This window comes from Magnolia sinica, chromosome 5, assembly GCF_029962835.1.
Source record: "Magnolia sinica isolate HGM2019 chromosome 5, MsV1, whole genome shotgun sequence".
Lineage (NCBI taxonomy): Eukaryota > Viridiplantae > Streptophyta > Magnoliopsida > Magnoliales > Magnoliaceae > Magnolia > Magnolia sinica.
Window position 1 is genome coordinate 109626645 of NC_080577.1, and position 72089 is coordinate 109698733.

A 72089-nucleotide genomic window follows, 5' to 3' on the forward strand; every position below is an offset into this window, starting at 1 on the left:
AGAATCAATTCTACAGTTGCTAGAAGCAACACCAAACAGGCCCTAAGATAATGTGACCACTAACAATCATTGAATGTATATAAAATCGTTTTTTTTTTAAAGTTGCGAAATAAATAAATTCAATTGGGTTATTACATTTAATCAGCGGCTGACCCAAAAATGTGGATCCTCCTCCTCCTCCTCCTCCAGCTTCTGCTGCTTCTACTTCTCCTTATGCTTCTTCTTCGCCTTCTTCTCCTTTTGTCTTCTCCACCTCCTCCAGCTTCTGCTGCTTCTACTTCTCCTTCTGCTTCTTCTTCGTCTTCTTCCCCTTCTGTCTTCTCCACCTCCTCCTACTCCTCTTCCTTCTTCATCTCCCTTTAGCTCTTTCAAATAAGCTATGTCGGCAACTATAGAGTTTATAAGTTTGTAGTACATATTGTATACTACAGCAACATTTTCTATATTACGTTTCATTTGAAAACGTTTCATGTGAACTCCTAATGTTAGATAGTCATGAACATAAGGATCACTTAGAGAGTGAAAAGTTTGGAAAGCAATTGAAGAAAGCAGGTCCATTACCGAGGCTTGCTTCTACCATCCCAACTAGTGGATCTTCGAATTGTTCATGTCTTCTATTGCAAACATATGCTAGTGTAGATGTATTTAAGCCTAACCTGGTTAAGGGTTTGATTGGTACTTGGATTAACCGCACCTGAATAGAATTATATCTTTGAGAATATTGTGACAATTTTTCCTTGATGATAAAGGAAGATCTTCTTTTTCCATTATAGAGTGGGTTTTTTCAGTTGTTTTGATTACACAATTGAATTGGATTTTAAACAAAACCTTTCTATAGATTTCTGAAATTAGAACCTTTGGAATTATCCAGTCTTGAATTGATTTCTCCATATTACTATAGCTAATTTCATCATTATTTTTTATAGCCATTGTTGAAATATTTGTTGTTAAAGAAGATGTTTCAGATGAATGAGAAGATGAACCTTTCGAGAATGATTTAAAAGTCTTGTCATTCTTAAACTTTACTTGGATTTTGAAAAAAAAAAAAACTAGCGGCTTGTCAACAATTATGTGTCCAGAAAACACCTACAACAAAAGTGCTTCACAGCGAAAATAGACAACCTTGTGACAGGAGGCCTCCGACCTAAAAATTTTCACAATCTAGAAGAAAGATCAGAATGAAAACTCTTTAAATATATTTTAAAAGAAGACAAGATTATTATACTACGAGATTCAACATATCATATAATACTGAAGCTAGTCTCCTCCTGCTACTACTTATGTCGCTTCTTATTCTGCTCCACCTCCTCCTTCCCAAAGCGACTCTAGAGCCATCCACACAAGTGGACCCCACACACGTGGAACGTGTAATGGATGGAATAGAGATGAATCTCTCTCTCTCTCTCTCTCTCTCTCTCTCTCTCTCTCTCTCTCCGGGTGATGCCAAGGGGGGGCTCTCTCTCTACGGGTGACACCAAGGGGCGGAATCCAATGCTCTCTCTTTCCCTAAACTTGAGATAGGATCTATATATATCCACCAACACAAGTGCCCAACAAAATCAACCCAAGAGCCTCTATGCATGCCACACTCACAATTCTTTTGTGGGGTAGGGCAAAGGCACACTGACTCACCGTCATGCCTGATAATGGAAAGCAATAACCACAAGTTTGTCCTATAACCTACTGTGTGGTCATGGTATAATGAGGTACTAAGATATATGGCTCATAACTCTCCCCTGGTCACACTCTCAAATTCCCAAGGAGAGCTAGAGGAATCACTTTCTTTTGACCCACAATAATGTACGTTTAAGATACTCCCACATATTAACTAAGGCATAACCACATGTCCATCTAGGACCCATGGCCATCATGTTCTACGATCAAGATCATTAATATTGTTGGACATCATCCACGTTATTAGTGGATAAATTTCACATTGGTTTTCTAGGGCACAACTCCAAAATGATGCTCATAGAATACAATTAGGTTGTAAATAGTGGAGATGTGCCTCTATAGTTTTGTGTGACCGTCTCATACCAAGCAAACTGAAGGGGAGATTTTATCAGATAGCTATAAGACCAGCAATGCTTTATGGGGAAGAATTTTGGGCAGTAAAAGTTCATAGGATGAATGTAGCTGAAATGAGGATGTTGAGATGGATGAGTGATGAGATGAGGAAGGCTATAACTAGAAATGAACACATTTAAGGGAAGTTAGGAGTAGCACCAACCAGTGGTAAGATGAAAGAAAGTAGACTTATATGTTTTAGCCATGTGCAACCAACACCAAGAACCGCATCGATTAGAAGTGAGTTGGTTCAAGTGGAAGGCTCTAAAAGGGCAAGGGGAAGTCCCAAAAGGATGGGGATGGAAGTATAAAGAAAAGACCAAAGAACCTATGTTTAACTGAAGACATGGTATGTGACATAGTAGAATGCCGAAACAGAACTCTTGTAGCTGACCCCAATTAGCTGGGATAAGGCTTAGATGATGATGATAATGTTGATGATTTGAATAATTGTAATCATCAGATCAGGATTAAAATGGGGCAATGTACAATTCACAGCGAAATCCTCCTATCCAATAGCCCACTGCAATCATAGCGGCCAACCCCCCAAAACCCCAACCCAACCAAAACATAGCTTTGCACTGCGATCATAGCTATGATTGCCTATGCATTCTATAAAATTAAAAAATAAAAAACCCGCCTGCCAATATATAATCTCCAACTAATAACAAGTTAACAACACACCCCTCTCATAAATAATCTCCACTAAGATAATAATCAAAGACGCATAACAAAAGTATGTATCTATGCATGTTTCTATGTACATTATCTATGTATCTATGTCACTGTCTTCATCGTCGTCATCATAGCATTGTCCTAGCTATTCGGGGGGTTAGCACATATGTATCTATATATGTATGCATCATATGTATGTATGTATGTATAAGAAAGACATCAAAGATGTATACCAAAATCAGGCATCATAAGAAAACTAGTAAATATGAATGTTAAGGTATGTGTATGTATGTGGAATACATACCATCCACGTAGGAAAGAGCCACAACCACAACCAGAATCATCTTGCTGCTGATAGTACTGCGGAGGAGGAGGAGGAGAATGGTGATGATGATGATGATGTTGTTGTTGACTTGGTGGTGGAGGATACCCATCCTGGAAGTATGCCTGATATCCAGGAGGCGGTGGAGGATAGTTTCCATATCCCCCTGGTGGTGGAGGCGGGGCAGGATAGCCTGGCGGCGGATGATAAGGATTCGCGTAACCTAAAATCACAAAAAAAAAAAATTTAAAAAAAAAATCAGTCTATTGAAATCAAAAGACAAGAAAGCCCTCGAAGAAAAATTAAAAGGAAAGAATGGATTGATGTAAAAAAGATGTAATTTCGGAGAGAAATTAGGGTTTTTTGTGAAGAAATTGCCTGGCGGAGGGTAGGATTCGGGAGGGACTTTTTCGTAACTCATGCTTTCTGCTTCCAATGGGGAGAATGGAGATGAGATGAGAGAGAGAGAGAGAGAGAGAGAGAGAGAGAAGAAAGGAGACTTTTTCAGGAGCTGGAAAAAAAATTGGTACACCGGTATAGTGTGTGATGTAACGCGCACATGCGCTAGGAAAATGTACATTTGGCATCATACAAATCAAATCAAAACCGTTAAAATAATGTGAGCTACTTCCTAGTCTAAGTAAACGAAATTTTTGATGGAACAGTAAACATTTAAGAATGTTGGAATGGAAAAGGATGCTATTGTTACGAAGTCAATGGAGTAATTTTCGTGGATCTATTGAGTTCTATGGACTTTTTAATGTGGTTAAGAGGTTTTGGACGGTTTGATTTGAGTTTTGTAATGTCAAAATCGGGAATTCTTGGATGCGTGCGTATAGAATGTTTTATTCCGCCAGCGTATCAAACAACTCTCCGCCCCACTGTGCTTCGTTGGATATGATTCGGCATGTTGCATAATCAATCGGAGCAGTTGATATTCCAAGAAGATTCGTGCGAAGAGATATTGAAGAGACGATTCGCGGCACGGATGCCAGCATGGAACACGTGAAGGTGATCCGAGACTGGCAGGGAGTTGGGCGTTAACATTCACTTATCAAAAGGCCAAGCTACAACAACAGATGGCCGAGTAGGTGCTTGTTAATTACAGGCCGTTGGATTTTTCGATTTTATCATACCGCCGAGGAGATGACCGGCCTGATCATGGAGACATGGATTTGAATTTGGCGCCCAACTGATAAACGATTTCGATCTTTTATAATTATCACATTGTTGCACGTGGCATGCGAATCTCCCTAGCACTTGTCGTGGAGGAATTGCTCGAGACTCTGTTGATTTTGTCTTTAGAGATGTTGAATCGCACGGGCGCGGATTTAAAGTGAGACCACGGATCCACCGAGGTGGGTGGGACCACTGAGCATGGGCCAAACAGTGATGTATGTATCTTAAATCCACACCGTCCAACCATTTCCAAAGCTCGTTTTAGGGCAAGATACAAAAAAAGGTGAAGAATGCCCAAATATTAAGTGGATCACACCGTAGGAAACAATCGTAATTGAATTCCTACCATTAAAAACTTAATGGAGTCCATCGTAATGTTTATTCGTCATCCAACCCGTTGATAACGTCACATAGACTTATATGAAGAGGCCACACAAATATTAAAGGTCAATTACTATGTTTCTTTGATATAGTCCACCTGATATTGGATTTACGTTTTTTTAAAAAAAATTATGCCATTAAATTTGTTTTCAATAAATATGCGGGGGCTGGATGTAGTCACATGTGTTAAGGTGGGCCCCACAGTCACATGCCGTTCAGAGCAGAAAATTATTTAAAATAACCGGGAATTCGAGATGCATTTTAAGAATGGAGTTTGTGCCCTACTAAATCAACTATTGTAATTATTCATTGGTTTATCTACTCTTCACTTTAATCTAAAAGCCATGATCCAGGATCATTTCAATTTTTTTTAATCTATAGCCTGTAATTGTACAAGCATTGTGCGTTAATTATGTACTGTTTCTACTGGTACAGGCCATCAAATTTTATTCAATTGTCTCAAACTAAAACCTCTTTCATATAGACAACTTATATTGGATACAAGACTATCCACTTGACCCCACTTAGGGCCCGTTTGGCAGGGTGGATTGGAAGGGTTTGAATGGTATTAGGGTGGATGGCATGGATTTCTAGGTAATAATGGTGTTGTCAGTGGATTGTCTGGAGATCCATGGGATTGATATATCCCTGGATTGCTAAATCCAGTCTGTTTAGCGCGCCCGGCCAATCCCTGCTTTAAACTTTCTCATCCCTTCTAATCCCTCAAACCAAACACGTCCCGGGCAAATTAGAAGGATTAGGGTGGATTTGATGGGATTTAAATGTAATGATGGTGATGTCAGCGGATTGTCTTGAGATACCTGGGATTGGGATCAGATCACCGACTCTGTTTGACACGCCAGGCCAATCCCAGGAATTGACTTGGATTGGATACAAGACTATCCACTTGACCCCACTTAGGATCTCATCTGGGGAGTTCAATAGGCGAGTCCCTTATGCAAAAGGTCATTTGATCTTTTCTCATTCTTTCTTGGTTTTTTTTTTACTAAGAGGAGACGATGGCGTAGAGCCGAAGTGCTCGACGGCAATCCAATAAACCACGGTGTGAGATTGGTTTAAAAGGTGGGGACATTCCCGCAAGAGGCCACTTAGCCTTCTTGAGTGTTTTTCTTTTATTAGAGTGGCCTATGCCAAGAGTCAAAGTTTCCTCACTGCTGGTAGCTGTACGAATAGACATCACACTATCCCGTTGGTGTGGTGGTTCTGTTTCCTTCAAAGTTGTTTCTTTTTTGTTTTGTATTGTATGTTGGAGTTTATAAAATGGAATGTGATTTGGTGTTTGCATGAATAGTGGAGAGCATGGTGGTCTCATATGGAAAGTGGGGATCTATTCTTCTTTTTTTTTTTTCTATAAAATGTCAGGCAGTGAGGATTACCTATACACAATGGATTACCGATGGACACCGATCCGCATTCATAGCAATCCACATTAAATGTGTGAGATTATATTAGATGTCATTAGTTGTATATTTGTCATGTATAATATCAGCTTTATTCGCCATATATATAGTTAGTCATGTATTGAAATACTTTAATTAGGATTGGTTCTAATTAGATTTCATTATAAGATTCCCTTATATACACATGTAAATTCTTTATTTAAATCCGATTTCGGGTGAAGAATAATATAAAAAAAAATTGAAATTTCTCCGATTTCAGATATTATCATGGTATTAGAGCCATTGATCTAAAATCTTTAGACGGTCTAGATTTCTCTTGGTGCATTGCTACACAACAATCCATTCCTCTTCTGCACAACCAACAGAACCAGCAGACGACGCTGGTCCTTTACCATCCCATCTTGTTGCAATTAAGGTTTTCCTTTTTTCGCTCTTCTTAGATTGGGGCCACTGTGTCCGATTTATACAGCAGTACATTTTTCACCTTCATCCTTGCAATTATTTTTCTATAGCCTCAATGAATTCCTCAGATAAGATTGAGACAATCCATGTTAAATTGGATATGAAGAATTTTTCTTTGTGGCAATTTCATTTCAAGCATTTTTTTAGCAGGAAAGAGCCTTTATGGCTATGTGGATGGTTCTGTGGGAAAACCAACCGATGAAAAAGAACTCATAACTTGGACCACCAATAATTTGAAGGTGGTCAAATGGATCATTAACAGTGTTGAGAGCAACATTGTAATTAATCTCACATCATTCGAGACAGCATCAGAAATATGGGCTTACTTGAAAATGTGTTATCAGCAATCAAATCATGCTCGTAGATATCAAGTAGAGTACAAGCCGTTAAAACTTGAACAAGGATCTCTGAGTGTCCAGGACTTTTATTCTGAGCTTACATCTCTTTCACATAAGATTCAACTTATGGATCCAGTGATTCATGCCGCAGCAGTAGAGATAGTGAAGACACTTCGAGAAACAAGTAAATTGATGCAATTCTTATATAAACTCCATCCAGTGTTTGAGCCAGCCCGGGTCGCACTGATGAACCGGCCTCAACTTCCATCTCTTGAGGCAGCCCTATCAGATTTGATGGCAGAAGAGACACGTTTGAAAACCCTTACTTCCTAATGCTGCCCTCATTACTCGCAATGTTATGACAAAGTCACATGACATGTCAAAAGTTTAAGTGTTATAATTGTAATGAATTTAATCATGTAGTTACTCGTTATATCAACAAGAAAAAGTCTCTAAAATCATCTGATCCAAGTACTCTATTTTATCGATACTGCAAACAAGAAGGACATGACATAGTTAACTACCCGATTCGACCTCATTTACCGCCTCAGTACCAGCGACGTGGACGTGCATTTGTGGCATCTCCTTCTAAGAAGACTCGTCTCACCCTCATCGATGCAGCCAAATATGCTTTCTCTATACAAATTCAACAAATTCTCTAAGCTATGGGTTCCTCAAGTTCTATAGGTAATATTGACTCTACCAAAACCTGGTATATTGATTAAGGAGCTTCCAATCACATGATTGGTGACATTTCTTGTTTTACTAATTGTGTTCCATATAGAGGTGTGAGTTTCATCTCTACTACAGATGATAACCAGTTATCTATATCACATATTGGTTCCTTGAAAGTTTCACCTTCATCATTTTGTAATTTTTTTCATTCAAAAAGTATTTTATGTTCTCAAGTTGTCTGCTAACTTGGTTTCTGTTGCGTAACTCATTAAGAATAATTGTTTGGTCTAGTTTTCTCAATTTGGTTGTTTCATACAGGATCTGGAAACAGGGAGGCTGATTGGGAAGGGCCATAAGAGAAGGCGGTTGTTCATCCTGGAGTCTAATCCTGTTGTTCTCCCATCCAAATGTTTTTTTTTACTTTCTTCTAGTGACATTTATTTTACTAATAAGTGTTGAAAATTATAGCATACTCGTTTAAGTCATCCTAATTCCAAGAATTTATTATCTTTGTTTAAGTCCGATCTGTTGAATGATGATATAAATATTAGTCATAATTTTATTGATATGAATTATGTTAGTTGTAGACTGTCTAAATCTACTGCATTACCATTTCCATTAAGCAACTGTCGAGCTACCACCTTATTTGATCCTATTCATACTAATGTCTGGGGTCCATCTCTTATTATAGCTCATGGTGGTTCTGTGTATTATATTATCTTTGTGGATGACTTTTCAAGGTACACATGGATATATTTCATGAAACACAAGTCAAAAGCCTTTTCTTACTACAGAAAATTTTCGACATATGTAGAGACCCAATTTTCAAAGAAATTAAGATTCTATGATCAGATTCTGGTGGCAAGTATATCTCTTCAGAATTTCAGAACTTTCTTAATTCAAATGATATTATACATCAACGGTCTTGCCATCACACACCGGAGCAAAATGGCGTAGCAGAACACAAAAATAAGCACATAACTAAGATGGTTACTACAATGTTGAACTATGCAAATGTTCCTAAATTTTTATGGGCTAAAGCAAAATTAACACCAGTATATCTGATCAATCAATTACTATCAAATGTCTTGATAAATGGAAAGTCACCATCATTCCTCCTTTATGGTAAAGACCCTGATTATAGACGGCTACGGGTGTTTGGTTGCATTGCCTTTGTCCATCTTCCTGAGCAAGAATGGGATAAACTCAGCCCTCGATTAACCAAATGTGTATTTCTTGGCTATGGTGAAAATCAGAAGGGGTACCATTGCTATGATCGGTGTGCTCGTCGTATCTGGGTGCCTCGTCATGTTACTATCTTTGAGCACTTACTGTATTATAAAGCTTTCCATGAATCTCGATCTATTCCTCTTGTGCCTTCTTCGATTTTTCATATGACCTCCTTTGATGAATCTCAATTTATTCCTCCTGTGCACTCTTCTTCTCTCTCTCTTTTTAGGTTTATCAACACCAGATACATCCTACAACTCTTATGCCCTCTCTAACAACGATACCTTATTCAGACCCAGTGGCTTCTCCTCCTATCGAGCCAGTGAGTATTCCTCCTACTACTAATGTTCCATTATGTTGTTTTACTCGTCTATCCATTCCTCCTACTCGATTAAATCTCCTTGCCTCTCATCATTCCTTATTTTCTAGATTAGATTATTTGGTTGTTCCTGTTGTAGACAGATGTCTTAAATTTAGATTTTGTATTGTTCGATGACATCGAAGCCACTCAATGTCATCAAGTATTTTCGGGATTTTCAGCCCTTGTGTTATTCTTCGATGACATTGAAGGTTGATCGATTCATTGAAGGTTTCCGTAGATTTTTTGCAGAAACGCAGATTCTACAAAAAATCTTTTCGATTTTGTTTAGGTTTCTTTCTAAACCTATAAATAGGGATGTATACGGGACTGAGAGGTATTGAAAGGCATCGTAAGACTTCTAATGTAAGGCCCGTATCCTAGTCCGTACCGTTCTTTAGACTCCCGTGATCCTCCCCGTCGAATTCCGGCGACCCGCGACCTGTAATCGGCGTTTGCGCATGACCCTAAGTCGCATCCCGTATATCTAAGTCGATTCGAAGCAAGACTTGTACTCTACCGACCACGTTGTTGCCGCTGTTCCAATGCCGCATCTCACTTGCCAATGTAATACTCAGGCCAGGAGTTGTGGGCCCATGTATATTTCGAGAAAACACTGTGCGTTGTGAATCCCGAGAGAATCTCTACCCAATCCATCCATCAATCAATCAAGTACAAGCAAGTACTCAACCCATGCCTAACCCATCCCCCTCTTACACAATACCACTCCACCCATCACTCACACATCACTCACCCATCCCTTTTCATCCCATCACCTCTCTCTCTCTCTCATTTTCTACCCATTTTTTCCAAACACCAAGGAGAGCAACCATCCAAGCTAGGGAAGTTTCAAATTTTTTCAAGTGTGGCCCACTTCCTACTCACCCTCATCTCTCATCCTAGCCCTTTAATCTTCATCATCCGCCATTAAAATCAAAGCCGAGGAGCTTAGCATTCCAAGGAGCCTAAAAGATTTGCCATCGGTGGGTGTTTTGTAAGATTAGATTTCAGTTTTTATGATGGACTAAGTGGGGCCTACCGATTGATGGTATGAATCCTATTTGGGACCCATCTTGATGTATGTGTAGATGTTTATATTGAGGGACCCATAGTGGCGAGGCCCCTCCATCGCTCGTCTCTCTCTCTCTACCTCCTCATTTTATTTTCTTTCTTTTGTGATGATGATGTATGATGGCCCACTTGACATGATCAACGATCTGGACTGTCTAGATTTTTTTGGACGTCTAACGAATAGGGCCCGCCTTGCTGCCCATTTTTGGGCTAACCAGGATGTAGGGGAACAATCAAATATTAGCTTATATACAAAGCTGGTGGGCCACCACATGGACCCACCTTAATGTATTATCCACGCCGTCTGTCCAGCAGGCGGGGCCCACCTTGCTGCTGGACAAATGGTCCAGCTGGTAGGCCCCCTGCCTGGATCGGTTTGGCATGGATGAAGGGAAACTACAAATATCAGCTCGATCCTAAAATGGGTGGACCACACTGACGTGGCACCACCTTGTTGTATGTGTTTTGCCTCACCGTCCATCTGACGGTGGACCCCACCATGATGCCAGTGTTTTATCCACACTGTCCATCAGGGACGGTGGGACCTGCTGACGTGTGTGTTTTGATCCACACCGTCCACCAATAAATAGGCAGATTCAAATATCAAGTGGGGCCTACCGTGTTATATCCAGCATGTGGGACCACTATGGTGTATGTGTTTCCTTCACACCGTCCAGCTGAGGATGGTGTGGCCCACTGTCATATATATGTTTCATCCTAACCGTCCATCTGCTGTGGGTTTCACGCAGTAGTAGCTGCTGCCCATTGACGTCAGCAAGTTCTGTAGCACGTGTGGGGGTGAGGCCCACCTTGACATATATATTCTGTATCCACACTATCCACGATGCTGGGGATGCATCTTGATGTATGTGTGTTTAGCCACGCTGTCCAGTCCGCTGGCTGTGTGGCCCACTTTGATGCATGTGTTTTAGCCTCACCGTCCAGTCCGCTGGATGTGCGGCCCACTTGATATATATGTGTACATCCATGTTGTTCATCTGGTGGGCCCATTTGGAAAGTGCAAGTCCACCTGCTGTGATGTATATGAGGCCCATGAGTGAGGCCCAATGGGATCTGTGTGAGGCCCAAAGCGATGTATATGAGGGCCGATGTGATGTATGATTCCACCATGATGTATGTAATGATATTTATGATGGGCCATGCTTTGAGAGTAATGATGGTTTGATGTCCACATTGTAAGAGCAATGATGGTTAAATGTTCACATTGTAACTCTCTCTAGGGCCCATTATTAGGCCCATTCTCACCTCCCCTTAGTGGGCTAACCTAAACCGCTGGGCCCCCATGATCGTTAAGCCCATTCTTGATATGAGTAGGCTGTCTAGGCCCATTCTTAATATGAGGAGAGTACATCATCATCATATAACAGGTTTAGTGTGGCTTCATGATCCGTGCCCATGCGCATCATATGTATGCTTGATATGAGAAGTTATTGATCATAGCACATGCCATTGGGCGGATTATTATGGGACTCCCTAATAGGAGGAGTTGCCCACATGAGCGCACGGTACGTGCATGATTGCTGCATGACTGGATAGTATGATTCATGCATCTCACATTTGTGTGATATGATTTCTGTACGCCCTAGCGACATTAGGGCCATAACCTCCACAAGTATATCGTGGATGGCAGGATTGGACACCGAAAATACTGTTACTAGTATCGGGGTGCCATAGATGTCCTTGTGTGAAAATCCTTAAACCTGATGGTACCAGAGGATAACTCCAACGTCGAGACTGAGTGGATAAATGAGCGCATGAGGACTGTATACCAGTAGGCCGCGGGGTTGTGTCGTACAACGACCACGGGCAGTTGAGCTTCGCTTTGAGCTTGGGGCAGAATTAGTGCATCCGCAATATAGTGAGGGTTGCCTGCAGCCCTTGCATGGTCAACTGACGTTCTCGGTAGAAAGCTTCCATTCTTTCCAAAAGATAACGAATCATTGGATCACTGTCCACAGGATTTTGATTCATACCTTCGTTATTTGCCATTGGCTTAAGGAGAATCCTCACTCTAATACCAATTGATGTAGAGATGAACATGATGAGGTCGATCACCGTCTTCTTCAAGGATAACTACTTTGAATCTACGGAGCTTCTCTGGACTCCTCACAGAGACTTCTCAAATCCACGAGGAAAGAGAGCAAGAAAATAGAAATAAATTCTAATAAATTCAAATTTTAATTGATGAATGAAATAAACAAGTTCAAAACCATTTAAATAGGGATACCAAGCTGTAACACCTGGCCCAATCAAAATAATGTCCTGAGGCATTCACGTGAGAATTGCCGCAGGATTGCACGATTCGATTGCATGTGGGGGGCTTACCATCAGTAAATTAACCTAGATTAAGCCACTAATGCGATTGAGTTTGATTATGTTCGGGTTGAACGTGGGTCATAGAGCCGGTCTGCCTAATTGTACTTGGCGATTGTCTGTAGGGGTCATATATTGCCCAAGGAGGGGTAAAAAAATCTGAAACTTTGGGAGGCCATGGTCCTCACTGGGTTTGTGGTCCATCGCCAACAACAGACTCAGACGATGCCTAGAAATAGACGATTCGCACCGTCCAGTCGGCGCTTATAAAGTACAACTCGCCCTAACTTCGATCTAAAATATGAAATTTTAAAACAAATGGCCTCGCTACTTAGGACAGTGAATTGAGGCATTTCAGCCATCGGATTTCATCCAAACTTATATCGAGGGTTGAAAATATTTTCCTGCACTCGTCCACAAAATCTGACCCTGGATTGAGAAACGGCGACCGTTGATTGCAAATTGGACCCTTCCGATAAATTTTCACATCTGTTTGTGTCAAACTTTGAACAGCCCCTCATTGGGTCATGGGGCACCCATCCCATAATTCAGATGGGCCAGGGGGCCACCAGGGCAGCCCCAAAAAATAATAAGTGGGCCCCAAAGGGCCATTTGAGGAAATAAATTGGGCCTAGTCACACGGGCCTTACATAAATCACAGTGGGCCTCATGATATGGGCCCTAATACAAATTAAGGTGGGCCACGACATGGACCACCAATGCATGAATATGGGCCTCCACAATGGGCCCTAATTTATCTCCAAACGGTTGGACTGTTGGATGAAACACATGCATCATGATGGAGCCCACACTAATGGAGGGTGTGATTTACATACATATGCGGGGCCCACCATAATGCTTGTTTTCCCACCCTCATGGGGCCTAATATAATGTTTATTTTCCAACCAGTTCATAAGGTCATGTGGACCGGGGTAGGGCCCACCAAATTATTTATATATCATCCAATCTATTCATAAGGTCACGTGGGCTGGATAGGGCCCACTACTATTTATTTTCCGTCTAAAATAGGCCCACCGCAATGTTTATTTTCCATCAACCTATTGATAGTCGTGTGGACCAGGGGCCCACTTGTAATGTTTAGGTGCACCCAACCCTTTCACGGGGCCATGCAGAGGGAGGGGCCCACCGTAATATTTATTTTTCATCTAAACCTGTTGAGCGGTTCACGGTCAGGGAGCCCACCGTAATATTTATTTAACGTCCAACCTGTTGAAGAGGTCATTGGTCCTTGGGAGATGTGGGGCCCACCAAATGTGGTTCCCAAAATTATCCATTATGTGGGTCCCATCTAACTGACGGTACAGACCAAGTTTCAACAACATCCAAAACTCAGGTAGGCCCCACCAACGATTTTATATGTTTTAGGCATGTCTTCACATGATTTTAGATGGTATGGCCCGCCTGAGTTCCGTTTATGGCTGATTTTTGGGGTGAACGGGTGGTCCATGAGGACCCATCAAATGCATGCTGGGGTCGTGAGCCCCAGCTCGTCCGTCCGTCAGCAGCCGTACGGCAGTGGCAGCAGCAGCGTCAGCGCTGCTGCCTCCCTTCTATTCATTTTTTTTTTTTTGGAAAACCAATTTTTTTACGGATTTTCTATGGTAGGGCCCACATTAGCAACATCCACTCCAGCCATGGGTTCCTGTGGCTCGATACAAACCCATAGAGTCCAATATTGGGCTATTTTTGATATATAGGAGCAGCAGGGAGTAAATCGAAGGTAGGAATACTGTTCCTATGGTATGGCCCGCCAAGGAAGGGGATCAACTTCATTTTTCGGCTCGACGCCTAAAATGAGATGGGGAACAACATGGACGGCTTGGATTTTACATATACATCAAGGTGGGGCCTGCATGAGTGGCCCACCACTTCTTTCTCTCTCTCTTTTTTTTTTAATAAAATCACATGCCAGTTACTCCTCTGTTTGCAACGTCCAGCGTCCCACGCTGGACGATTTACAAACTCTCATCATTGTGGTGGGTCCCACGTAGACATGGCCCACCACTATATATGCATATACTTATAATATATCTTATATTGTATATATATAAAAATACATATTATATTATATATATTGTATATATATTATATGAAATATACACATATAAATATATACATATACATATATAAAGATACATTGGACCCATCCAAACAGTGGATGGTGTGGATCATCACTTGTAAAAGAGTGGGCCACACCGTCTGATGTAGATGGATGGGGTAGATGTAACACATATTGGTGGGATCCACACCATTACAAAGGAAGAGAGAGAGATAGAGAGAGATATACGGTGAAATAGAGGGACCCCGCCACTATGGGTCCTCTTGATTAAATTACATACATCCAAATGGATCCCACCAACAAGTGGGCCCTAAAATTTAAAATAATAGAAAATCACCCACCTTATCTTCCTTCTCCTTGCTCCCTTGGACTCCTTAGCTTCTCACCTTCACTTTTAATGGAGGTTGATGAAAGATGAATGGTTGAGATTGGAGGTGAGAGGGTGTAGATAGAAGATGGAAGGTGGACCACACTTGTGGTTTGGGAGAGAAGTGTTGGACGTGAGAGGCTTGGGTTGCTTGGAGAGATATGAGAAATGAGAGAGAGAGGGGTGATATGGATGGGTGAGGTGTGATGGGGGATGGTTTGGGTTGAAAAATTGTAAAAGGTGTATGGTTGTTGTTGAAATTTGGAAAAGAGGAGTGGTGAGGTGGAAAGAATGGTAGACTTTTGGAAAAAGAGGGAATGGGTGTAGTACTTGATGTATGGGATGCATTTAATGGTTAATTAATGGGACTAATTGCGTAGAGATTCCCTCGAAATCCGCAACGCGCGGTGTTTCTCGGAATAAACGCAGATCGGCATCTTCTTACCTGGGTATCGGTTCGGTGCGCAAGTCACGGCGTTGGAACCGCAACGACGACGCGGTCGCTATGATACAACTTTCGGATCAAGCCGACGTCGGTGCGCGGGACTTGCTAGGATCGTGCCAAACACCGAAAGGTGCGAAGGTTGAATTTGTGGGAAGGACAAAGTTAACAGCAGTGGATTAGGACACGGGTCTTACGGCGAGGCCCCTCCATCACTCGTCTCTCTCTCCCTCCCTCATTTTATTTTCTTTCTTTTGTGATGATGATGTATGATGGCCCACTTGACATGATTAACGATCTGGATGTCAGATTTTTTGAGCGTCTAACGAATAGGGCCGCCTTCCTGCCATTTTGAAAGCTTGAGATGTAGGGGAATAATCAAATATCGCTTATATACAAAGGTGGTGGGCCACCACGTGGACCCACCTTGATGTATTATCCACGTCGTCGTCCAGGGAGGCCCACCGTCCAGCGGACAGTCCCCTGCCTGGACCGGTTTGGCATGGACGAAGGGAAACATACAAATATCAACTCGATCTAAAATGTCCTTGGCCACCGAGAAGTTTCAATTCAAGAATTTTTTAGAAATCTAAAACAGTGAAAATTCAGGATGTTACATTTATCCACACCGTCCATCAGGGATGGTGGGACCCGCTGATGTGTGTGTTTTGATCCACACCATCCACCCATATATAGGCAGATTCAAATATCAAGTGGGGCCTACCGTGTTGTATCCAGCACGTGGGACCACCATGGTGTATGTGTTTCCTTCACACCGTCCAGTTGAGGATGGTGTGGCCCACTGTCATATATATGTTTCATCTTAACCGTCCATCTACTGTGGGTCTCACGCAGCAGTAGTTGCTGCCCATTGACGTCAACAAGTTCTGTAGCACGTGTGGGGGTGGGGCCCACCTTGATGTATATATTCTGTATCCACACTGTCCACGATGCTGAGGACGCATCTTGATGTATGTGTTTTAGCCACGCTGTCCAGTCCGCTGGACGTGCGGCCCACTTTGATGCATGTGTTTTAGCCTCGCCGTCCAGTCCGCTAGATGTGTGGCCCACTTGATACATATGTTGTACATCCATGTTGTTCATCTGGTGGGCCCATTTGGAAGGTGCAAGCCCACCTACTGGCTGTGAGGCCCAATGTGATGTATATGAGGCCCATGAGTGAGGCCCAGTGTGATATATATGAGGCCCTTGTATGAGGCCCATTGTGATGCATGTGAGGCCCATGAGTGAGGCCCAACGGGATCTGTGTGAGGCCCTTGTGTGAGGCCCAAAGCGATGTATATGAGGGCCGATGTGATGTGTGATTCCACCATGATGTATGTAATGATGTTTATGATGGGAAATGCCATGAGAGTAATGATGGTTTGATGTCCACATTGTAAGAGCAATGATGGTTAAATGTCCACATTGTAACTCTCTCTAGGGCCCATTATTACGCCCATTCTCACCTCCCCTTAGTGGGCTAACCCAAACTTTGGGCCCCCATGATCGTTAAGCCCATTCTTGATATGAGTAGGCCGTCTAGGCCCATTCTTAATATGAGGAGAGTACATCATCATCATATAACATGCTTAGTATAGCTTCACGATCCGTGCCCATGCGCATCATATGTATGCTTGATATGAGAAGTGATTGATCATAACACATGCCATTGGGCGGATTATTATAAGACTCCCTGATAGGAGGAGTTGCCCACATGAGCGCGCGGTACGCGTATGATTGCTGCATGACTAGATAGTATGATTCATGCATCTCGCATTTGTGTGATATGATTTTTGCACGCCCTAACGACATCAGGGCCATAACCTCCATAAGTATATTGTGGATGATAGGATTGGATACCGAAAATACTGTTACTAGTATCGGGGTGCCATAGATGTCCCTGTGTGAAAATTCCTAAACCTGATGGTACTAGAGGATGACTCCAATATCGAGACCGAGTAGATAAATGAACGCATGAGGGCCGTATACCAGTAGGCCGTGGGGTTGTGTCGTACAACGACCATAGGCAGTTGAGCATCGCTTTGAGCTCGAGGCGAAATTAGTGCAACCGCAATACGGTGAGGGTTGCTTGCAGCCCTTACATGGTCAACTGACTCTCTCGGTAGAAAGCTTCCATTCTTTCCAAAAGATAACGAATCCCTGGATCACCGTCCACAGGATTTTGATTTATACCTTCGTTATTTGCTACCGGCTCGAGGGGAATCCTCACTCTAATACCAATTGATGTAGAGATGAACATGATGAGGTCGATCACCGTCTTCCTCAAGGATAACTACTCCGAATCTACAGAGCTTCTCTGGACTCCTCACAGAGACTTCTCAAATCCATGAGGAAAGAGAGCAAGAAAATAGAAATAAATTCTAATAAATTCAAATTTTAATTGATGAATGAAATAAACAAGTTCAAAACCCTTTAAATAGGGATACCAAGCTGTAACACCCGGCCCAATCAAAATAGTGTCCTAAGGCGTCCATGATTCAATTGCATGATTCAATTGCACGTGGGGGGCTTACCATCAATAAATTAACCTGGATTATGCCACTAATGCGATTGAGTCCGATTATGTTCGGGCTGAACGCGGGTTGTAGAGCCGGTCTGCCCAATTGTACTTGGCGATTGTCTGTAGGGGTCATGCATTGCCCAAGGAGGGGCAGAAAAATCTGAAACTTTGGGAGGCCATGGTCCTCACTGGGTTTGTGGTCCATCGCGGACAACAGACTCAGACGATGCCTAGAAACAGACGATTTGCGCCATCCAGTCGGCACTTGTAAAGTATAACTCGCCCTAGCTTCGATCTAAAATCTGAAATTTTAAAATAAATGGCCCCGCTACTTAGGATAGTGAATTGGGGCATTTCAGCCGTCAGATTTCATCCAAACTTATACCGAAGGTTGAAAATTTTTCCTGCACTCATCCACAAAATTTGACCCTGTATTGAGAAACGACGACCGTTGATCGAAAATCGGACTCTTGCAATAAATTTCCACATCTGTTTGTGTCAAACTTTGAACAGCCCCTCATCGAGCCATGGGGCACCCATCCCATAAGTTAGATAGGCCAAGGGCCATCAGGGCATGTCCAATCATAAGAAATGGGTCCCACAGGGCCATTTGAAGGAATTTATAGAACACAGGGCCAACTGATTTAAAATCTAGGGTATAAATCCCTTTAACCCCCTCTCTCCCTCATTCCCACAGCAATTTTCAGCAAAGGGAGAGAGAGAGAGGAGAGAGAAGAGAGAGAGAGAGTGAGAGAGAAAGGAGGTTATGAGAGGGAAGGGAGCTAGGAAATTAGAATTTCCACACTCCTACCTGTATTATTCGCCGGGAACCACGGTCCTACCATCGTAGAGACACAATGTGGCTGATTTAAGGTAACAAATTCTCTACACGACCCTACACCCCCTTTTACCCATTTTCAACTCCTTTTCACTTCCCATAAACTCTCCTTCACTCTTAGATCTACCCGAAGCTGAGTCAAATAAGGCTCGGATCTTGACTAATAGACCAAATCAACCTCATTACTCTTTTAGCCTAAAACCGACGGTTTAGAGCAATCATGACCAAATCTCCACTTTCACTAATTATAAATAGGCCACACTATCAACATAGTTAATCTAAACCCTAATCGTTGCCCACGAGAAATCTCGATACCTAATTCACCCCATAAATGCCCCGATTTTTCGAACAAGCTTTAGATCGCTTGTTAGTAGGCCACTAGTTCCGAAACTATAGAATAATGTCTGTCTCACTGGGCTTGACGTTCATTGCGGGAGTCGGACCTGGGTACTGTCCAGAACCGCTCAACTTGAGTCAAAGGACGAGTGCATGAGAAGTGCAAATACTCTAAAGGAAGAAGCTGAAACTTAAGTGAATTGGGTCGTCCACTCTTATGCAAAGTTGAGGATTTCGGACCGTCGATTTACGACCAAACCTCACACGTAAAGTAAGGATATTTTCCTGCTCATATTCGTATAGTCGCGGCCCCGATCGACCATCGGTGACCATTGAACAGACTGTTAATCATATCCGTCGATCGGCACATCCAAATGGCGGGCTGATCATATCCATACGTAGATCATCATTAGGGCTAACTATCCTACGGTATATATCAATATGTACGCCCCATAGTGGGCCCTAGAGGTTAGAAAGACCCTCCCATAGGGCTAGTATAGTAAAAACCTAGCCCTTTGGGCCATTTACACCAAATCTGGCCCTATATAAGGGCTTCATTTGGGCACCCCTTTCCCCATACGAATTTACCCTAAAAGAAAGAAATGGAGAAAGGGAGAAAAGAAAGAGGAGAAAGGAAGAGAATGAGAGAGGGAGAGCTTAGAAGCATGAGGGTTTGTGTACCTTCACCCTCTCATCTCCTCAATAGCAACATCGTCATTTATTGATGTCGATTCGGCGACGATTGAAGGTAAGTATGGAGTTATGTTTGTAGGGTTAGGTCTTCGGTTAAATTTCTTCCAATTCTTACAAGCTTGTATGCTTATTTAGACATTTCAACAATGATTTCCTAACACTATAACCCTACGGGCGCCGTGAATCGAGCGGATCATCACAAGGTGCGAACTATTATCCTTAGGTGGCCTAACACCAATTTTACTATGAGTTTAATGATTATGAATGTTAGGATGAGGTGCTTAAGTAATCTAGAGAGAACCTAGCCAAGACCCTACATGATAGGTCCCCCTAAATTCCATGAAATGAAAGAGTGTTGTTTATTTGTTCTTCAACATGATTAAGTTTTATTTTGGTGTGGCATGTTCAACCCATATATGATTTTACTAAATTTCATGACATAATTGAGTGTTGTTTATTTGCTCTTCAACATGATTAGGCTTGATTCGGTATGGTGTATTCATCTCATATGCAATCCTAGTGTAACCTTTCTCATGGCATGTATGATTGCATAATCCTTGTTGTATGAATGATGTGTAGCTCTTGTTCTCTTAGTTAACCACACACAACACACATACACATTTATTTCATATTTTTATTAGTAGTTGCAATTGTAGAAAAATCTAACTTTTTATGTTTGCTGTGTGAATGCATGACTTCACTTAGGTTAAAAGATAAATCCTGAAATGTTAGAATATTATTGAACGACATCAAATCCCTAGGTTGGTCAAGGAATTGAGGTGGGAGAGGGTGGTCCCGTTGGTAGGACCATCCTGCGGCTAAACAAGCGGATCTGGGCGGATGCGAATGGGTGACAGTAATTGGACTACATGGGTTGCTTGTACTCGATATCGTCCATCACGTACTCACTTGAACTCGCATGGTCTAGTTTGCCTACTGACCAACCATGTTTGTTAGCCATATCTGCTCACGCCCGTATGGAACCTAAAACACCTTTCAACCACTGAAGCCTATTGATAACCATTTGAAACCGATCCACTGACTCGAGAGCTGGGCATGGTAGAATGGGACACTGTGTTCAAGCTATCGGCCTACGCTGGGTTGACGAGCCTCCCCGTAGTGACCGCGAGTGATTCCTCTTCTCAGAACTCCCCATGTGCTTGAAATCAAGGATGAGGAACCCGATAGGATCAAGGATCGCGGGGTCCTGACCTCGCACGTTGAGGGGTCTTGGTCTCGCAACTAGTTGAGGGCAATGATACGTGGGGTGTACCAGTTTTTTCAATCTACTGGATGAACAAAATTAACTACATACTCAGCTAACATTATCCATGCATCGCATTAGTTAGGATTTGACGACTCGACAGTTGAGGTCGCAATGAGGGAGTGTTGGTCATGCGCGATCGTTAGACGAAGTCGCTCGAGGGAGTGTTGTTGCGAGGTCATAAATCATATCATAATACATGCATATGCATTAAGAAGACTATGTAGGGACTTACGAATGTATATCTTTCATTAAATTCATCATATAATTGATGCTTATTGTAACTTAATGCTAATAGTAACCACTGAGTTAACTACTCACTCCCACTCTGGGACGGTGTTTTAAAATACCAACCCGACCCTTTACTAGATGCAGGTGAGGCAGAGCACGACGAGCTGAGCGAGGTGAGCACGGATGAGGTTGAGGAGCTTTCCTACTTCCAGACTTTTGGCTGATCCTTTTAGTTTGAGTTCGGGCTACCGCGGGGTATGGGCCAAGGCTCTAGTAACTTTGGGACATGTATGGGTGAGACTGGTTCCCTACTTAGATGACTTGGGATTTGTGGTTTGGATATTTTATATTTAATAACACTTGATACTGGTTTATGACTCACTTATGCTTCATGCCTTGTTAAACTCTCCATTGTTTATGAGATCATCCAAATGTAATTAAAATTTGAAGCCCATTAGGGTGTTAAGTTCCTACATGGCCCCTGAAAACTCGGGGTGTTACAGAGAGGGGAGAGAAGAGAGAGAGAAAAAGAGAAAGAGAGAGAAAGAGAGAGAGAGAGGGAGAGTGTGAGTGCTTAAAACGCTAGGGAATTGAAATTTTCGCACTCCCACTTCCGTCATTTGCCGGAAACCTCAGCCCTATCGCCGTAGAGACAAGATGTGTTCGATCTAAGGTAATAATTCGAACTCTCCTCCGTTTTTCTGAGCTAGGGCTACATGCATGCGTCCTGACATACAATTCATGTGGCGCAGGGCCCCGACACGTCAAACTTGCGGACACGACATGGTTAGAGTGACCGCAGGAGCTTTCGGTTGACAGCAGGTGCGGACCATTACCTCTAGGTGGCCTGTTATCATGCCTAGTGTGGATTTTAGTGATTTTGTATGGAAATATGTTTGCATGTTGTAGTTTTGGTTTGAATTTGCTGATTTAGAACTCATGCCTAGACTTTCCCTAAATTGGGAAAGGGATTCAAATCCTAAGTTTCCTAATATGTGAATTACTGAATTGTCTGTTAATTTATGGAATTGCATGCGTATTATCATCAATGTTGCTGATTTCATAAGCTAGATTCTGTCGCATGCAATTAATGTGTATTGCTGTCCGTACTGTTGAATTGCTTAAATATGTTGAACCTCTAGCTGGAATTGTCCCTGAAATTTGCTAAATGTACACTATGGACCAGTGCACATGCCTCTCGTAGACCCGAAAAAGGGGGAAATTACTACGCCTACCCCACCACATAAGATAAATTCTCCTTATAGCTAGCTTCGGTGTCCATTCCCACATTGCGATCCCTAGAAACTTAGGTCCACATACATGTGCCACTAGGAATTCCCTAATTTAGGTACAACTATGCCTTGTGCCCTGATTTCAAATGTGGACTACAATTACACTTGCCTAATTCCCCTCACAACTACAAGTAGATCAGCTTCTACTTGTTGGTCTTGTATTTACACATTGTGTCCTTTTTGGATCGGCCAGCCAACCGGAATTCTGTTGGGCAACCTTTCCGTTGGGTCAGCCCACGAGTGAGTTTGGCCCGACTAGCCAAACCGCGAGCTGTCGGCTTTAGTTGGACTACGCGAGACGTTGCTCTCAGGTTGTACGGTCCGTGGTTCATCTTGTGGGGACAGATTGGTCCACTGGTTGGCCATCCTTGTACGTTAATATATTTGTACACGCTTGCTGGAACCTAAGGCACCCTTTACCCATTGCGCCTACTGACAACCATTAGTTGCGGCCCATAAGACTCATGAGCCGAGGATGGTGGTATGAGACACTTTGCTAGAGCTGTCAACTTACACTGGGGTAACGAGCCTCCCTGTAGTGACCAATGAGCACTATAACTCATGAGCCGGGCATGGTGGTATGGAACACTGTGCCTAAGCTGTTGGCCTACGCTGGGGTAACGAGCCTCCCTATAGTGACTGAGAGCAAAACTTTATATGTCTTAAACGTCTTCATATGATATTAAATTATGGGAATGACGAACCCACACGGGCCAAAGGTCGCGAGAGCCATACGACCATTGCCATTAGAGCCGTGCGATCGGATTAGGGCATTGATCTGTCGTGGTATCTTGGTTTTTCCAAACTGCTAGACGAATGGACATAATTAATCAACTTGGCTAACATTTACATTATATTGCATTGGTTACTTTGGCGATTTGGCAGTCGTGGTTGCACTAAGGGAGTGTTGGTCATTCGTGATCGTTAGATGTTATCACTCGAGGGAATGTTGTGGTGAGAAGCATTCATCATATCATCGAATCATGCATTTGCATTAACTAAAGTATTTAGGGTTCTGAGGATGTATGCCTTTCACTAAATTTACTCTTGTGTATAATAATCTGTATAACTTATAGTTAATGGTACCACTGACTTGATCACTCACTCTCACTCTGGGACGGTGTTTTAAAATATCAAATAGAACCTATTATAGATGCAGGGATGACATAGATAGATGCGCTGGAAGATGCCAGCATGGACGACGAGGAGGAGTAAGCGTATTACCAGACTTTCGGTGGCTCCTTCTAGCCCGTGTATGGGCAATCGGGGGTATGGGTTAGGGCCCTAGTTGTTTTGGGACACTTGTATGGGTGGGACTAGTTCCATGTTCTGGATTCTCTTGGAACTGTATTTTGAATATTTTACATGTTTAGTGGCCCTTGATACTGTTTTATGACTTACTTATGCTTCTTGGCTTGCTAGACTCTCCATTGCTTATGAGATCATCTAAATGTAATTGAAATCTGAAGCCCATTAGGGCACACATAACACCCGAAAATTCGAGAGCCGAGTTCCTACTTTGCCCCTAAAATTCAGGGCGTTACACAAGCAATGAGAGATAAATCAGAAGCAAACTATAACTAAAACTCCCTAAAATTCGTAACTTACTATAAATAGTAAATTTACTTTTATAGTAAGTGTCCTATGTGGCTTAACCACATTATTCCCCTAATTATTCTAAGCACTTTTTATGTTGGACACGACTCCTAAAGCCTAACGGATGAAGAGTTATAATTAAACTAAAACTTACTATTTATAGTAAAAACGAAACTAAACATAGAATTTACCTGTCGATATGATAGAATCTCGCAAATTCGGCATGGGTAACTCGACATAGCCAGGTTAGTTGGCTAAAGTAGCTCCTCCTACCTCAAAATCATATATGGTACGTCAAGTAACTCATTTCGGTTTGCGAGATATGCCTGTGTTACAGTCTCAATGACTTCTGTCTCTGATCGGGCATTTTCTAGTCCATCTTGGACATGAAAGTGTCCACGACCTGCTCTACATCAGTTCTTTATTTAAACCCAATTTGGGGTGAAGAATAATACAGAAAAAACAATTGGAATTTCTCTGATTCCAGACATTATCAAAATGACCCATTATTAACTTACATTATATGATTTCTAACCATCAATCCATTTTAACCTCGTCCTTTCAGCTTGCTAATCTTGTTGCAGAAAATAATATCTTTTATCATGGCTTTCGATGCTGCTTGTCGTGCCATTACTTTCATTATATTTATTTTTCAGATAAATTTATTTAATCTGAGTCTTGCAGGAAGGGATAGAGATATTAATGCACATGTCAAGAACTAAATTCCTTTAAGACTACAGAGACTCATGTGTGGGAATAATGATCGTTTTATGACTGATTTAAGCCATTCTTTCAGAATTCTAAGAGGCCCAAAAATTTTACATCACGATGTCACAACGACTTGATGCTCATCAAGTTTTTTAGGAACAACTTAGAGAACTATGAGAATATATTAATTGCGTCCAAGGCATCATAAATGCCTACCTCACGAATTACCATAATGGGTGACACTGTCCAACAGCTTGCTACACTCATACGTGGATAGATACGTCAAATGAAAAGAGGTGGATGCCTTGCAGAATTGGAAAGTCATCCTCATGAAGTCATATTTGCACTCTAAAAAGCCTGACGTGTAACACTATTTTCGGTTGAATCAGTGGAAAGGTCCAAAGATCTCTTAAATAGGGGATAAGAGCTATATGCGAGTTTACTTGCCTATTATGAACAGGAAGAACATGAAACAGTTTTGTGGATTGAGCAATTATCGTGGACTGCTGTGGACTTAGCAGACTGCACTATGAATCAGGGTGAAATGTGGGAAGTGAAGATGCCTTTTGTTTTGTACTCTTATGACCATCTTTTTGTATACGTAGTCACCACACTTTACATTTTGGGCCTCAGATTGCTGATTCAGACTGTGAATTATCGATATACATTGCGGATCGCCGATTGTAACTGTGGGTTACTGATACACATCGTGGATATTAGCGATCCACAGTTACTATCAGTGATCCACCACATATCGCTGATGCGCACGCACTTGCATTTAATGTACTCTTTGAGAATGAAAAAAAATCAACAATAGAAAATCGAGCCCATTCATGAATTAATGATGATTGATTTTCAGTGTCACCCTTTAAGAAAGAAAAAAAAATTAAGATTGGAGAACGAAGCTCCTCCATATAATGAATTAATGGGGATCGATTTTCAGTGTCACCCTTTGAGAAAGAAAAAATCAAGCATGGAGAACCAAGCCTCTTTTATGTAATAATTTAATGGGAATCGATTTTCAGTGTCAACCTTTGAGAAAGAAAAAATCAAGCGTGGAGAACTAATGACCCTTCATGTAATGAATTAATGGGGATCATTTTTTAGTGTTACTCTTTGGGAAATGAAAATTCAAGCATGGAGAACCAAGCCCCCTTCATGCAGCTAACATTCGATTTAATGCGAAGTGATTTCCAATGTCTTCTTTCACGCTTATATATGCTTTGTAACCATAACCCTCCTTAATTTCGTCCTTCTAATTTTGTAATCTTCTTGCAAAAAGTACTCTCTTGTTATGGCTTCCAAAGTCGCTCGTCGTGCCATTGCTTTCGTGATTTCTATCTTACAATTAGATTTGCTATCTTTGGTCTTGTAGGTAGAGATGGAGAGATCGATGCACATATCGAATAACTTCATTCCTTCGAAAATTCAAACACTTTTGCACATGAAGTGGCCATCGTTTTATGAATAGTTCGAGCCATTCTTCTGAGAAGCCCAACAAATTTACATTATTATGAGAGGCCCAACAATTTTACATTCGGATGATAAAACGGTTTCTTTTTCATTGAGTTCTTGAAGAGCAATTTGGACAAGTGCAAGAAAACCTTCACGATGACCAAATCACCGTAGATGCCTTCCGCATTGCTTACCATATTGCTCAACAATCTGTCTTATAACTCTCTATGCTTAAAGATAAATTGAAATGTCAAATCAAAAGAGAATGCCGCCTTGGAGAACTGGAAAGCCATCTTCACGATGTTAGAATTCAGTTTCATGAAGCTCGACAAGTAGCACTGTTAAGGGCCAAATTAATAAAAGATGTCGAACATCTCATAACCAAGGGGGACAAACCCTCATTGTGAGAATACTTGCTTGTTTTGAACATAAAGAGGTCCAAACAATTACCTAAATGTAGAATTTATCAATTGCTGATGCGGTCTTAGCCGATTAGTCCTCTGGATATGAGTGGGTGCAAAATTAATAAATTTAAGATGTATTTTGTCTTATATGTGAACAAACCTAATTTTCTATTTTTTTACTTATATCTATGACCACACTTTTTTTCCCTAGAACATGGATCGTTGATATACTGAGAATCAACGATACACAATGAGGATCGTCGATACACACTGTGGATCGCTAATAAACATTACTACTGATAAACACTCTGTATTGTCGATACTCATTGTAGATTATTAATACACACCCGGGGTCGCTGATACACATTGTGGATCGTTGATATTCATTGAATGCACATAAATTTGCTTCAAATCCAATTTTTTGATAAACTCATGAGTAATCACAGTTCGAGCATGTAAATATTGTCCAGTCATACATTAAATAATGACTAATCAAAGTGTTGGGCTAAGCTATCCGAAATAACCCGTACATATAAAGTGGTTGTTGGAAATGACAACTCATATAAGATTTTATAGTAAATGACCGTTCATTCATTTTGTTAGATCATACACGATAGTAGTCCCCCGAATACCGCTTTTTCTCTGCTCATGCATCATATCTAATGTGTGTTCAGAACCAACACCCCAACTCATCCATAGTTCTCGAACTCACTAAGAAAAATGCCATTGAACTGTCGTGGCCATCGGCAACCTAACCAACGTTCACCTCTGATGACTCATATTGTATGCGCATATGCAAGGTTAAGTGGCATCGTTAGATATATAAGGCAAAAGAATGGACATCTATTTGTAGGAAGTACAATCTTTCAATACCCAAACGACACTCATTGAATATGAGACATGATACGATAGAAAAAATGGAGATTATGTTAGCAAGGCTGAGAAGGGAGATCAGTAATATGACAAGGTGTGTAGTAAGGGTGTAGGTTGACGAAGAGATAATTGATCCAATGTATGCATCCGAATCGAAAATGCCAAGTTAAACTAATAGAATATCATCGGATATTGAATGATAGTCAACCGTGATTGTAAAACTCAATGGTATATTGTTACGATATTAGATAACTATACATATATATATATATATATATATATATATATATATATATAATATTTTCATAATTCTAGGTTATTCTTTTCATACTTTCGGTGATGGTTATTTGAATGGATGAAAAATGAAAGCATTGATTTTGTGCAATGATTCCGGGAGTTTCGCATTGCAAAACAAGGCATATTGACTCATTTTTTGGGCTCAATTGGGTAGTCTTTTTGCCATTTTCTGGCCCAAAATTATATTAGATTATAGTCCCCTATGTAGGTGAACCCAATGGGTAATAAGAGACATTGTTTAAGTGCTGTCTGCAACCATTTTATTTATGTGGGCTGAAATTTAAAGTAAGATCCAATAACCCTAAATGTGGCTTATTGATATGGTCTTCATGTCATCATTATTTCACAATTTTTATGTTATCCCATAGAAAGTATGCTGTCTAATGAAAGGAGCACCTTCTGTGTTAGAAACAATGTGAATTGTTGGCTATTAGGATTATTTTAATTTATATAAAAAAAGGCATCACATTTTACTTAGTAGCAATTACATATCTTTACAAAAATTTATAAAATATAATTACCATTAACTAAAATGAGATGAATTCACTTTCGAGCAGCAATCAAATGAGCCCTGAAATTTGAAATTGACTAAACTAAATGAGTCTACATTTGATTTTTCAATTTGAACAATATCGAAGTAAAAAAGAAAAATGCAATTTTTACCTTTTATTTGCCAACCAAACGCAGGTGTTGCAATTAGTAAGAATCATAAATAATGCCTGCTTATGATGTTATTCAAACAAAGAAATCGTAATTATCAATATTGGTGTACTCAATTGTTAATAATTGAAATATCTAAGTTATTCACAGACCTACCATCCAAACAGCTAATAAATAACTTCATGAGCACCACAAGGTGCATAAAAGAGGAACAGTTCCATCTCTTAGATGGTGCCCATTCAATGATCCAATATTTGGGAGTGGATTAGATGAGACCCCGGATCCACTGGGGTAGGTGGGACCCTTGACTGTGGGGCCAGTGTGATGTATGTGACTATATACACGCCATCGATCCCTATTGAAATCTCATTTCAGGGCATGATAAAAAATGAAGTAGTTCCAAATCACAGATGAACCATAGCAAGGAAATAATGGTGATTGACCATTAAAAATTCTTGTGGACCACAAAAAGTTGGGATTATGATGATATTTGTGTGGTCTTTATATCTAGGCATTTGTGACCTTATCAACAGTTTGGATGGCAAATAAATATTCCCGTGGAATCTATGAAGTTTTTAATGGTAAGGATTCAATCACGGCCATTTCTTGTGGTGTGGTCCATCTAAGATTTGAGTCAGTTTCATTTTTGACATCATGCAATAAAATGAGCTTTCAAAATGGTTGGACAGTGTAGATTTAAGATACATATATCATTATGAGCCCCACAGTCAAGGGTCCCACCCACCTCGGTGGATCCGGGGTCTCACCTAATCCGCTCCCTAATTTTGCATATTTTAGTGGCCCAGGATGACTTCAACCCTCCCTCCCCAGCCAACCTGGCCATATACTAGACCACGTGCTTCAACGAGAATCAGGGCTGGGTCCTGGCCCATCACCTGCACGTATCCATAGAATCGTCGGAGTATGGTTTTGAGGGACCGAGCAGCACAAAAGAGAGCAGTCTCCGTTCGTCAAAGAAAAAAGTCTACGATTCCGGAAACTTCTCTAATAAATTAGACGCGGGTTACGTGATCACCTCGGGAGGATACCTGTGGGGCCCACATTAATGTATGTACCTTACATCCACGCTGTCCATCCGTTTTTACAGCCCATTTTAGTAGAAATTTTAAAAAATGAAGCAGATTCAAATCTGATGTGGACCACACCACAGAAAACAGTAGTGATTGAAAACCCACCATTAAAAACTTCTTATAGGCCACCGGAAATTTTATTTGCCATCCAAACTGTTTATAAGGTCATAAAGACATACTTGAAGGGACCAAAGATCCAAAACTCTTGTGGCCGAAAAGAAGCTTTTAATGGTCAATTACCACTGTTTCCTACGGTGTGGTCCACTTAAATATGTAATATTTTTTGGGACTATGCTCTAAAATAATATTTTAAAAATGATGGACGACATGGATGTAAGTTAAATAAATTAAGGTGGGCCACAAAGTCATGGATCCACCGACCTTCGGGAATCCACGGAAGCCGCGTCTCTCTGAATTCAGACGCGGCGTTGCCGCAGCTAAGCCAACGTTCTTTCAATTCTTCTACGTGGCAGCACTTTCTGTCTCTATCTGCATGGTCTTATCTTAAATGCAGTATGATAACAGGGTCCGCATCTTTGCATGATGCACATTCATTTCAATTTTGAAATGAAGAACTCATCTGTGATAATCTACACCGTTCATTGTACTGGATCTTTAATATTATGATTTTAATTTTAATAAATACTCAATAAGGTACACTTAATATTTATACCTATCTCCTAATCTAGAAGGTAAAAAATAAAGGAATCAACCGTTGATATTCAACTGAGTAGGTACTATTTTCTGTCCCTTGGATTTCTTAAATTAAAATATACTTTATCTGTGATGTGATAAAAATGATGAACCGTCTGGATCACTTAACGATTGTGCCACTTGTCATATTTTAGAATTCGTGTATACTGTTCAAAGATGCGGCCCTCTATCTGATATCTTAGTCACTAAGGAAACGGTTTGACCTCCTCTTTAAAAAGAAATCGTGGGGTAAAGAAGGCCGATTTGACTTAAATACCCTTTCGAGGTAGCTACCGTGTTTCCCTGTGACTGAAGCATACGTGTCATTCGGAGACAGATCATAACCGTTCATTCGGTACGTACAAGGCTAGGAAATCCATATCTTCGGTCTACTGGGCTACAACTCGGATTTTTATATCTGAAAAAGTTTCTGGATGGCAGAACAGTGGCCTGCAAACCGACGGCTAAGAAAAATAAATGAAGCAACAGTCCAAATCCAACAAAAAACAAAAAAAAAATATTGGACGGATGAGATCATCCAATTCATGGTATTGTTTTTAATTATAAATACATATGGGTCACATAAGATGAACGGTCCGGATCACATGTGACCTACTTGACACACGGATACGGTACTATGCACAACCTTCGACCCTAAAAGGGTATTTTCGTCAATGAAAAAAATTACATGTGAAACCTGGAATTTCCCAGAGGTTTCTAGGCACGCCTCTATTTTTCTTTCTATAAATTCATTCCACCCTCTCTAATATGGCATATTTCAATAGCTAAAACACTCCCAGCACAGGCAATCTCGTACCGTTGTAGTAGTTTCAGGTATTTTCTTAGTTATCAACACCCACAATCTTCTTCGGTTGTAGTAGTTTTGTGTATTCGATAGAGCCATGAATACCAAAGGAGAAGAAAAGCAGCCACTTCAACAACCAGCAGGAGAATCATCACCATCTGAGAAGTGGGGCACTAAGTACATGGGCCCACCTGCTCCACCATCAGCCCACCCCCTCAACCAGCAAGCAGCCACGTGGACAGCATGGGACGAGCACCATCCGTACGTGCTGAGTCACATCGAAGGGGAAAAGCCCAGCAACAATCCGTTGGAGTCGGTTCTGCACACCTTCAATGAATGGGGCAAGAAGGCAGAGACCATGGCCTCCAACATCTGGCAGCACCGTAAGTTCATACGTTTTAATGAAACTCGTCACTCCGAGTCGGTGACTCATGGTGTCCAACCGGATTGACTACGAACTAGACCATGTTACACCGGGTCCGAATCTTTAAACCGTTCGGGTGGCAGTGGGTCCGGGTGACCCTACCCAACCGACTTAAAATTTTTATAGCCCAAGGCCGACAAAACCCAACCTACAGGTTTGGCGGCCGAGTCTGGTGCACCAATTTCCGTCAATGCATCATGCCATGGCCCATATTGATTATAAATGGGTTGGGCTAAATAGACCCACCGACACAAAACCCGAAAAGACGGGATATGTTGGGAAATACCCTAGTTAAAATATTTTAATCATCCGTTCCCTTATTAGGGGTTAAATTCTTCTTTCAAGAAAAACATTGTATTAAGTGAAACTTCTGTTTAGTGAACCATGAAATGTATGAAGTAAAACTTGCATTTGATGGACCAGGAAATTACAATCGACCCATTAGATTTCTGTATGCATATTCAACTTGATTGTCACGTTTAAAGAGCACATGAGGATGAACAACGTGGATAAAACATGCACGTTGGCCAACATATGTAATGAATTTTCACATCCATCAAAAATTCCATCAGATCTCTTGCTAGAACTGATGATATAATATACTTGGATTAGCTTAGGCCTTTCCATCATTTTTAAATGGGGATGGAATTTACATTGGACCAAATGCTATTCTATGCCACCTAATCCCACGCTCCACTCTAGGACATGAGTTGGGTCCGGTTGGACCGTTGATCCTGATCCAACAAGTTGAAGGGTCCAGCCCGACCCGGCTTGTCCTGATCAGTTCAAATTCAGACCCTATCAAAGCTCGGTCACTACGCGATAAACATATACATCGAATTTCAGTATAGTTCGTCTGGGAGTATTGTCATGCATTTTGTAACTTCTCCCTTATGTATATACAGTTAAAATGGGTCCATCTGTATCCGAGACTGCATGGGGGAAGCTGAGCTTGACAGCAAAAGCAATAACTGAAGGCGGGTTCGAGTCTCTTTATAAGCAGACCTTCCCGACGGAACCCGACGAGAAGCTCAAGAAGACATTTGCATGTTACCTAGCTACAACCACCGGCCCAGTCGCCGGGACCCTCTACCTATCGAACATCAACATTTCCTTCTGCAGCGATCGGCCGCTCACCTTCACTGCTCCATCTGGCCAGCAGGCTTGGTGCTACTACAAGGTACATTCCGGTCATTTGCGCCACTCCTGTGATCGTTTTAAAACCCGATCCCCGACCGGTTCGGACCCGAACAGGTGGCTTCTCTGGACCCGGTCGCTATATGACCCTTTTTTGGATTGGAATCATGTGTGTTTTGTTGAACCGTCTGGACCCGACTCGACTCAATATAGAACAAGTCAGTCCGACACGCAGTGCCTTTTAACCATGTTCACATGCTCAGGCCCGAATCTAGGTCCGTTTACATTTGACATTGGCTTGGTTTGGGCCTCAAGTTCGGGCCCTTGTGCAGGGCCCGATGTAACTGGGCCGAGTTCTGACTGGCATTAGCCCGTCCATGCATGGCCCGTGTCAGCCCTATTTGACATTTAAAGTTGTCTTATCTACTGTCTCATCTAAAAATCCGTACTGCCCGAACAGTGGGTCCCGTTAAGTATCTGATTTGGGGAAACGGATTAGCTACTCCCCCTGACACCAGCCCCGGAGCCGGTGGTCGGTGCTCTGTGGGCCCATCATGATGTATGTGTTTCATCCATTCCGTCTATCTATTTTTCTAGATCAAGTTATGGTAATACACAAAAAATGAGATATATCCCAATCTCAAGTGGACCACATTACAGGAAACAGTGTTGAATGAACTTCGACCGTTAAAAACTTTTTGGGGGCCATAAAATTATTGGATCAAGTTGATCTTTGTTTTCTCCCTTCATCTGGGTCTTTATGACCTAATAAACGGATTGGATTTCAAATAAACACTACATCAGGCCTTAGGAGGATTTAAATGATGGATATCCAATCACTATTTTTTTCCTGTGGTGTGATCCATTTGAGATTTAACATCCCTCTCATTTTTCGGATAAAGACATAAAATGATAATTTAAAATGGATGAACGGAATGGATGAAACACATACATCATGGTGGGGCCCACAGCGCACCGACCACCAGCTCCGGGGCTGGTGTCAGGGGGAGTAGCCAATCCGTTTCCCTGATTTGGCGCCTTGAAATCCGACAACTGGCCAGCCTATTTTTCACTGTCCATTTTGTACCCCCCCGATTGAATGGTGAGGATCACTCGGTTATTGTGGGGCTGTGCTCCATTTGTATTTGCCCTATTGTTTGGAGTGTCTGTACTGACATTCATGCATGCATGCATGCATGCCATGTATATACAATGGATGGGACACCATAGCATAAGAAAGTGTCATTTACTCACAAATGGAGGATGAGATCCAAGCCGTTCATCAGGGGTTTTAACATACATACGTCCACCATTTGTTAGAAACGGCATGATTATTGGGAGCGGATTAGGTGTTAACCGACTAACACCTTATTGGTGTTACCCTTACCGTGGGGGCCATAGTGATGACGTGTTGCATGTCCATGCCGTCCATTCGTTTCTACATCCCATTTTAGGACGGCTTCACAAAAATTAATCAGATCTAAAGCTCAGGTGGACCACACCACGGGAGGAAACATTGTTTGTTGAATGCCTCACCATTAAAAATTCCAAAGTGCTCAGTTTTTGTAATGCCTATTTTTCACCCAACCTCTTGATAAAGTCACGAAGACATGGATGAAGGTGAAATACAAAGATCAGCTTGATCCAAAACTTGTGGCCAACGAAGTTTTTAACGGCCATTCATCACTGTTTCTACTGGAATGGTCAACCTGAGAATCGGATCTTCTTAAAACTTTTTCATTGCGTCCTAAAATGAGATGGAAAAGCAGATGGACCGGGTCGATATAAAAAAAAATAAAAAAAAATCAAGGTGGGCCCCTCATGATTAACAGCTAATCCGCTCCCATTACTCGTAGGCCATGATACATCTACTGAGGGGGCCCATCTTATTCGTAGGGATTAGGTTGATTTAGGGTAGCCCAGGCAGCGCGTGTCCAGCCCCAGTTTGAATGAATGTCCCAGATCTCAGACACATCCACAGCTACAAACGGCTTATTGAAGCCTGTACGTAATAGAGGTTCCATGATCGGGTGGGCCACCCATGGATGGACCAAAGGTCACATCCGAATTCTTAGATAACTATGACCCTTTTAACAATCGTTAGTTTTTCACACCTTGATTACGGCCAGTCCGCAGTGGGTCCCATCGCAGTGATGGTCACGATCACACACACACATCTAATCGCAGCAATCTGTCCTATAATTTGAATTTGTACTGAATTATATTACAAACAGGTACTTGTACCATTGGCGAGGATCGACTCAATCAATCCAGTGATCATGAAAGAGAATCCATCAGAAAAGTACATCCAGATCAGTACGATCGACGGTCACGATTTTTGGTTCATGGGTTTTGTGAACTATGAGAAAGCTTGCACACATCTCTCAGGGGCGTTGTCCGATTTCGTGGCATCGGTAAAGAGAACCGAGCCACCCGTTTCCTACCCGTAGTTTGTTATATCACTCTTTCACAGGAGAGATTTTCTTTCTTTCACCTACTGTTTTTTGTTAAATCACTCTTCGCATGATCTCTCTCTCTCTCTCTCTCTCTCTCTCTCTCTCTCCTGTATATCTTTGTGTTACTAAGAATTACAATTTAATAATATATGTATAAAATTTCATCTTTTGGCGTGAAATTTTGGATGTATTTAGTGACCCGATGCTCTACCTATTGGCCATTATCTGCTATTTCAAGCTATCTGGATTTGTTGGGAAACAAAGAAAGTTCATATCCGCAACGAGTAAGTTTAGCGTGCACTGTCTTCCTCAGGGATAACTATTTCGAATCTGTCTTCCTCAGGGAATAATTATTTCGAATTTATGGAACTTCTATGGTGTAATGTCTCAAAAATTGGTACTTGAGTACATAAATTCTAATCCTGAGTTTCCGAGTGTTAACTAAATGAAAATGCACATGTAACTTAATTTAGATTTACATTCATTTCACACACGAGCAATCAGATTAGTGCAATTCAACATAGCAAATTAAAAGCAAGATAGAGATAACGATAGTCAATAAATATAGGGTTAAGAGCAAAAATACAATTTCAATAGTTGTGATTGTCCAAAATAAAGATTATATAAGGCATAATATACGTACCCAATATGATTAAAGTGTAAAGTTTTTCATTTTCGCCCTATCCTCTAAAACATAATGATGGTAGCATAAACCAATCTATGCCTACCTGTCTGAGGGCTCGCTAGTACCTAAATCAATAATATTACCTAGTTGTTTTAAAATACCGTCTTAGGTGGGAGTGAGTAACTAACTCAGTAGTTTCATTAGTTCTAAGTTATATATGTTATCGACTCGATTAGTGCAATTAATAATAAACAAGACATCAAACACTTCCTAAATACTTTTGTTAAACGTATGAATGAGATTATGAAGTGATGCATGCACCTCACAATCAAATACTCCATCACAAGTGACTTTAACACCTATTTCGTAAATGCCAACACTCATTCATCAGGCGACTCCAATGCCAAATCGCCACATCATATCTAATGTTATGCGATTGATGCGTATGTTAACTGAGTAATTATTAAGTTCCATTCATCTAACATATTGGCGAAGCTAGGATATTGACCTCATATCACTAGTCCTTATCCGGATCACGTGGCTCGTCACGACACATAGCGGTTCATCGTCAGTGTCCCATGATCCAAATTTAGGTGTCACCCATTTATCTCATAAATCATTGATTCCAAAGGTACGACATGATACCTAAATGTATGAGGATTAACTCGGTATTAGTCGTCACCCAAACACCAAGTATGATCACTTAGTTCCGATGTGCGGCTTATTGCATGAAACCAGATTGCCATAAGGGCTCGTCACCCAATTCCATTCATGCTCGGGTTGTTCGAATAGTACTCTAACATGAAACTATCGGCCGAGTAATTTGACGGGAGTCGTTCGAACATTAATCTCTCACCTCCATTAATACTCATTGGTCACTATAGGGAGGCTCGTCACCCTAACATATGCCAATATCTCGAACATGATGTCCCATACCACCATGCTCGACTTATAAGTCTTAGTAGGATCGTATCGCACTAACGGTTATAAATAGACTCATCCACTGAGAACGGAGTATCTTAGATTCAATTTAATCATGTCATACATTATTAACATACATGATCAGTCGGCTTGTGGACTAATTTGATTGACTTGGGAGAACCTCGGCACAACCAGCATTGGGTGCAAGCATTCCGTGTCGTCTAGCTACTATCGGTCGTTCATGTTCGGCACGGTTCGATCAAACAAGACTAGGGTGGCCGACTTAACTTGGGTCACCCCTTGATTTGGGCGATTTACTGATTGACCAAACATGGTAGAAACCTAAGTATCATTATGAACAAAACACTACATCATGCAATTATAGTATATATTCTATTACGCAACAACCTAGGCATTTCATCGAACATGTAAGCATCAACATTGTACTAATCCATTAAAGTATTAAATCAAACATATGAGCATGTATAAGGTAATACAACCACCTAAGCATTTAATCAAGCATGGGAGCATCGATAAAACAACACATTCCATGACTCAGACATTTCATCAAACATGTGAGCATCCATATCCAACCAATAACATATATTATAGACAAATCAAAATGCTAAATATTATGCACAAATTCATCTATAAGCATCTAATCATTAATTGAGACCCTCAATGGTCGATAAATAATAACCTAGAGATAATGGTCCGCGCGCACCTTGTGATGATTCCCTCGACTCATGGTGCTCGTAGGTAGGGCCGTACACGAGCCAAGCTAGCTCGAAAAACTCACTCGGCTTGGCTCGATTTAGCTCGACTTGACTCAACTCAAATGATGAATCAAGGCGAGCCAAGCTTTATAAGACCTAGCTCATTTTGAAAACAAGCCAAGTTTAAACATAGTGGGGTTTGACTCGACTCGACTCAAACTCGACTTGGCTCGAAGCTCGACCTCGGCTCGTCTCGAATATATTATTATTATTATTATTATATATTAATGTATATTATATTATATTTAAAAATAAAAAAAATTAAAACATAAACCCTATCGTACACGTCCATCTCTCTTATACCATTTTCCTTCCTTACCTAACCCGCCACGCTCGAGCTCCTCTCTCTCTCTCTCTCTCTCTCTCTCTCTCTCTCTCTCTCTCTCTCTCGCCTGAGCTTGACTCGATGTCTACCCGGCTTGTCTCAGCCGTATGGCCTACACTCACTTGAGCTCTCCTCTCTCTCTCTCTCTCTCTCTCTCTCTCTCTCTCTCTCTCCCTCTCAGTATCAACAATGAAGTACCATCTATGGTTTTATCTAATACTATATATGTGTGTGTGTGTGTGTGTGTGTATTATTAATTAAATATTTGATTTGGGGGTTGGGTCGGTTGGGTCGGGCTGCTGGGTTAAGTCAGGTGCAGGTTACAGGTTGGGTCAGGTTGGGAGCAAGCTCGACTCGACTCGAAGTAAGCTCGCCTCTACTCGATCCATTAGCTTGCCTCGAGCTCGACTTGAAATGTAACACCTGGCCCAACCAGAACAGTGTCCTGACGCGTCTACGTAAGAATTGCCGCATGACCGCTTGATTAAACCGCTCGTGTGAGGAGTACCACCAACAAATTAACCCAGGTTATCTCATTAAGGCAGACGAGTCGGGTTATATTCGGACAAAGTACGGGCCGTTAAGGCAGATAACTTGTTTGTGCTTGGCAACAGCCTGTGTGGGTCGTGCAACGGCCAAGGAGGGTCAGAAAAATTTAAAAAATTGGAAAACTGTAGACCTCACTGGGCTTGTGGTCCATCACAGACCACGGACTCAGCAGAGGCCTAAAAAATTAATTATTCACGCCGTCCTGACAACACTTGCCAAGTGCAACTCACCCTAGCCTTGGCTCAAAGGCTAGAATTTAAATAACTGGCCCTTTTAAATGAAACTAAAATATCAGGCAATCCAACCGTCGGATTTCTTCTAAATTTACGGTGAAGGCTGAAAATATTTTTCTATGCCCGTCCACAAAATCTGAACCCCGATCATGAAATGGTGACTGTTGATCGAAAATCGGACCCATACATTAAAACCCCGCGTCCATTTGCCCTCAAATTTTGCATGGCCCTTCATCGGGTCATGGAGCACCTATCCTATAAATTTCATGGCCAGGGGGCCGTCAGAGCCGCCCCAACAGCCCGAATGGGCCCCAAAGGGCCATTTAAAGATCGAAATCGTACGATAAAACCTTGCGTCCGTTTACTTTCAAATTTTGCACAACCCCTCATCAGACCATGGGCCACCTATGCTATAAATTTGGTGGCTAAGGGGTGTCAGAATAGCCCCAATAACCAAAGAGGGGTCCTAGAGGGCCATAATAGGGAGATTATTAGAACTTGAGGCGATTTAGCCCAAACCTAGGAAATAAGACCCTCAAACTCTCTCTCTCAGCCACTCTCACACCAAATTCCAGCAACAAAGGAGAGAGTAGAGAGAGTAAAGAGAAAGAAGAGAGGAGGAAGAGAGTGAAGGAGAGTGTTGTTGAAGGAGGGGCCCAAGGAAACTTGGAACCTTAGCAAATCTCATTCCTTTTCCCACATCCATAACTCCAAGCGCAACTTCCAACCGATTGGGGAGGTAATCATCCGTCTTTTTGGAAATTCCTTGTGTTGATCTAGGATTTACATGAAATCCTAACATGCAAACGCATTTGACTCAGGATTTTAGCCAATCGACCGGCGAGTTCGGCACTTCTTGATCGTTCTCTCAAGCTCTCAATGATCCATAGGCGCAGACTATTATCCTTAGGTGGTCAAGTATCAATTTTAGGATAAATTTAATGATTATGGATGTTAGGGTGATGTGTTTGAGTAATCTAGAGAAAACCTAGCCAAGAACCTACATGATAGAATCTCCCCAAACTACATGAAACAATTAGGTGTTGTTTATTTGTTCTCCAACATGATTGGGCATGAATTTGGAATAGTATGTTCATCTCTTACATGATCCTTGTATAACTTTTCATGTGGCATGCATGATTGCATTAACCCTTGTTGTATGTTTGTCCTATAAATGATATATAGTTCTTGATCTCTTCAGTAACCCAACATAACACACGTACACGTTAATTTCATATTACTAAGAATAATCGCATTTATAAAAAAATTTAAATTTTTATGCTTGATGTATTGAATGCATGACTTCACTTATGTTAGAGGATGAACTTTGAATTGTTGGAGTGTTATTGAATATCATCAATTTCCTATGTTGGTCAGGGAACTGAGGTGGGAGAAGGTGGTCTCGTTGGTAGGACCATCCTGCGGCTAGACCAGCGGAATTGGGCGGATGTGAATGGGCGACAACAATTGGACTACATGGGTTGCTTATACCCGATGTCGTCCATCACGTGCTCACCTAAACTCGGACAGTCTAGTTGACTTACTGACCAACCATGATTGTTAACCATATCTATTCACGCCCGTATGAAACCTGGAACACCCTTCGCCCACTGAAGCCCATTGATAACCGTTGAAAATCAATCCACCGTCTCGAGAGCTGGGCATGGTGGAATGAGAAACTGTGTCTAGCTGTCGGCCTACGCTGAGGTGATGAGCATCCCCGTAGTGACCGCGAGCGATCCCACTTCCTATCACTCCCCATGTGCTTGAAATCGGGGATGAGGAACTCGATGAGATTAAAGATCACGAGGTCCTGGCCTCGCGCGCAATTAGTTGAGGGGCCTTGGCCTCGCAACTAGTTGAGGGCATTGATATCGTGAGGTGTACCAGTTTTTCCAAATTTACTGGATGAACGAAATTAATTAAAGACTCGGCTAACATGATTAAGATCACATTGCATTAGTTAGGTCGGTGACTCGGCAGTTGAGGTCGCAATGAGGGAGTGTTGGTCATGTGCGATCGTTAGATGAAGTCTCTCGAGGGAGTGTTGTTGCGAGGGCATGCATCATATCATATTTCATGCATATGCATTAACAAGATTAGTTAGGAACTTATGAATGTTTTTCTTTCATTAAACTCATTATAGAATTGATTCTTATTGTAACTTAAGGCTAATAGCACCCACTGAGTTGATCACTCACTCCCACTCTGGAATGGTGTTTTAAAACACCAACCAGACATCCCATTAGATGCAGGTGATGCAGAGCCTGGCGAGCTGAGCGGATCGTACGCAGATGAGGAGGATGAGCTGTCTTACTTCCAGCTGATGGGCGGTTCACATAAATTTAGCGGACGAATTTTGGATCGTTGAGTGGTGGACTCAGCGCACTATTCTTTTGGACATATCATTTTTTGTATTTTTGCTAGGCGACGTCTTGCGTGACCCATTGATATATTTTGTGGACTTGTATACATTTAGCCACTTCCTTTTTAGTAGACTAGATGTGATTGTGATTCATGCTCCAAGTAATTCCATACTGCTCATTAAATTGGATTAAACACAAAACAGTAAAATTGGTTATAAGTGATACTCGGGAACTTGGGAGTCGAGTGTATGCACGACCCCCAATTTTCAGGGTGTTACACGAAAGTTTTGGCAAACAAGCCAAGCTTTAATAGTAAGCTCGAGGCCAAGCTCAAGCTCGAACTCGAGAAGAGCACGGACAAGCCAAGCCAAGATTGGCTCACCTCGACTCGACTCGACTCGATGCACAGCCCTACTCGTAGGTTTGGGTGTTAGGGAAAGATCGTTGAGAACCTAAGCAAGCATGCAAACTTGTAAGAATTGAATTGAAATATATACAAGACCTAAACCCACAAACATGACTCAGTACTTACCTTTAATCGTCGTTGAATCGACACCAATGAAGGGCGATGTTGCTATAGAGGAGATGAGAGGGTGAATGCGTACAAATCTTCACACTTCCAAGCTCTCTCTCTCTCTCTTCCCTTTTTCTTCTTTCTCTTCTCTCTTTAAAGCTAGGCTTAAAATTCGTATGGGAAGGAGGCATGAAATGAATAGGTATTTATAATACCAGAAGTGCTGCAAATGGCCCTTTATTCATTATATTAACCCTTGAGGGGGTTGTTTCCCACTAATGGGACCCAATGGAAGGCATATGAGTCAATCTAAGCAATGTGATAGGTATCCCACAATACGATTTATGTTTGGACAACCATCCGATGATCGGACGTGCCGATCAATCGAAAAGGCCCTAAACCAGATCGACGATCACCGAGTGTCAATCGAGTTTATAACTATACGAATGTGTGAGAAAATATTCGGTACCTCGACTTTGGCCGTGAATCGATAATCCAAAAGTTACTACTTCGCAAAAGAGTAAAGGGGCCAGTTTCACTTAAGTTTCAAATTTTTATCTAAGATATTTGCATAACTCAAGCACTCCCCTTGCTAGTCCAAGTTGAACTATTCAAGACGCGATCTCAGCTCGATGTCCCGTGATAGATGTCAAGCCCACTAAGACGAACATATTTTTGTAGCCTCGGGTTTAGTGACCAACTAACGAACGGTCTAGAACTTGTTTAAATAACCAGGGCATTTCTGGAATGAATTGGGCAGCAAGATTTCTTGTGTGTAATGATTAGGGTTTGGATTAAATTCATAGTGTGGCCTATTCGCAATTAGTGGAAATGACAATTCGATTATAATTACCATAAATCGTCGGTTCTTAGGCTAAAAAGATACTGGGTTAGTTTGGTTTGTTAATTAAGATCCGACCTTTAGTTGTCTCGACTTTAAGTAGATCTTTATCTAGTCATGGTTGTCTTAATTAGTTGGTGATAGGCTAACTAAATTTGAGTTCTATGTGAACAAATCACGAGGCTAAGCCCAATGTTTAAGTGATCGGGCGGATTCGTTGGTTTCATATGATTGATTAATCAGATTCGAGTGGTTCTTTATTGGTATCACCTACGTATAGGCTTACCTCGAGCATTAAGGGTTAGTCAATGACAACGTAGGCTAGTTATATCGAAAATTTTAAAGGATTTTTAAAAATTCAAAATAGTGAAAATACAAGACGCTACATATGGACTCCTCATAAAGATACCTCGAAACCACAAGGAAAATAAGAAAATAGAATAATTTTTAGAAATTCATAATAAATTGATTGATGATGAAAAACGAGCTTACCTCTTAAATAGTAACATAAACCCTGGGAAGAAGTTTCAGAATTAAACTACAATTAAAACTCCTAGAAATCATGACTTACAATAAATAGTAACTTACTATTTATAGACGGTCATGATTTCCACTAGACCTCATGGTTTTTAGCCAAGAATAGTGTCCTATTTGACTCAACCAGGCTATTCTCTTAATTATTCCAAGCATTTTTCATGTCGGACGCAACTCTTAAAGCCTAATGGATGAAGAGTTATACTAAAACAAACTTGAAGAGTTATAATTAAACTAAAACTTACTATATAAATCGTAAAAACAAAGATTCAATCGTCAATCTGATGGAATATTGCAAATTTTGCATGGGGAACCTGGCATAGCAAGGTTGAGTAGCTAAAGTAGCTCGTCCTATCCCAAAATCATATAAGGCACGTTGGATAACTCGTTCTGGTTTGCGAGATATGTCTGTTTTAAAGTTCTGACGTTCCGGATCTCTTCTGCCTCCGATCGAGCCTTTTCTAGTCCATCCTGGCCATGAAATTGTACGTGACCCGCATTACATCAACCTTATAACCATCACATCCAGTGGTCATTTACCATCTCTTCCAAATATATTTCAGATTTGAAAATCAAATGCAATTCACTTCTCATGTCAACAACATTTCAAACAAAGAACTGTGCATTGGGTTGAAAAGCGTATTTGGCTAGTGGATGGTATATGTGGGTGGTTGGTATGCGGTATACATAATAATGAGGACGCTAATTTCATTAACAAAGAGGTGAGTGTTGCCATAGACCAAAATGAAAAAGATGATTCATAAAAAACAACATAATGAGATAAATAAACTCGTCCATTATTGGGATGCAAACATCGATATCCTTGATGATTTAATGAGTAGCCCAAAAATAAGCACCTTTTAGACCTAAATTGGACTTTATTTTGGTCGTATAGTCAAAAATAAGGGAAAGAAGACGACCGCAAGTAGAAAGAATTTCATATTGAGGAGCCGGACAAAAAGTTTTTCATATGGAGAAACATTGCCTAAAGCACGTGTCGAAAGGCGATTAATCAAGTGCACCATTTTGTTAAACGCCTCGACCAAATATTGAGTGGGCTTGCCGGCATAAGCCAGGAGAGTGAGACCACCATTTACTATGTGCCGGTGTTTACGTTCAACCACTCCCTTTTGTTTAGGAGTGTGAGGACAAGATAATTAGTGAGAAATCTGGTGGGTTTAGATAAAATATTTGAATGGTGTACTTTGATATTCACCACCTCCATCAGTTTGTAAAGACTTAATCTTACATGAGAATAAATTTTCAACACGCAACTTGAATTTGATAAATAAATCAAATCATTTATGTTTAAACCGCATTAGAAAAATCCACGAATATCTAGAATAGTTATCCACAAACAAAAAATAATATTTTGAACCTTTTATTAGATGACAAATATTTGAATGAACTGATTCAAAAAGAGGAAATAGAGTTTGATGGTTGAAATAGCAAGTGTGAGCTCTTACCTAAAGGACAAGCCTCACATACGAAGTTATCAGAAAAAATTCCTTGAAGAGGCGAGTGTTGAGAAATCAATTGTTGTATCATTGGGAGGGCACGATGACCTAAACGGTGATGCCACACTAGACGGGACAGAGGAACACATGCAAAGGCAAAGATCCGACTCTCCTTATTTTGATGAATGGGATAAAAGTTAATGGTCACTCTTGCCATGGAAAAGCGTCTTTCTGTCTTTATGCGTTTCATATAAAAAAATCATCTTAATAAAACACAAAATAACAATGGTTATCATGAGTAAACTGGTTCACTAATAATAAATTGGCCGAAACAAAAGGACAAATGAATATACATTATACAAAACTGTAAATTTGTGACGGATTAGATTCATCGCAAAACGCAATTAATGATGGACAGTCCATTGCATGGTCCATTCATTTGCTGCGTCGCACAAATTAAACGACGGATGGGATCCGTCGCTGAGCTATGGAAAAATCATTGGTCGTCATAACTTGCGACGGATGCAGGATTTCAGATCTGTCGTTCATTATGGTCTTGTTCAGATATTACCGACGGTTTCTGTCCGTCGCTAAAATTTCAAAAAAAAAAAATTCGTGAAACCATTTCTCACTGGTTATATATAATAAAGTAAATTTTTTCAAGCAAATACTACAATTGTGTATCAAAAGTGAATTTACGACGGTCTATCATCCATCGCAAAAGCAAATTTAACTTGTTACGAAGTTTTCATGTTGGTTTTTGGGTTGTGCTTAGTGACGGACCGAAATCCATCACAAAATCTTCAGTTGCGACAGTTCTAAAGCCTGTCAAAAATTATTCAGTTGTGACAGTAAATCTCCAAATCCTAGCCACATGACAGATATTATCCGTTAGCGACTGATGTAGTTCGTCGTTAAAATCCAGCGCAAATTCACAACATTGGCACAGTGACATGATTCATACGAAAATTGAAAGATTAGTGATGCAACTGAGAATAACCAACCTTCGAAATTTGCAAATTTGAACCAATATCAACTTCATGTCACACGAAAATTGAAAGATTTGTGATGCAACTGAGAATAACCAACCTTCGAAATTTGCAAATTAATTTGAACCAATATCGACTTCATGTCAGACGAAAATTGAAAGATTTGTGATGCAACTGAGAATAACCAACCTTCGAAATTTGCAAATTTGAACCAATATCGACTTGAACTTGATCCTTGTCACTATATTCATTGTGAAGAGAGATTGGGCAAGATCTGTGGTAATATGATTCGACGCTGTTATTGGTGTACCAAATCTGGTAATCAGCTCTTGGATAGGAAGAATGCAGCGAGCTTTTTGACAGGAACTCAACCTTCATAGGCATGGTCCATCCTATGATAACAATTAATTGACGAGTAGGCTGGACGGCCATAAATCTGACATGGTGGTCGAGACTGGTCCTATTATTGGGAGCCAATATTGGAGGAAGAATGATTGAACGACCACCGTTAAAAATGAAGCAGTTCCAAATCTCACTTGGGACACGAAAATTGAATGACCACCATTAAAAACTTAGTTGGGGTTAATGGAATGTTTATTTTCCATCCAACCTGTTAATAAGGTCACAAAGACATGGATGAAGGGACCACACAAATATCAGCTTGATCCGAAACTTTTGTGGCCTAAGAAGTTTTTAATGGTCGGCATTCGATCCCCACTTCTTCCTGTGGTCTGGTCCACTTAAGATTTGGATCTGCTGCATTTTTGAGCTCATGCCTCTAAATGATCTAGTGAAACAGATGGACGGCGTGGATATAAGACACATACATCAAGGTGGGCCCCACACACACTCAGAGATTCACCGAAGTCACGCGGGAGAATAGTAAAAAATAACAGTCCACGATTCCAGAAGCTTCTAAACTCAGACACGTTATTGCCGCAGCGAAGCAATTCGTGTCACCATCCTCTCTCTCTACGCGGCCTTATCTTCAATGCAATTATATGATAATTCGGTCCGTATTTTTTGCACGGAACACATTCATTTTAATTTTTGACATGAAGAAATCAATCTGTAATAATCTAGACTATTCATCTTACTTAAAAAAAAATCCTCAACAAAAAATATTGATATTTATTTCTTTGTTCTAATATAGACCGTCAAAATAAAAGAAATCACCGTTTAAATTCAACTGGGTAGTGTCTACTCTCTTGGATATTTTCGAGATAGATTTTGATTTATACTTTATCTGTGATGTAATAAAACTGATGAACGGTCTAGATCACTGAAATATAGTTCCACTTATCAGATATTAAAATTCGTGTATACTGTGTAAAGACGCGGCCCTCTATCTGTAATCTTAGTCGTTAAGGGAAAAGAATATGACCTTTTCTTTAAAAAAACGAAAAAATGGTCCAGAAGGAAGGGCGACTTTACTTAAATACCCTTTCGAGTGAGGTACCGTGCCTCCACGTCACTGCTGCATAGGTGGCACTCAAAGACAGATCGTAACCGTTCATTCGGTAGGTCCAAGATTAGGAAATACAGATGTTTGGTCTACTGGGCCACAACTCGGACGGTTATGCCTCAAAAACTTTCCGTACAACACAATCAAGAAACAACGGTCTGCAAACCAACGGCTAAGAAAAATAAATGAAGCAACAGTCTACATCCAGCAAAAAACAGAAAAATAATGGACGGATGAGATCATCCAATCCATGATATTGTTTTTTCATCTTACATACAAAGTGACGCTCATCAAATCAACCGTCCAGATCACATGTACCCCACTTGAGATGAGGATACTGTACTCCGTACAACCATTTACCGTAGAAAGGTATTTTCGTCAATAGGAAAGTTCCATGTGAACGTTGAAATTTCAGAGGTTTCCGACACGCCCATCTATTTCTTTCTATAAATACATACCACCCTCTCCAAAGTATTACATTCCATCTTCCAAGAGCCAAAACACCCTCAACACCAGCAATCTCGTACCGTTGTAGTACTTTCGGGCATCTTCTTAGTTATCAACACCCACAATCTTCTTTGGTTGTAGTAGTTTTGTGTATTAGATAGAGCCATGAATACCAAAGGAGAAGAAAAGCAGCCACTTCAACAACCAGCAGGAGAATCATCACCATCTGAGAAGTGGGGCACTAAGTACATGGGTCCACCTGCTCCACCATCAGCCCACCCCCTCAACCAGCAAGCAGCCACGTGGACAGCATGGGACGAGCAGCATCCATACGTGCTGGGCCACACTGAAGGGGGAAAGTCCAACAACAGTCCGTTGGAATCTGTTCTACACACCTTCAATGAATGGGGAAAGAAGGCAGAGACCATGACCTCCAACATCTGGCACAACCGTAAGTTCCATCTGTTTTAATTGAAAATCGGTGACTCGGCCCAGTCAGGGTGACTCAAAACTGACCGAGTTGCACCGGGTCGTCCGAATCTTAAAACCGTTCGGGTGGGAGTGGGTCCGGGTGACCCTACCCAACCGACTTAAAATTTTCTAGCCCAAGTCGGACCAAACCCAAACCATAGGGTTGGTGCTAGACCCTAGTGGGCCAGGGCTTGGGCCCCTAAAGTTTGCTTGATATGGGCTGTTTTGGGCTGGTACAGTCGAATTGTTGTTGTGGGAAAATACCAGCATGTATCAGGCCATATGTACCATATGCACCGGTATGTATCAGGCAACATGTGCCAGTTTTGGTTGATATGTCGTGCCGTGGCCCATATAGATTATGAATGGGTTGGGCCAAATAGACTCAACTAGACCCAAAACCCAAAAAGATTGGGATATGTCTTGGAATTTTAATCATCCAATCTCACGTTTGGAATTAAATTCTTTCTCTAGAAAAAACACATGAAAACTATATTTGGTGAAACATGGAATCGAAAGCAATGGACTAGATTTCACAATTGATGTCGGTCACTTGTATGCATATGTAACTTGATTATCAGATGTAGAGGGCGCACATGGATGAATAGCATGGACTACAAAATACACATTGGCTCACAAATGCACGTTGATGAATTAGATGATATGGTATTTAAATTAGTCCAATTCTATCTGTTTATTTCCAAGCGCTGGATGGAATTTATATAGGACCAAATGCTATTCCATACCACCTAACCTCACCAAATCCCACGTTCTAAACAGGCCCTAATTGGTTTGGCTGGGCATGCCTTTAGCCCAACATTCCACTCTTAAGACCTGACTTGGGTCCGGTTGGACCGTTGATCCCGATCCAACATATTGTAGGGTCCAGCCCGAGCTGGCCCGTCCCGACAGTTCAAAATTCAAGCCCAATCAAATCCCAGCCCACACGCAATAAACACATACACCGAATTTTAGTGTGTAGTTCATATCTATCAGTGAGTATTGTCATGCATTTTGTAACTTCTCCCTTATGTATATACAGTTAAAACGGGTCCATCTGTATCTGAGGCTGCATGGGGGAAGCTGAGCTTGACAGCGAAGGCAATTACCGAAGGCGGGTTCGAGTCTCTTTATAAGCAGACCTTCCCGACGGACCCCGTCGAGAAGCTGAAGAAGACATTCGCATGTTATCTATCAACATCGACCGGCCCGGTCGCCGGGACCCTCTACCTGTCGAACGTCAACATCGCCTTCTGCAGCGATCGGCCGCTCACCTTCACTGCTCCATCTGGCCAGCAGGCTTGGTTCCACTACAAGGTACATTCCAGTCATTTGCTTGACCCTGTGATGGTTTTAAAACCCAGCCGAACAGGTGGCTTCTCTGGACCCGGTCGCTATAGGACCCATTTTTGGATTGGGATCATGTGTGTTTTGTTGAACCGTCTGGACCCGACTCGACTCAGTATAGAACGAGTCAGTCCGAAATGCAGAATCTTTTAACCATGTTCACATGCCCAGGCCCGAATCTAGGCCCGTTTACATTTGCCATTGGCTTGGTTTGGGTCTAAGTTTCAGGCCCGTGTGCATGGCCCAAAATGTAACTAGGCTGAGTTCTGACTAGCCCCACCCGGGTCCATGCATGGTCCGCTAACAGCCCTATTTCAGATTTTATGGTTCTGTCTTATCTACTGTACACGTGGCATCTAAAAATCCGGACTGTCCGAACAGTGGGTCCCATTGAGTATCTGATTTGACGCCTTGAATTCGGACAACTGGCCATCATAATTTTCACCGTCCATTTTGTACCCCACCAATTGAATGGTGAGGATCACTCAGTTATTGTGGGGCTGTGCTCTATTTGTATGGGCCCTATGGTTTGGACTGTCTGGGCTGACATGCACGCACGCATGCCGTGCATATACAGTGGATAGGACACCATAGCATAAGTATCATTTACCCATAAATGGAGAATGAGATCCAAGCCGTTCATCAGGGGTTTCAACATACATACGGTCCACCATTTGGTGGGAACGGCCTGATTCTAACTGAGCGGGCCCACCTCATTAATAAGGTGGCCCAGGCAGCCTGTATCCAACCCACTTTGAATGAATGGCCCAGATCTCGGACACATCCACAGCTACAAACGGCTTATTGAAGCCTGTACGTAATAGAGGTTCCATGATCGGGTGGGCCACCCATGGATGGACCAAAAGGCCACATCCGAATTCTTAGATAGCTATGACCCTTTTAACAATCGTTAGTTTTTCACACCTTGATTATGGCCAGTCCGCAGTGGGTCCCACCGCAGTGATGGTCACGATCACGATCACACACACACACACACATCTAATCGCAGCAATCTGTCCTATAATTTGAATTTGTACTGAATTATATTACAAACAGGTACTTGTACCATTGGCGAGGATCGACTCAATCAATCCAGTGATCATGAAAGAGAATCCATCAGAGAAGTACATCCAGATCGGTACGATCGACGGTCACGATTTTTGGTTCATGGGTTTTGTGAACTATGAGAAAGCTTGCACTCATCTCTCAGGGGCGTTGTCCGATTTCGTGGCATCGATAAAGAGAACCGAGCCACCCGTTTCCTACCCGTAGTTTGTTATATTACTCTCTAGCAAGAGAGATTTTTCTTTCATTCTTTATTTCTTTCACCTTCCCTTTGTTTGTTATATTACTCTTTCGCGAGAGATTTTTTTTTTTCAAGTATATGTTTGTGTTGCTAAGAATTACAATTTATTATTAGGTGTGGGGCCTTTTTGGAATGTGGGATTATAAATGGTATTGAATTGCATTAGGTGGAATTAACACCATTATTGTACAATGATTATGTGTCCTGAAATGCCAAGTATTTCGGCCGTTCAATTCCATGCTTGGGATCAAAATTTTCTTTTGGGAAAAACACTATATTAGGTGAAAAGTGTGTTTGGTGGACATTGAAATTGTAATCAATGGACTATATTTCATAATTGATGTCAATCACCATGCAACTCAATTGTCACGTGTCAAGGATGCATATGGGTGGATATTGAAATTGTAATCAATGGACTATATTTCACAACTGATGCTAGTCACCGGTCACCTATATACTTATGCAACTTGATTATCACGTGTCAAGGGTGCATATGGATGGATGGCATGGATAAAACACATGTATCAATGTGGGAGTGGATGATATGCCACTTCAATTACTCTAATACTTCCCGTCTTTTTTCAAACACTAGATAGGATTTATATTACTAGATGACATGATACTTATTAGTCCAATCTTTCTCATTAGTCATTTAGATTCAGGACCACCAACTTTCTATTCCAAAATTTGCAGGTTCACCAGTCACATTCTCCTTCCATCTTACCTTTCCATTTCCCTGGCCAAAGCTAGAAGGGTTTGTGCTTCTCACTCCAATAATTTTGTTTCCCAAAAATAATAAATTAAATAAAATGATATCTTATTATCCTGAAAGAACCTTCATGAAATGGCATTTCCAGTTATCAATAAATTGGTTTTCTGAAAAATAGGACATGGTTTTCTGAATTTTGGCATTTTGCCTTTTTAATATATTTTTCTCCAAAAGAAGAGTTTATGCCATTTATTTAAGAAATGTGTTGATAGGAAGACTTGTTTATGTCATTCATTTAAGAAATGTGATGTGATTTGCAAAACAAGAAGATGTGTTTTTGTCATTTAATTAAGAAATGTGTTGTGATTTGTGAAACTGTGTACTGTACAATTTAGTTTTCTTTTTAAAGATGAAGTTAAATTATTAGGCAAAGCAGAAAACAGAAACAACATAGAAGGAAAAAGAAACAGAACAGAAAAAATAAAACAGAAAAAATAGAAAAAACAGAGAAGATAAAACTAAGCTAAATACAACATTGGAGAGCCCAATACAACCCAATAAAGTCATAGAGCCCAATCCATAAAGAACACTAAAATCACAATGGAAACTCCCATGGAGGAAAATCAAAGGTTCTGAAAACAACGATTATTTTCTCAGACCAAACAACCTGAAGAATAGCTGGGAGCAGGATTCTCCACCTTTTTCTCCCTAAAGATCATCCAACCAGAATCTAATCCTCAGACCGTTTACCAGTAGCCAACCTCGCTTCTTGGAATATTTTAGGGGCAACTTTAGCGGCTCCTTTCCATAGAAAGGAGGATCAATAGTGAGAAGAAGGTTTAGCCCACCACCCTTGGGGGTTGTCCCATATTTAGCAGAAATAACTAGTTTCCTAAGACTTTCCTGCTCTTGACAAAACCTTCAAACCCATTTGCCTAATAAAGCCTCATTGACCAAATCCAGCCTTTTGATCCCAGCTCCACCTTTCAAGAATGGGGAACAAACCTCCTTCCAATTTAGAAGCAGGAATTTTCGAGAAGAAGAGCCCCCTTGCCAAAGGAACTCTATGAAGCTTATCAATCTATAGAAGGATTGACTTGTAAGCAGACTTCAGAGACTGCAGCCAAATCCTCCTGAATACTGAGCTTGTAAGCAGACTTTAGAGACTTGTTGTATTTATCTATAGCTTGCTTCTCACCGGAAAATGATGCACACTGAATAAGAGAACATTTCAGTCACGCTTTTGCGAGGAGGAGGAGAAGAAGACAAACACAAGTTCAAACATATCAACGAAACTAGTATACATTAAAAAAACACATGTAAAACATTAAAAGTTCAATGGAAGATGGCATAAAGCATCCCAATTGCAGTTAGAAATAAAAGACTAAAGGACAAGAACCACCTAATTCAAACATAAAGAAAACAAAAAAGAAAACAAAAGAAGGAAAAACCTTCATGTTCCAGTCAGTGACAAAGAAAAATCTTTGAATCAGGCATTTTTTTACATATTCAGAGGATGTAGATTCAGGCAAGAAAACCATAAACTACACATTTTCATAGGCAGAGATGAGCAGATTAACCTCAAACCAATCTGCAAAAGGAAAATTTACTTGATCGAGAAGTGTTAATGCCTGGTGGGCAGTCAATTGTAAACTTTTTGCCAATTTACCTTTTTAAAAGCCAACTTCAAATTGCGGGGAATAATCCTATGATGAGGATGATACGATTCTATTATTTTGATGCACGGAATGTCCATTGCGCCCAGTATACATTTCTTGGGATACCATGCAAAAATTGCCATGCGGATGGTACCATCCAAATGGCAATTCTATTAAAAGCCAAACCCAAATTGCTGAGAATAATGCTACAATGATGACGATGATATGATTCTATCATTTTGATGCTAAAGGGGAACTATATGTGATGCACGTGATGTCCATTGGCCCAGCATACATTTCTTGGGATACCATGCAAAAATCACTATTTAGATGATATAATCCATCCATGAGTTGGCCTTCTTTCTTATAACCTTCCATTTTCCAAGCAAGTAATGGGACAGGATTCACTAAAAATGATTCTCCAGTACCATAAGCAGTCTTTGATGGATCCTCATAAATAGGTGACTCATATATTTTATACAAACGATCTCAATCATCCATTTTATATGCTATTGATCGGATGATTATAATGGTTTGATTTGTGTGATTTTTGCATGGTAGCCTATGAAATGAGTGATAGAACTAATGCATAGTTCAGATCAACCACTTGGATTGTCCAAAGGTCCAAAACAACTAGGAGGTCTGGATTATTTCTCCAACTTAAGGGCCATAAGATAGAAGCAAAGAACTACGCAAACATCAACAGCTCTACATGTGGCTAATATCTCTGCAACATCCAACTATATTATGGTCCAAACCAGCAGTCTTGAATCTTTAGAGTTTTGAATATTCTGGACCATATATGTTTGATCCATGCTTGCCACGGAATATGCCTAGGGATCACTAAGAATCTGATTTGGAGAATGGCACGGAATATGCCTAGGGATCACTAAGAATCTGATTTGGAGAATGGCACGGAATATGCCCTAGGAATCGCGAAGAATCTGATTTGGAGAATGGCTTTGCTCAGCATTTGGTTGGCCATCTGGGCAGAAAGAAACAATAGGTGCTTTAATAATTCCAGTAAGCCAGCAGTTGGAATTGCCCAAAGAGCAAGAGACTAGTTATAGAATGGGCTAGCACTGTTTCATCTTTATAGGGTTGTAATTTGGATTTCCTAGGGTAATTCCGGTCACCTCCTCAGCGCCCCTTGTATATATTTTTTTTTCCTGTTTTGTCGTTTAATAAAAATTTCGTAACCTTTCAAAAAAGAAAAAGAAAAAGTGCAGCTGTAATGCTAATCCTAAAACCAATTAATTTCAGAGAATCGTAACCGTCAGTCCCCGGCAACGGCGCCAAAAACTTGTTCACCCCCCAAGTGCAGGGTTGTGATGTAGTAATAAACTCGGTAAGACCGAGGTCGAATCCACAGGGACTGATACCTGTACGTTATCTGAAACCAAGTAGAACTAGAACTAGACTAAGATGTGATCTAAACCAAATAGAATTTAGGAAATAATTGTGGAATAATTATTTAAAACTTTAAGGAATTCAGAGGACGAAAACTAGGGATTCAGAGGATCCACTTGTAGAGATCAGGGAGATCGTATGCCACTATCACAAATTATGAAAATTTACTGAACTGCCATTGATATAGGTTTCAAGAGATGAAAGGTGTATGAATTAGAGTGGATTCCATCACCAAACCATGCCCAGGAGACAAAGCAAACAACAGAATTAATCTAATTATCAATCAATCAACATGCCATGAAGGTCAGGAAGGTACTGTCATCCTACCATGCCCATGGGACAATGATGAACAACAGAGGTTCCTGACTTCATAAACATAAAAAGGAAAGGAATATTCAAAGCCATTGCACGCCCATTGTAATTTCAGTCACAATATGCCATTAAAAACTAAGAAAAATATTCCTTTAATAATCAACTATATCAACTTCAGTTTAGAAATTTAAATTAAAGGCATAAAGTAGGTTCTCCCATCTCGCTACAAGCTTCACCTCTTAGCCCTAGCTAAGAGGATTAGCCACGCATGGATGGGCTAGATCTCATCAGAAATTTGAGAAGAAAAGCATAATAAAAAAAAAAAAACAAAGAAAAAACCTTCTTTCTTCTCACCGTCCTTCACACGATGCCTCAGCTCCCTGACCAAGAGAAACAGCAGCCGCACTCTTGTGCACAGCAACACCAAAACCAATCCACGTTCCCAAGCTTCTCTCCCTTTGAATGCTGCCTCTCTCTCACACTCTCCCGTCCTCCCCCAGTTCAAGCCGTAGCTGCCCCTTTTATAAGGCCTTGGAGTCGACTGGAGAGAGTCCTGCTGGAAGTGTGCGTAGCCTCTGTTTTTTCGGATTTCCCGGACTGCGTAAACAGCTAACGCAACGTATTTGCGTTGTTCGGATGGTGGGGCCCACATCGCTTATACTTTGATAAATCCACTCCGTCTATTGAACGCTTGCTGAAAAAAAACACTGAAAATAGATGGTTTTGGCTGTCTTTTGATGCGGCTCGTCTGATCTACCACGCCGCCGTTCGTCCAATGTTTAAACAATCCAAACTAATCTTAAACTGTCTTTTGAAATTTTTCCACCTAGGTGATGGTTACAGGCCTCTTTGGAGTCCATTAGACGGTCCAGATTGGACCGATCATCTCAGAGGGTGGCCCACAACAATTCACCGCAGGCTCTGTTGCGAAACAGAGCCCGCGCGTTTGAGCGCTGTGATGGTCGGCGGACCATCTCTTGATACAAGGTGTAGAATCCACTCCGACCATTCGATCCACCTCGAAAAACCACTAAGATTTGGCTAGCTTCATGTTGGATTCGGTGTGGCCCATGCGATCTTTGCTCCCACCGTCCATTCCTGCGTTTTTATGCAATCTGCGTGTGTTTGTGTGCATGGGACTAAAAGGACGCCTAGGCACGAGTCTTAGCCATCCTACGGATCAAATGGACGGTTAGGATCTTTCTTTTGAATGATGGACGGGGCCCACTGATAAAAAAAAATGATCGGACAGCGTTGGGTGCTGCCTTTGCGAGGAAGACGGCTCGGGTCAGCCCGGCTTTGACCGGGCTGACCGTCCGGTGCGGCGCGGGCGCTGTACATCATATACACGCGCTGTACATGCAGAGTAAATCTGTGATGTTCGTGAGAAATCCGCTCCGTCCATCCGTCTTGTCTCCACAGATAATAGGTTGAGACCAAATTTCAAGTATATCTGGATAGCAGGCGGGCCCAAAATCAATGGTTTTATGGGCTGATCTGTTAGTTGGGGCACTTCCATAGTGATCCGAGGGCTGAAATTTGACGTGTACGGTTACTTTATATTCTTCAGGCCGTATATGAAATTTCGGGACAAACGGATGGTGAGAAACCTATGATCTTGCATTCTGGCTGACTTTCGGGCCACTTGAGCTTCAATTTCTCAATTCTCTTGGATCTCTGGCGTTGATCTTGGTCCCCTGGAGTCCGTCCCATGCTTTAGTGTCATCAGATCGGTAAATCCATGCTTTTTAGCGTCCTTCCCCAGTCCAAGCTCATGAAGATGCCCTGCATCACAAATACAATCAAATTAGGCTATTAAACGGTGTCATGCTTGTAAATCCATGCAATAAATGGGTCTGATATGCAATATTTGACCCTCAACACAACCCCCAACCAGCATTTTGCTAGTCCCGAGCAAAGTATGCGAAAAATAAGTTGAGAATTACAGGAGAATTTCTATGAACTCGAGTGATTTTGGAAAACAATCTAGATATTCAGAATTCAACAATTCATGAATGTTGGGCCTTACTCTCTCCTAGACTCAAATCAAGCTCACGGTAAACTTCATAATCAAGTTCAAAATATTTGTCCATTAATTAGAATAATTCTAAATATTGAATTCCATGGATGTATAGTCCAATCTCGACTTGTCAACGTTAAGATTCACCTTGATATTTAAGAATATCATTGGTAACAAAGAAGAGAAATCACGATAACCCAACTTGGCTTACACCTTATCTTTTTATTCTTTTATTTTTTATTTTTTATTTTTTTTTTTTTTTTTTTTTTTGTTTAGAAGTAATGCCAAGAAGAGGGATCAGATCCTCACCTATAAGGAGCAAACCTAAGGTAAAGACTGTACACCCAACTTTTTCACATATCATTCATGGGGAATCGAATCCTCACATATAGGGAGCAAACCTATGGTAGAGACTGTTCACCCAATCCATTCGATTTCTCAAGTGGGTTTCTTTCATGTTTAGTGATTACCAAGTTAGTCCTTTAATATCGAACTGAAACCTTAATATGCAAGCGAGATGTGTCCTGGGAATTCATGACTCAATCAATGTTTACAATTCTAATACTGGATTTAACAATTCAAACTTAGTTGTGAAATTTAATAGATGATTGAATCCAAGAGTCATGAAGTACCAACATCACGCATCTTGAAATTCTAAATGCCCTAGATGGCCTGTCAAAATCACTTCGACTTCATTAGAAATCCTGAAAAATAAAAAAAAATTTCACAACGTTTGCTCAAGACCAAGAAAACACTGATTAGGAAACCTAATCTCCCACCCCCAACCAAAAAATCTACATTGTCCTCAATGTAAATGAAATAAACATGCAATACACATGAGACAACAGAAATATAAGAGGAGTGATGGGAAGATAGTACCTGAGAAGGAATCAGGAAGTTTTCCAAAAATATCTACGTAAAAGAGAGCAAGCACAAGAGAGAAACCAACAAAAGTAAAAATAAAATCCTACCTATACTAAAAATAAAATCCTACCTATACCACTTTCGCAGTGCTCTCGATTGCATTTATCGCATGCAACAAGCCTTTAAACCCCTAGTTACCCCTAGTGGACGAGTTGTAGTCTCGTGAGGGTTTGCGATAATGTTACCCACAAACATTGAACTCTAGGAAAATGAAATAAGTTGAAAAGCTGGGTTGCCTCCCAGGAGCGCTAAGTTTACCGTCTTCAGCCAGACAAAAGCAACTACCATAATCCTATGAAAGCGATAAACCTACCTATACCTCCATCGGGCTAGGAGATCAGTCCTGGTAAACAGGATCAGTCAGAGGCATGGACATGTCCTCTGAATCAAATTTCTCGACAAATGGCTTTAAACGATGTCCATTTACTTTAAACTCCTTGCCATTGTCGGGATCTCTTATCTCGACGGCCCCATGAGGATAAGCAGTAACAACAATGTAAGGGCCGGTCCAACGAGATCGAAGCTTACCCGGAAAAAGATGTAATCGAGAATTATACAAAAGGACTTTCTGGCCTGGCGTGAATGATTTTCGTAGAATATGTTGATCATGAAACGCCTTCATCCTGTCCTTGTAAATTCTCGAATTCTCGTATGCGTCGTTCCGGATTTCTTCAAGTTCATTTAGTTGAAGTTTGCGTAGCGAGCCAGCGTTGTCCAGATTGAAATTCAGATTTTTGATCACCCAATACGCTTTATGTTCCAACTCCACAGGCAAGTGACAAGCCTTCTCATAGACAAGTCTAAAGGGCGACGTTCCAATAGGAGTTTTAAATGCAGACGGTATGCCCATAAGGCATCGGTCAATCGGATTGACCAATCCTTACGATCAGGTTAACCGTTTTCTCCAAAATGTGTTTAATTTCCCTATTAGAAATCTCAGCTTGTCCACTTGTCTGGGGATGGTATGGGGTGCTCACCTTATGAGAGATACCGTATTTCTTCATTAAGCTCTCGAATGGTCTATTACAAAAGTGTGAGCCCCATCACTAATGATGGCTCGAGGCGTAATCGAGAAAGGATGTTCTCTTTTAGGAATTTAATGACCGTGCGATGGTCATTCTTTCGACAAGGAATCGCTTCGACCCATTTAGTGACAAATCCACGGCGAGCAAAATATACAGATTTCCAAACGATTGGGGGAATGGTCCCATGAAATCGATGCCCCAACAATCAAATGCTTCAATAATAAGAATGGGATTCAAAGGCAATACAGACAATGCTCCCAATTTCCGAAAGCTCACAAGCTTTGCAAAACTCATGAGTGTCCCTAAACATAGTGGGCCAAAAAGCCACATGCAGAATCTTGGCCGTGGTCTTTTAAAGGAAAAGTGACCACCACAGGCCTCGGAGTGACAGAAGGAGATGGCTCTGATGCTCATCGTCCGGTACACATCTCCTTAGAATTTGGTTGGGCAATATTTAAATAAATAAGGATCATCCGGAAAAAGTTGCGCACCTCGGTGAAAAATTTCTTCTTATCTTCCATTCCTCTCGGTATAGCACCCGTAGCAAGATAATTAGCAATATCGAAACCAAGGTGAATGGGAGACTCAGATTGTTCATCGGGGAACATGTCATTGATATGGGTCGCCTCAAGGGAATCGGAGGTATTAAGGCGAGAAAGGTGATCGGCCACTACGTTCTCTACTCCTTTTTATCTTTAATTTCCAAATCAAATTCTTGGAGTAGAAGGATCCATCGTATCAGGCGGGGCTTAGAATCATTCTTAGAAAGAAGATACTTAAGCATGATCTGTATATATAATGATCTTGGATCCGATTAGGTGGGACCTAAATTTGTCCAAGGCGAACACTACGGCTAAGAGTTCCTTTTCCGTAGTCGAGTAGTTCACTTGGGCAGGATTTAGAGTCCTACTTGCGTAGTGAATGACGTAGGGCTTCTTGTCTTTTCTCGGGCCTAGGACCGCCCCAAGAGCATAATCAAGCATCGCACATAAGTTCAAAAGGGAGGCTCTAGTGGTGCTGCATGATATGCAGTGGTTAACGTGCCTTTAAGCTTGGTGAAAGCTTCCTGACATTGCTCAGTCCACTCGTACGGAGCATCCTTTTGAAGAAGATTACATAAAGGAAGAGAGAGGAGACTAAAGTCCTTTATGAATCGCCTGTAAAATTCGGCGTGTCCCAAGAAGGATCGCATGTCTCTGATGTTCTTGGGTGGAGGTAGGTTAGAGATAAGATCGATTTTTGCCTTATCTACCTCGATTCCCTTGGACGAGATGATATGCCCAAGGACAATTCCCTTCTGAACCATGAAATGGCACTTCTCCCAATTAAGTACCGTTCTTTTCTTCAATCTTTTCAGCGCACACATTTAAGACTTTCCAAGCACTTTCTGAAAGTGGACCGAAAACAGAAATCGTCCATGAAGACCTCAGATATTGCCCCACCATGTAAAAAAAAAAAGCATCTTTGAAAGGTGGCGGGGGCATTACATAGTCCGAATGGCATCCTTCGATAAGCAAAGGTGCCGTAGGGACATGTAAATGTGGTCTTTCCTGATCTTCGGGGGCTATCTCTATCTGGTTGTAGCGCGAATCCGTCAAGAAAACTATAATAGGAATGACCATCTAACCTTTCAGGATTTGATCAATGAATGGTAAGGGAAAGTGGTCTTTCCTCGTGACGATTTTACTTTCCGTAGTCAATGCACATTCTCCAACCGAGTGACTCTAGTTGGCACGAGTTCATTATTAGCATTGGCTACGATGGTGATTGGACTTCTTAGGGACCACTTGAGGACTCACCCATTGACTATCGGATATAGGGTATATAATACCCACATCCAATAGTTTAAGAACCTCGGCTTTAACCACTTCCTTCATGTTTGGATTTAGTCTACGTTGTGGTTGCCGAGCGGTTTTGCATTATCCTCAAGATATATGCGGTGAGTACAAATCGAGGGATCGATTCCCTTGAGGTCCGCTATCGTCCATCCTAGGGCTCCGTTATGCTCAATGAGAGTAGATATAAGCATACTCTCCTGTTCTTTCTCCGGGTGGGCAGAGATCAGGTATGTCTCATCTCGACCTAAATAGGCATATTTCAAATCGGAGGGCAAAGGTTTTAGGTCAAGCTTCGGCTGGTTTAGACGGGAGAGGCACTACATCGGTTTGTGGTAATTCTTCAAATTGTGGCCTCCATCTGTTAACTTCAAGTATCAAGAAAGGCGCACGTCTCCCTAATCATGTCATCATCAAAATCATGGGAGTGGGCCAGGCACGTCTCTAGATGGTCGGAGGATAAGGTCCGAGGTGTCGTATCTTCCACGAAAGAGTCAATCATGTTAATGTCGTGGAAATCGTCATCATCCTTCAACCATCTGCCTTATTGAAAAAAATGTTTGATTCCAATGTCAAATTTCCAAAAGACATAGTCATGATACCATTCCTGCAATTGATAATTGCATTTGACGTGGCAAGGAATGGGCGACCAAGAATGACAAGAATCTGAGTGCTCATGTTATTGATGGGTTCGGTTCCAGGATGATAAAATCTACAGGGTAGTAAAATCTATCAACTTGGACCAACACATCCTCAATTATCCCTCTTGGTACAAGAACAGAGCGATCAGCAAGTTGTAGTGTCGTTAGGGTGGGTTTTTATTCACCCAAACCTAATTGTTTGTATACCTAGTAGGGAGTCAATTTGACGCTCGCTGCTAAGTCAAGACGTGCGTGATCAATTCGATGGTTCCCGATTACACATGATATGGTTGGGCTAGCAGGATCCTTGTTTGTGGCACATCGTGCTTGAGGATGGCACTCACTTTCTCGCAAGAAGATTTTCTTTTGAATAATTTTCCGTCCTTGGTCGTGCATAAGTCTTTTAGAAATTTGGCATATGAAGGTATCTTTAACGACATCAAGTAGAGGAATGTTGACTTTCACTGTTTTCAACACCTCTAGGATATCCCGAGAGTTAGAGAGAGGTTTTGGTGAAACCAACCGTTGGGAATGGTCGCTTCTCTAGAAGTGCCGGTTCCACTTTTTGTGGGACATCACTGGATCCATCATTGTTGTCCTCTTTTGGTTCTTGAGGCTTTTCGGGCCTAACAGGAAGAGTTTTATCAATGATCTTCCCACTCCTAAGAGTGGTGATGGATTTAGCATGTCCCATCTGATTTGAAGAGATGGAATCATTATTCTCGTATTGCGGTTTAGGATTGGGGAGAGGTTGTGCAGGAAGCATCCCCTTTTCTATAACCGTCATACGAGAATCTATCTTTGGCATAAAATCTGTGATTCCCCGCATTCTGAGCCAGCTCTTGTATGGGATTTTGAACCGGTTCCTCTTGAGGTTTCACTTGATTTGGATTTTGATTGAAGAAACCGGGAGGAGTCGCCGTTTGTCCATTCCTCCAACTAAAGTTTGTAGCCAGGATTGTATGTGTTGGAGTTAGGTCCAGTAAAAGGTCTTTGATAGTTGTTTACGGCATTGGCTTGTTCATTCAACACTCCTCGAAAGGCGGTATTGTAGGACAGTTTTCAGTTGTGTGAATGTTGCAATCACAGATTCCGCAAACAATTTCATTGACCTTATCCTTCTTTCCTTCCATGGCCTCAACTTTCCTTATGAGCGTAGTCACTTTACACTTGAGATCATCCTCTTCTTTCAAGAGGTATAATCCACCTTTCTCCTTTAATTGAGTCGGCCTAGACGTGGTTTTCGACTTTGGGTAATAGTCCCAAGATTGTGTTTTTACAACTATCGAGGTAGTCCCATACCTCGCGATATCTTTATTAATGAACCTCCATTAACATTGTCTCGACCATTTGGCGCATGGAAGATGTCACCATCATAGAAAAAATTTGTAATGCGCCACGTTTCAAATCCGTGTTGTGGGCATGAATCGACCAAATCTTTGAACCTTTCCCAACATTGAAAGAATGTTTCATCTTCCTTTTGGGCAAAGTTCATGATCGCTTTCCGAGGGTAATCGTTTTATGGTGTGGGAAGAATTTTTTATGAATTCCCTCTGCTGTCGTCCATGTGCCAATGGATCTAGACGCAGTGAATGTAACCACGCCTTAGCTTTCTCTTTTAAGGAAAAGGAAAGAGTTTCAGCCTAATTGTATCATCAGATACATTAGGAAAACATAATGTAGCTATTATCTCATCGAACTCTTTCAAATGTAAATATGGACTTTCAGATTCAAGTCCATGGAATTTGGGAAGGAGTTGGATAACTCCTGGCTTGATGTCCATTTGTCCTGTATTTTCAGGAAAAATCATGCATGAGGGCGTACTCACTCCCGCCGGTTGTAGAAAATCTCGTAGAGTACGAGGCGGGGGTGCTTGTTGCACCTCATTCTCATCATGGTTATCCTCCACCCTGGGTGGAAGTAGAGGAGGTTGGTCTTCAGCCACAATCTCAGTTAACTCAGGGGATTTCGAGCGGTGTCTAATCCTGCGATGGATAGTCAACCCCTCAACCACTCCTCCTTCAGTCAAGAGACGTCGAGTGTCGTCACGGGCCCACTTGGGCATGAAACACTCGCAGCCCTCAATTCACAGCCTAATCCTAAGGAAGGAAAAAAGAAAATCTAAAACGAAAGAGAGGGAGAATTGGAAAGGAATTACCAAATTGAGGCTCCTAAGTTAAGGACCTGCAAAATAAAACAAAAATAAGTTAGATTCTATAAAGGAGAGAAACGATACTTTAAAAGAAAAATAACAGTAAAGTAATTTCTAAAAGAAAGTATTCTTTAAAGAAAAACGGAAATTTCTAAAGTAAACTAGGAAAGCCTAAACTAAAAAGTAAATTACTACAAGAAAATTGAAAAATAGAGAGTAGGGAAGGAGTGTACCAAAATAGAGATTTCTATCTTAAAGGCCTACAAAATAGGAAGGTTAGTTTCTAAACAAAAATCCTAAAAATAAATTAAGAAACAGAATTAGATTCAAAAAGTGTTAGAATTAGAAAGTTAATAGAACCAAAATAGAAAGTCAATTTCTAAATAACCTAAATTCTAAAAATAAACTATTTCCTACGGAACAGAGGATACTAGAATTAGAAAGTTTCTAAAATCTAAACCCTAATTCTATAAAAAGAAAAAGTAGAGAATTTAAGAAAGAATTACCAATTTAGAGATTTTATGTCAGGATCCTACAAAACAGGAAACAAGTTAGTTCTAAAAATCAAATAGAAATAAAAATCTAAAACTAAAGTTAATAAAATCCTAATCTTATCCTAATTCTAAAACTAATTAATTTCAGAAAAACGTAACCATCAGCGGCGCCAAAAACTTGTTCACTCCCCAAGTGCGGGGTTGTGATGTAGTAATAAACTCGGTAAGACCGAGGTCGAATCCACAGGGACTGAAACAAAATAGAACTAGAACTAGACTAAGATGTGATCTAAACCAAATAGAATTTAGGAAATAATTGTGGAATAATTATTTAAAACTTTAAGGAATTCAGAGTAGGAAACTAGGGATTTGGAGGATCCACTTGTAGAGATCGGGAGATCTTATGCCTGTCTCAAGAATTCAACATACTTCCTTTGATATAGTTTTTATGAGATGAAAGGTGTATGAATTAGAGTGGATTCCATCACCCCCGGGAGACAAAGCAAACAACGAAATTAAACTAATTATCAATCAATCAACATGCCATGAAGGTAGGGTGTCGTCATCCTACCATGCCCATGGGACAATGATGAACAACAGGGTTCTGACTTCATAAACATAAAAAGGAAAGGAATATTCAAAGCCATTGCAACCCATTTCAGTCACAATATGCCATTAAAAACTAAGAAAAATATTCCTTTAATAATCAACTATATCAACTTCAGTTTAGAAATTTAAATTAAAGGCATAAAGTAGGTTCTCCCATCTTGCTACAGGCTTCACCTCTTAGCCCTAGCTAAGAGGATTAGTTCTTCTTTTTCTTCCTTTCCTTCCTTCCTTCAAAACCAAACTCTGTTGATCTCACCGTCCTTCACACGATGCCTCAGCTCCCTGACCAAGAGAAACAGCAGCCGCACTCTTGTGCACAGCAACACCAAAACCAATCCACGTTCCCAAGCTTCTCTCCCTTTGAATGCTGCCTCTCTCTCACACTCTCCCGTCCTCCCCCAGTTCAAGCCGTAGCTGCCCCTTTTATAAGGCCTTGGAGTCGACTGGAGAGAGTCCTGCTGGAGGTGTGCGTAGCCTCTGTTTTTCGGATTTCCCGGACTGCGTAAACAGCTAACGCAACGTATTTGCGTTGTTCGGATGGTGGGGCCCACATCGCTTATACTTTGATAAATCCACTCCGTCTATTGAACGCTTGCTGAAAAAAACACTGAAAATAGATGGTTTTGGCTGTCTTTTGATGCGGCTCGTCTGATCTACCACGCCGCCGTTCGTCCAATGTTTAAACAATCCAAACTAATCTTAAACTGTCTTTTGAAATTTTTCCACCTAGGTGATGGTTACAGGCCTCTTTGGAGTCCATTAGACGGTCCAGATTGGACCGATCATCTCAGAGGGTGGCCCACAACAATTCACCGCAGCCGGCGCGTTTGAGCGCTGTGATGGTCGGCGGACCATCTCTTGATACAAGGTGTAGAATCCACTCCGACCATTCGATCCACCTCGAAAAACCACTAAGATTTGGCTAGCTTCATGTTGGATTCGGTGTGGCCCATGCGATCTTTGCTCCCACCGTCCATTCCTGCGTTTTTATGCAATCTGCGTGTGTTTGTGTGCATGGGACTAAAAGGACGCCTAGGCACGAGTCTTAGCCATCCTACGGATCAAATGGACGGTTAGGATCTTTCTTTTGAATGATGGACGGGGCCCACTGATCCAAAAAAACGATCGGACAGCGTTGGGTGCTGCCTTTGCGAGGAAGACGGCTCGGGTCAGCCCGGCTTTGACCGGGCTGACCGTCCGGTGCGGCGCGGGCGCTGTACATCATATACACGCGCTGTACATGCAGAGTAAATCTGTGATGTTCGTGAGAAATCCGCTCCGTCCATCCGTCTTGTCTCCACAGATAATAGGTTGAGACCAAATTTCAAGTATATCTGGATAGCAGGCGGGCCCAAAATCAATGGTTTTATGGGCTGATCTGTTAGTTGGGGCACTTCCATAGTGATCCGAGGGCTGAAATTTGACGTGTACGGTTACTTTATATTCTTCAGGCCGTATATGAAATTTCGGGACAAACGGATGGTGAGAAACCTATGATCTTGCATTCTGGCTGACTTTCGGGCCACTTGAGCTTCAATTTCTCAATTCTCTTGGATCTCTGGCGTTGATCTTGGTCCCCTGGAGTCCGTCCCATGCTTTAGTGTCATCAGATCGGTAAATCCATGCTTTTTAGCGTCCTTTCCCAGTCCAAGCTCATGAAGATGCCCTGCATCACAAATACAATCAAATTAGGCTATTAAACGGTGTCATGCTTGTAAATCCATGCAATAAATGGGTCTGATATGCAATATTTGAAACCGATAATTACAAGAAAAAATGAGTCCCTATTCTCGAGTATATTTTTGCAGCTGTAATGCTAACATCTATAACAACCCTTGTTTTCTTGGCGATAAAAATACACACAGAACTGATAATTACAAGAAACAATTGAGTCCATGAGTAGGGACAATACCTTACGAGAGAAACCACGCGAAGTGGTGTTCCCTCCTTTGTCACCTCCAGGAGAGGAGAACAACTGAATTTTCCCAAATAATCTGTCCGACTATCAATACAATATACTATCTAAAATTTGAGCTAGAGGTGAGTAAATTCTCACTTTTCACGGTGAAAGTATGTGTTAGATGGCATGTGATTCATAAGTGGGTCAAATGTACTCTATTCATGTCTATTAGTATCACGCGGTAGCTTTAAATTCAAGAGGTTCTTCTGGAAGGGTCAAAATTTTCTCCTCCATCTAGCTGGCAAATGATTACTGCATTGTTTTGTTTTAAATCTAGAGTCGTTGCACTCATGCCCAATGACGGGCCCATCCAAAATCTGTCTAAAAGCCCCTTTCGCTTCCCATATGACTCCCCCTAGCAATTTCCGAAGCCTGGATGCTAGAATCTTGGCCAGAAGGATTGCTAATGAGGCTAATGGAGGGAAATCCTTCAAGCTTTTGGCCCTTTCTCTCTTCGGAATAAGAGCGATAAACGATATGCCAATCTCCTTCGATAATCTACCCTATCATGGAATTCTGAGAGGAACGCCATGACATCTCTCTTGGCCACTTCCTAGAATACTTGGAAAAAAGTGATGGCAAAGCATCTTGACTTGGAATTTGTCCCTACTCCCTACGAAGGCTATGAATGGCTTCTAAGACTTCCTCCTCATAAAAATCCTGCTCAACCAGGCTGCCTCATGCTCACTAATCCGAATGAAGGGAAGATTATTAAGCCTCAGCCGAACCGAACCCTCATCCGAAAATAAGCCTGAAAAGAAATTGATGGTTGCATTGCAAATCTCTTCCTTTTCTTTCACAGTCTCGTCATTAACTACTGAACTGCGACTGCGAATAGTTCTTCTTCTTGCATTAGTTATGTGATGGAAGAACTTGGTGTTGCTGTCACCTGTTTTCAATCGCACCACCAGATTCATGTTCTTACCACTTTCTCTTTTTCTTCTCCTGCTTATCCACAGCTACAACTTGCTCTCAATCATGTAACTGAAGAGGTACCTGATACTGATTACATTAACCTGGCTTGACCAATCAATCAGTTTGGTGTAACACCAATTTCACATTGAAGCATGAGATCGATCAGCCATTCTACTAGATTCCTTAGACAGAACATCCATCAATTCAGCATAGCCACGATCTCCAACCTCCTCTTTCCTCCCACAAATGGCCGGAAGCAGTTCCGAGAACTTCTCAAGCTGCCCAAACCTACAAACATTCTCAAGAAAAAGAGAGACCGTGACTGTAGATGGGGCAATGCCATTTGCAACAATGTCATGGAGCACCTTCACCGCTTCTTCAATCTTACCTTTCATGCAGAATCCCTGCAAAATTACGTTATATGTCACCACATTCGGTCGAAGGCCCTTTTCCATCATCCGTTCGAGAATTTCTTTGGCCTCTTTCAACTGCCCATTCTTGCTGTACCCACTTAGAATACATGAATATGTCACAACATCAGCTTCAATCCCATTCTCATTCATCCGATGCAACAATTTTTCTGCATCTTCAAGCCTCCCAGACTTGCACAACGCATCCATAAGTATACTGTATGTAATCACATCGAGTTCTTGTCCCTCGCCAATCATCTCCTCAACCAGATCAATGGCTCGCCCAAGATCGCCCGCCCTACAGAAACCATGCATTAATGTATTATACGTCACCACATTCGGCTTCAGCCCTTGTCCTTCAAGCTCACACAAGAGCTCCTCTGCAGCCTCAATCTGCCAAATCTTGCAAAACCCATCCATCAATGTGTTATATGTAATCACATCAGGCTTGGAACCTTTCTCATTTATCTCATGTAGAAGCTTCATGGCTTCGTCCATCTTCCCGAGTCTACAGAACCCACTAATCAGTACGTTGTAGGTGACCACATTTATGGCCATCCCTCTCTCTTCCATAAGATGGAAGATCTCAACAGCATCATCAAGCCTCCCTCCTTTACTAAGACCGTTGATCAGCGTACTATATGTGAACTCATTTGGGTCTAATCCTTGTTGGGTCATCACATCCAAAAGCTTCAGTGCTTCATTTAATCTCCCCTCTTTACAAAGTCCACTGATGACGCCTGTGTATGTGACTACATTTGTGTGGAGCCCGTGATCGAGCATCTCGTGAAGCATTGCTGTTGCTTCTTGCCAATGCCGCTCAGCACAAAGCCCATGAATCAAAGCAGTGTATGTAACAACGTTCGGAGAAAGACCCTTCTCTGACATCTCGTAAAAGAGACGTTTGGCTTGGCCCACCATCTTCTCCCGGCACAACCCGTCAATCAAAGCGGTGTATGTTTGGACATTCGCATTGATCCCTGTCTTACCCATCTTCAAATAAACTGTTTTCGCTGTGCTAATTTTTCCCTCCTTACACAATCCAGCCAATACATTGTTGTATGTAATCGATGTCGGTTCCAATCCCAAATGCAACATTTCTTTCAGCAGCCCCAAACCTGCCTCCGAATTCAAACGACTGCAATGAAAATCAATCAAAATTGAGAATGTCCGATCATTTGGGGCTGGCCCATTTTCATTCATCTCGCGTAAAACCTGAAGGGCGTCACTAATCTTATCCTCCTTGCACAGCCCTTTGACAAGGGTGTTGAAGGTGACGATGGTGGGCGCATAGCCACGGGCACGCATTTCATCAAGCACCTGGCGTGCACGGTTGGACTGGAGAATTTCAGAGTAGCAATTCATCAAAATGTTCATTGTAACAACATCAGGTTGAATTCCAGACATCTTCATTGAATCGAAGAGAAATATTGTCTGTTCGAATCTGCTAGTCTTTACCAGAGACGACAGGACAAAATTGAAAGAGGAAATGGAAGGCTTGGATGATGAGGCCGTTTCCAGAGTGCTATGGAGGAGAGAGAGGGCGGTGTCGATCATGCCAGATTTGCAGTAGGATCTGATAAGATCATCGGTGGGCCTCATGGAATTGGGGAGGGAAGGAGGGGATTGGACGGTTGAATTTTGAATTCTGATTTTAGGCCGAAGCATTCTGCGTATTGAAGACATTGTTTCTTTTCCCCCTCTTTTCCAACAAGGGTAGAAATTTTAGAGTTCGTTTGGAAGTGAGGATTCAGAGGCATTTGGGGATAATCCAAATCCCCGAAATCGATGATTTTGAAAACACAGCGTTTTAATGAAATTTCGAATGAAAGCTCCCCCTTCGACCGCCTTTATAAAGGATGTATTTGTGACAGTTAGAGAGAGCCAGTAGCCGTTGCAGTGGAAGAGAGGGAGCAGCTATGAGAGTGAAAGAGAGAGAAGAGAAAAGGAGGGAGAGAACTTGAATTGGGCAGGAAAGGAGGGGCGCGGATTGCGTTCTACCCCCGCACGCCTGAGAACGGGCAAGAGATTCGAGTGGCCACCGTGATGTATGTGTTTTATCCACACCGTCCATCCAGTTTTTGGTATCATTTTAGTATATAACATAAAAATTGAGGTAGATAAAAAACATATCTGGACTACACAATGGGGATTAAACTCTTACCGTTGAAAACTTCTTGGGGGCCACAGAAGTTTTGGATGGAGCTGATATGTGTGTTTTATCTTCATCCAGGTCCTTGTAACTTTATGAATAGGTTGGATGGTAATAAACATCACGGTGGGCCCAAGAAAAGTTTCAACGGTGAGAGTCATTATCACCGCTGCTTCCTGTGGTGTGGTGCACATATCTTTTATCTACCTCAATTTTGAGATTATATCCTAAAATGATACGAAAAACTGGATGGACGGTGTGGATAAGACCTATACATCACAGTGGCCACTCAAAGCTCCTGCCTGTTCCCAGCTGGAGACGGACGGAGGTAGGACGCAATTCGCGTCTGGAAAGGAGAGGGTTTGGGCGGACGCGGATTAGCTACTGACAGGTTCAGTAGCGAAAATCGCTACTGAGTGACGTCACCAAGTTCTGTGAGTCCCAGTATGATGTATGTGTTGTATCCACACCGTCCATCCATTTCGAGATGACCATTTTAGGGTATGAACCAAATAACGAGTCAGATTCAAAGCTCATGAACCCCACCAAAGAAAACAGTGGAGAGAGTGAAGCCCACCATTAAAAAATTATAAGGGCCACAAAAGTTTTCTATCAAGCTGATATTTTTTTCTCCCTTTTTTAATGTATTTTTTAACTTATGAACGGGTTGGATCTCAAATAAACATCACGGTAGATCTTAGGAATATTTGAACGGTGGATGTCACTTTCTCCACTGTTTTCTTTAGTGGGTCCACTACAGCTTTTTATCTACGTCGTTCTTTGATTTATGCTCTAAAATGATCTCTCCAAATGGATGGACGGTGTGGATAAAACACATACATCATGGTAGGACCCACAGAACTAGGTGACGTCACTTCAGTGGCAGTCTAGCTACTCAACCTGTCAGTAGCTAATCCGCGTCCGCCCAAACCGGGCGCGGTTTGCTGGACCCAAACACCAAACAGCTTGCTGGTGTCAAAGCTGGGTCTGCATAGACCGCAGTCAGGCCCATCGACGGGCCTAGCTTCCCTCTGGCCTTTAAGTTGGAGAGAACCATCTAACATACATGGGAAGTCAATCCACACCGTTAAAATAGTACATCGTACGTGGATGGATGTAGCAGTTTCTAGGTAAGGTGCATCTTATTGGAAAACATCAGCTATTCGTGCAGATGGCCCAATCACCTCATGGGAGGCTCCCTTGGGAATATGGGAATATGTAATGGGCCATCAGTGCCTGCTTGATCCGTTATCAAGGATGACAATGGCCCAGTTGTGGGTCCGGGCCTAGTACGGCTGAGATTAACCTGATTGTTAGTTTGTTACTACGGCAATGGACTGGATGGGCCTGAAGAAGCTGGCTGGCCTGATGTTGTGCCTTTATGCATGCCCTAGATCAGGCCCAGCCCACTTATTTAATGGGCCACATCATAACAGGCCCAGTCCATGAGCCTTTTAGCCTTCATTCAAATATATTATTGTGGGTCTTTCTTACATATGGACATGGTTCTTTGATAATTGTGGCTTATCTGGTCAGTCAGGCCTTCCTGACCGTCCATTTGTGTCCAACCCATGATGGGCCCACACGGTTGCAAATTTCACGTTGGTTGGTCGAGTGATATTAGCCGGTTGATCAATGGGCCACGCATACTTTAAACCGGTTGTTGATAGCAGGGCCTACCAGGACAGGTCAGATCTCCATTCCATACATATACATGGGCCCCTCATGAATGGACGGTCAGGAACTCCTTATGGTAATGCTTCTCGTAGATAATGGATGGCAGCGCACGAGGCACCCCATAACGTTGCACAATCCAGTGATCAGAACTATTCTCTGGTGGGCCCCACAACCACAATGTTTGAATGGTCCTACGTTTCCAGCTGGTGCCCTACAAAACTCCTCTCAGATTGGAGGGTATTAGCCATTGAACCCGCAACCACACAGCTTGAACGGTCCTAAGTTTCCAGCTGGTGCCCTACAAAAGTCCTGTCAGATTGGAAGGTGTCAGCCATTGAATCTTTGGTTGATATAGGCCGTTGAAATCTTCTTTCTCAAAAGTCTATTTCTGCCCACCCACCGAACTCTTGGCTTTTGGCAACGGTTTATTTCTTATTTCTTTTTTGGATTTTTTTCCTATAAATGCATATCTTATAAAATATTTCCGAAAAAGAACCTGTTTCTCGAACGTCTAATTTCTGCCTGCCACCGACCTCTTGGCTTTTGGCAACACTTTGTTTTTGTTTTTTTTTTTTTGAAATTTTCATATAAATGTCTATTTTTAAAATATTTCCTAAAAACTACCTGTTTTAAAAGTTACGTACATAAACACCTAACTTTTTATCCATTAATGAAGAAAGCTCGTACGGTACAAAATTCAAACCTATTGCATGACTTGCCTAATCCAGCTACCCAACCCATTTACCATGCGATCCAAACCATTCATTTGGTCATTCACATGGAGATTAAAGGAGGAAACCAGATCATCCTAATCCAATACCTCTCTAGGTCCCAAGAATGT

General features: G+C 41.5%; 4 protein-coding genes and 1 non-coding gene across 5 annotated transcripts in view; 3 read left to right on the forward strand and 2 right to left on the reverse strand.

Moving 5' to 3' along the window:
• The window catches only part of LOC131246660 (cysteine-rich and transmembrane domain-containing protein WIH2), a 9637-nt gene extending 6094 nt beyond the window's left edge, over window positions 1-3543 (reverse strand). Inside the window, exons 1-2 of the mRNA XM_058247010.1 lie at window positions 3443-3543; window positions 3047-3287 (exon numbers count right to left, since the gene is read on the reverse strand). Of these exons, the coding sequence (XP_058102993.1) occupies window positions 3047-3287; window positions 3443-3485 (284 nt within the window). The 5' untranslated portion in view covers window positions 3486-3543. The remainder of the gene's footprint in view (window positions 1-3046; window positions 3288-3442) is intronic.
• A 27582-nt stretch (window positions 3544-31125) lies between these two features.
• On the forward strand, window positions 31126-35369 carry LOC131246661 (GEM-like protein 5). Its single transcript, XM_058247012.1, has 3 exons — window positions 31126-31545; window positions 32492-32766; window positions 34958-35369. The coding sequence occupies exons 1-3, from the start codon at window positions 31260-31262 to the stop codon at window positions 35171-35173; spliced, it is 777 nt and encodes a 258-aa protein (XP_058102995.1). The 5' UTR covers window positions 31126-31259; the 3' UTR covers window positions 35174-35369.
• Window positions 35370-47248: 11879 nt separating this feature from the next.
• On the forward strand, window positions 47249-50537 carry LOC131246662 (GEM-like protein 5). Its single transcript, XM_058247013.1, has 3 exons — window positions 47249-47672; window positions 48735-49009; window positions 50096-50537. Exons 1-3 carry the CDS (start codon window positions 47387-47389, stop codon window positions 50309-50311), a joined length of 777 nt encoding a protein of 258 aa, XP_058102996.1. The 5' UTR covers window positions 47249-47386; the 3' UTR covers window positions 50312-50537.
• An 11748-nt stretch (window positions 50538-62285) lies between these two features.
• On the forward strand, window positions 62286-62391 carry LOC131247485 (small nucleolar RNA R71). Its single transcript, XR_009171776.1, has one exon. It is a non-coding gene; the product is annotated as a small nucleolar RNA R71 (small nucleolar RNA).
• Window positions 62392-65958: 3567 nt separating this feature from the next.
• On the reverse strand, window positions 65959-69336 carry LOC131246663 (pentatricopeptide repeat-containing protein At1g63400-like). Its single transcript, XM_058247014.1, has one exon. The coding sequence runs from the start codon at window positions 69103-69105 to the stop codon at window positions 67150-67152; it is 1956 nt and encodes a 651-aa protein (XP_058102997.1). The 5' UTR covers window positions 69106-69336; the 3' UTR covers window positions 65959-67149.
• Between the last annotated feature and the right edge of the window lie 2753 nt (window positions 69337-72089).

Excerpts from the sequence above, each read along its gene's own strand:
- LOC131246661 (XM_058247012.1), top strand. The coding sequence starts at position 31,260 with ATGAATACCAAAGGAGAAGAAAAGCAGCCACTTCAACAACCAGCAGGA. Across the intron at positions 31,546-32,491 it reads CTCCAACATCTGGCAGCACC|TTAAAATGGGTCCATCTGTA; the intron begins GTAAGTTCATAC and ends ATGTATATACAG. Across the intron at positions 32,767-34,957 it reads AGGCTTGGTGCTACTACAAG|GTACTTGTACCATTGGCGAG; the intron begins GTACATTCCGGT and ends TATTACAAACAG.
- LOC131246662 (XM_058247013.1), top strand. The coding sequence starts at position 47,387 with ATGAATACCAAAGGAGAAGAAAAGCAGCCACTTCAACAACCAGCAGGA. Across the intron at positions 47,673-48,734 it reads CTCCAACATCTGGCACAACC|TTAAAACGGGTCCATCTGTA; the intron begins GTAAGTTCCATC and ends ATGTATATACAG. Across the intron at positions 49,010-50,095 it reads AGGCTTGGTTCCACTACAAG|GTACTTGTACCATTGGCGAG; the intron begins GTACATTCCAGT and ends TATTACAAACAG.
- LOC131246663 (XM_058247014.1), bottom strand. The coding sequence starts at position 69,105 with ATGTCTTCAATACGCAGAATGCTTCGGCCTAAAATCAGAATTCAAAAT.